This window comes from Staurois parvus, unplaced genomic scaffold (assembly GCF_062004578.1).
Source record: "Staurois parvus isolate SC_StPar_1 unplaced genomic scaffold, SC_StPar_1.0 ptg000102l, whole genome shotgun sequence".
Lineage (NCBI taxonomy): Eukaryota > Metazoa > Chordata > Amphibia > Anura > Ranidae > Staurois > Staurois parvus.
This window is the reverse complement of record NW_028317898.1, coordinates 6,317,217-6,389,305: the sequence shown is the minus strand read 5'-3', so window position 1 is coordinate 6,389,305 and position 72,089 is coordinate 6,317,217. Positions and strand designations below refer to the sequence as shown.

At 43.8% G+C, this 72,089-nt stretch overlaps 1 protein-coding gene across 1 annotated transcript; it reads left to right on the top strand.

Annotated features, from left to right (window-relative positions):
* Positions 1 to 38,906: 38,906 nt before the first annotated feature.
* On the top strand, positions 38,907 to 66,168 carry LOC149467769 (alpha-1,4-N-acetylglucosaminyltransferase-like). Its single transcript, XM_089671266.1, has 2 exons — positions 38,907 to 39,281; positions 65,581 to 66,168. Exons 1-2 carry the CDS (start codon positions 38,907 to 38,909, stop codon positions 66,166 to 66,168), a joined length of 963 nt encoding a protein of 320 aa, XP_089527392.1.
* The last annotated feature ends 5,921 nt before the right edge of the window (positions 66,169 to 72,089 follow it).

Sequence of the window (72,089 nt, the reverse complement as noted above, 5' to 3'; positions counted from 1 at the left end):
CACACCAGCAGTGTGAAGAGACCTGAAAGTGGCACATGGCAGCAGAGTGTGGCGATGGAGACAGCAGCAATGGGAGGCCGTACAGGGACCCATGAGAGACTCTGGACTTGGCAGCAGCATGAGGAGGCGGTATATAGGGGCCCATGGCAGATTAGGGGCCTGGCAGCAGCTATGTGAGGCCCGTAATCTGCCTGCACCCTATGTCAAAAAATTAAACACACCAGCAGTGTGAAGAGACCTGAAAGTGGCACATGGCAGCAGAGTGTGGCGATGGAGACAGCAACAATGGGAGGCCGTACAGGGACCCATGAGAGACTCTGGACTTGGCAGCAGCATGAGGAGGCGGTATATAGGGGCCCATGGCAGATTAGGGGCCTGGCAGCAGCTATGTGAGGCCCGTAATCATCCTGCACCCTATGTCAAAAAATTAAACACACCAGCAGTGTGAAGAGACCTGAAAGTGGCACATGGCAGAGTGTGGCGATGGAGACAGCAGCAATGGGAGGCCGTACAGGGACCCATGACAGACTCTAGACTTGGCAGCAGCATGAGGAGGCGGTATATAGGGGCCCATGGCAGATTAGGGGCCTGGCAGCAGCTATGTGAGGCCCGTAATCTGCCTGCACCCTATGTCAAAAAATTAAACACACCAGCAGTGTGAAGAGACCTGAAAGTGGCACATGGCAGCAGAGTGTGGCGATGGAGACAGCAGCAATGGGAGGCCGTACAGGGACCCATGAGAGACTCTGGACTTGGCAGCAGCATGAGGAGGCGGTATATAGGGGCCCATGGCAGATTAGGGGCCTGGCAGCAGCTATGTGAGGCCCGTAATCTGCCTGCACCCTATGTCAAAAAATTAAACACACCAGCAGTGTGAAGAGACCTGAAAGTGGCACATGGCAGCAGAGTGTGGCGATGGAGACAGCAACAATGGGAGGCCGTACAGGGACCCATGAGAGACTCTGGACTTGGCAGCAGCATGAGGAGGCGGTATATAGGGGCCCATGGCAGATTAGGGGCCTGGCAGCAGCTATGTGAGGCCCGTAATCATCCTGCACCCTATGTCAAAAAATTAAACACACCAGCAGTGTGAAGAGACCTGAAAGTGGCACATGGCAGAGTGTGGCGATGGAGACAGCAGCAATGGGAGGCCGTACAGGGACCCATGACAGACTCTAGACTTGGCAGCAGCATGAGGAGGCGGTATATAGGGGCCCATGGCAGATTAGGGGCCTGGCAGCAGCTATGTGAGGCCCGTAATCTGCCTGCACCCTATGTCAAAAAATTTAACACACCAGCAGTGTGAAGAGACCTGAAAGTGGCACATGGCAGCAGAGTGTGGCGATGGAGACAGCAGCAATGGGAGGCCGTACAGGGACCCATGAGAGACTCTGGACTTGGCAGCAGCATGAGGAGGCGGTATATAGGGGCCCATGGCAGATTAGGGGCCTGGCAGAAGCTATGTGAGGCCCGTAATCTGCCTGCACCCTATGTCAAAAAATTTAACACACCAGCAGTGTGAAGAGACCTGAAAGTGGCACATGGCAGCAGAGTGTGGCGATGGAGACAGCAGCAATGGGAGGCCGTACAGGGACCCATGAGAGACTCTGGACTTGGCAGCAGCATGAGGAGGCGGTATATAGGGGCCCATGGCAGATTAGGGGCCTGGCAGCAGCTATGTGAGGCCCGTAATCTGCCTGCACCCTATGTCAAAAAATTTAACACACCAGCAGTGTGAAGAGACCTGAAAGTGGCACATGGCAGCAGAGTGTGGCGATGGAGACAGCAACAATGGGAGGCCGTACAGGGACCCATGAGAGACTCTGGACTTGGCAGCAGCATGAGGAGGCGGTATATAGGGGCCCATGGCAGATTAGGGGCCTGGCAGCAGCTATGTGAGGCCCGTAATCTGCCTGCACCCTATGTCAAAAAATTAAACACACCAGCAGTGTGAAGAGACCTGAAAGTGGCACATGGCAGAGTGTGGCGATGGAGACAGCAGCAATGGGAGGCCGTACAGGGACCCATGACAGACTCTAGACTTGGCAGCAGCATGAGGAGGCGGTATATAGGGGCCCATGGCAGATTAGGGGCCTGGCAGCAGCTATGTGAGGCCCGTAATCTGCCTGCACCCTATGTCAAAAAATTTAACACACCAGCAGTGTGAAGAGACCTGAAAGTGGCACATGGCAGCAGAGTGTGGCGATGGAGACAGCAGCAATGGGAGGCCGTACAGGGACCCATGAGAGACTCTGGACTTGGCAGCAGCATGAGGAGGCGGTATATAGGGGCCCATGGCAGATTAGGGGCCTGGCAGCAGCTATGTGAGGCCCGTAATCTGCCTGCACCCTATGTCAAAAAATTTAACACACCAGCAGTGTGAAGAGACCTGAAAGTGGCACATGGCAGCAGAGTGTGGCGATGGAGACAGCAGCAATGGGAGGCCGTACAGGGACCCATGAGAGACTCTGGACTTGGCAGCAGCATGAGGAGGCGGTATATAGGGGCCCATGGCAGATTAGGGGCCTGGCAGCAGCTATGTGAGGCCCGTAATCTGCCTGCACCCTATGTCAAAAAATTTAACACACCAGCAGTGTGAAGAGACCTGAAAGTGGCACATGGCAGCAGAGTGTGGCGATGGAGACAGCAACAATGGGAGGCCGTACAGGGACCCATGAGAGACTCTGGACTTGGCAGCAGCATGAGGAGGCGGTATATAGGGGCCCATGGCAGATTAGGGGCCTGGCAGCAGCTATGTGAGGCCCGTAATCTGCCTGCACCCTATGTCAAAAAATTAAACACACCAGCAGTGTGAAGAGACCTGAAAGTGGCACATGGCAGAGTGTGGCGATGGAGACAGCAGCAATGGGAGGCCGTACAGGGACCCATGACAGACTCTAGACTTGGCAGCAGCATGAGGAGGCGGTATATAGGGGCCCATGGCAGATTAGGGGCCTGGCAGCAGCTATGTGAGGCCCGTAATCTGCCTGCACCCTATGTCAAAAAATTTAACACACCAGCAGTGTGAAGAGACCTGAAAGTGGCACATGGCAGCAGAGTGTGGCGATGGAGACAGCAGCAATGGGAGGCCGTACAGGGACCCATGAGAGACTCTGGACTTGGCAGCAGCATGAGGAGGCGGTATATAGGGGCCCATGGCAGATTAGGGGCCTGGCAGCAGCTATGTGAGGCCCGTAATCTGCCTGCACCCTATGTCAAAAAATTTAACACACCAGCAGTGTGAAGAGACCTGAAAGTGGCACATGGCAGCAGAGTGTGGCGATGGAGACAGCAGCAATGGGAGGCCGTACAGGGACCCATGAGAGACTCTGGACTTGGCAGCAGCATGAGGAGGCGGTATATAGGGGCCCATGGCAGATTAGGGGCCTGGCAGCAGCTATGTGAGGCCCGTAATCTGCCTGCACCCTATGTCAAAAAATTTAACACACCAGCAGTGTGAAGAGACCTGAAAGTGGCACATGGCAGCAGAGTGTGGCGATGGAGACAGCAACAATGGGAGGCCGTACAGGGACCCATGAGAGACTCTGGACTTGGCAGCAGCATGAGGAGGCGGTATATAGGGGCCCATGGCAGATTAGGGGCCTGGCAGCAGCTATGTGAGGCCCGTAATCTGCCTGCACCCTATGTCAAAAAATTAAACACACCAGCAGTGTGAAGAGACCTGAAAGTGGCACATGGCAGCAGAGTGTGGCGATGGAGACAGCAGCAATGGGAGGCCGTACAGGGACCCATGAGAGACTCTGGACTTGGCAGCAGCATGAGGAGGCGGTATATAGGGGCCCATGGCAGATTAGGGGCCTGGCAGCAGCTATGTGAGGCCCGTAATCTGCCTGCACCCTATGTCAAAAAATTAAACACACCAGCAGTGTGAAGAGACCTGAAAGTGGCACATGGCAGCAGAGTGTGGCGATGGAGACAGCAACAATGGGAGGCCGTACAGGGACCCATGAGAGACTCTGGACTTGGCAGCAGCATGAGGAGGCGGTATATAGGGGCCCATGGCAGATTAGGGGCCTGGCAGCAGCTATGTGAGGCCCGTAATCATCCTGCACCCTATGTCAAAAAATTAAACACACCAGCAGTGTGAAGAGACCTGAAAGTGGCACATGGCAGAGTGTGGCGATGGAGACAGCAGCAATGGGAGGCCGTACAGGGACCCATGACAGACTCTAGACTTGGCAGCAGCATGAGGAGGCGGTATATAGGGGCCCATGGCAGATTAGGGGCCTGGCAGCAGCTATGTGAGGCCCGTAATCTGCCTGCACCCTATGTCAAAAAATTTAACACACCAGCAGTGTGAAGAGACCTGAAAGTGGCACATGGCAGCAGAGTGTGGCGATGGAGACAGCAGCAATGGGAGGCCGTACAGGGACCCATGAGAGACTCTGGACTTGGCAGCAGCATGAGGAGGCGGTATATAGGGGCCCATGGCAGATTAGGGGCCTGGCAGCAGCTATGTGAGGCCCGTAATCTGCCTGCACCCTATGTCAAAAAATTTAACACACCAGCAGTGTGAAGAGACCTGAAAGTGGCACATGGCAGCAGAGTGTGGCGATGGAGACAGCAGCAATGGGAGGCCGTACAGGGACCCATGAGAGACTCTGGACTTGGCAGCAGCATGAGGAGGCGGTATATAGGGGCCCATGGCAGATTAGGGGCCTGGCAGCAGCTATGTGAGGCCCGTAATCTGCCTGCACCCTATGTCAAAAAATTTAACACACCAGCAGTGTGAAGAGACCTGAAAGTGGCACATGGCAGCAGAGTGTGGCGATGGAGACAGCAACAATGGGAGGCCGTACAGGGACCCATGAGAGACTCTGGACTTGGCAGCAGCATGAGGAGGCGGTATATAGGGGCCCATGGCAGATTAGGGGCCTGGCAGCAGCTATGTGAGGCCCGTAATCTGCCTGCACCCTATGTCAAAAAATTAAACACACCAGCAGTGTGAAGAGACCTGAAAGTGGCACATGGCAGAGTGTGGCGATGGAGACAGCAGCAATGGGAGGCCGTACAGGGACCCATGACAGACTCTAGACTTGGCAGCAGCATGAGGAGGCGGTATATAGGGGCCCATGGCAGATTAGGGGCCTGGCAGCAGCTATGTGAGGCCCGTAATCTGCCTGCACCCTATGTCAAAAAATTTAACACACCAGCAGTGTGAAGAGACCTGAAAGTGGCACATGGCAGCAGAGTGTGGCGATGGAGACAGCAGCAATGGGAGGCCGTACAGGGACCCATGAGAGACTCTGGACTTGGCAGCAGCATGAGGAGGCGGTATATAGGGGCCCATGGCAGATTAGGGGCCTGGCAGCAGCTATGTGAGGCCCGTAATCTGCCTGCACCCTATGTCAAAAAATTAAACACACCAGCAGTGTGAAGAGACCTGAAAGTGGCACATGGCAGCAGAGTGTGGCGATGGAGACAGCAGCAATGGGAGGCCGTACAGGGACCCATGAGAGACTCTGGACTTGGCAGCAGCATGAGGAGGCGGTATATAGGGGCCCATGGCAGATTAGGGGCCTGGCAGCAGCTATGTGAGGCCCGTAATCTGCCTGCACCCTATGTCAAAAAATTTAACACACCAGCAGTGTGAAGAGACCTGAAAGTGGCACATGGCAGCAGAGTGTGGCGATGGAGACAGCAACAATGGGAGGCCGTACAGGGACCCATGAGAGACTCTGGACTTGGCAGCAGCATGAGGAGGCGGTATATAGGGGCCCATGGCAGATTAGGGGCCTGGCAGCAGCTATGTGAGGCCCGTAATCTGCCTGCACCCTATGTCAAAAAATTTAACACACCAGCAGTGTGAAGAGACCTGAAAGTGGCACATGGCAGCAGAGTGTGGCGATGGAGACAGCAGCAATGGGAGGCCGTACAGGGACCCATGAGAGACTCTGGACTTGGCAGCAGCATGAGGAGGCGGTATATAGGGGCCCATGGCAGATTAGGGGCCTGGCAGCAGCTATGTGAGGCCCGTAATCTGCCTGCACCCTATGTCAAAAAATTAAACACACCAGCAGTGTGAAGAGACCTGAAAGTGGCACATGGCAGCAGAGTGTGGCGATGGAGACAGCAGCAATGGGAGGCCGTACAGGGACCCATGAGAGACTCTGGACTTGGCAGCAGCATGAGGAGGCGGTATATAGGGGCCCATGGCAGATTAGGGGCCTGGCAGCAGCTATGTGAGGCCCGTAATCTGCCTGCACCCTATGTCAAAAAATTAAACACACCAGCAGTGTGAAGAGACCTGAAAGTGGCACATGGCAGCAGAGTGTGGCGATGGAGACAGCAGCAATGGGAGGCCGTACAGGGACCCATGAGAGACTCTAGACTTGGCAGCAGCATGAGGAGGCGGTATATAGGGGCCCATGGCAGATTAGGGGCCTGGCAGCAGCTATGTGAGGCCCGTAATCTGCCTGCACCCTATGTCAAAAAATTTAACACACCAGCAGTGTGAAGAGACCTGAAAGTGGCACATGGCAGCAGAGTGTGGCGATGGAGACAGCAGCAATGGGAGGCCGTACAGGGACCCATGAGAGACTCTAGACTTGGCAGCAGCATGAGGAGGCGGTATATAGGGGCCCATGGCAGATTAGGGGCCTGGCAGCAGCTATGTGAGGCCCGTAATCTGCCTGCACCCTATGTCAAAAAATTTAACACACCAGCAGTGTGAAGAGACCTGAAAGTGGCACATGGCAGCAGAGTGTGGCGATGGAGACAGCAGCAATGGGAGGCCGTACAGGGACCCATGAGAGACTCTAGACTTGGCAGCAGCATGAGGAGGCGGTTTATAGGGGCCCATGGCAGATTAGGGGCCTGGCAGCAGCTATGTGAGGCCCGTAATCTGCCTGCACCCTATGTCAAAAAATTTAACACACCAGCAGTGTGAAGAGACCTGAAAGTGGCACATGGCAGCAGAGTGTGGCGATGGAGACAGCAGCAATGGGAGGCCGTACAGGGACCCATGAGAGACTCTGGACTTGGCAGGAGCATGAGGAGGCGGTATATAGGGGCCCATGGCAGATTAGGGGCCTGGCAGCAGCTATGTGAGGCCCGTAATCTGCCTGCACCCTATGTCAAAAAATTAAACACACCAGCAGTGTGAAGAGACCTGAAAGTGGCACATGGCAGCAGAGTGTGGCGATGGAGACAGCAGCAATGGGAGGCCGTACAGGGACCCATGAGAGACTCTGGACCTAGCAGCAGCATGAGGAGGCGGTATATAGGGGCCTATGGCAGATTAGGGGCCTGGCAGCAGCTATAGGAGGCCCGTAATCTGCCAGCACCCTATGTCAAAAAATTAAACACACCAGCAGTGTGAGGAGACCTGAAAGTGGCACATGTTTGAGGCATGATTCATGGCGGATTTAGTCAGTTGTGTCAGGAACTGGTGGTTTGAAATCCAGACTAATCCACGCCTGATTCATTTTCACAAACGTGAGTCTCTCCACACTTTGGGTGGACAGTCGTGTCCTCCGCGGAGTTACAATACCTCCTGCCGCACTAAACACGCGCTCCGATGCCACGCTACTGGCCGGGCATGACAGCCTTTCAAGGGCAAATTCAGCTAGTTGGGGCCAAAGGTCAAGTTTCGTTGCCCAGTAGTCAAGGGGATTGTCTACCTCGGTTGGCAGGGTGCTGTCCAAGTAGGCCCAAGCCTGTTGTTTGAGCTCCTGCTCCAGGTCCACCTGATGCTGCTGCTGCTGCTGCGGCTGGTTAGTAGTTTCCTCACTGCGCTGGTGAAGAAAGCTACTCATCATCGACTGCAGACTGAGGCAGCCACTGCTGGTGGAGCTGCCACTGCTCCTACCACCCCACCCCTCCCCTGCTGCCATGCCAGCGGAACGCGAGCGCACAGGGCCCACAGTGTCTGAGGATGGACGTTGGCGCACAAAGGCAGAGACCAACTGACTACATAGGTGGTTTTTATAGTACGTAATTTTGGCCTCCCTCTCAGCAGGTGTGAAAAAGGCCACCATTTTGGACCGGTAGCGAGGGTCCAACAAGGTGGACAGCCAAAAGTCATCCCTCTGTCTGATGGTTATTATTCGGCTGTCGCTACGCAAGCAACCGAGCATGCTATGGGCCATTTGTGCCAAGGAATGCGAGGGACTCCCTGCCTCCATCTCCACAGCATACTGCCACGGTGCGTCTGGGTCCTCTGTCTCCTCCTCCTCCTCCTCTACCAGATGCTCCTGCTCCTCCACTCCTGTCCGCTGAGTGGAAAAACCACCCATTTCACTCAATAATTCCTGAGCACAAATGTCCTCCTCTACCTCCTCCTCTTCTTCCTGTCCTGCCCCCACAGGGGTCATGTGGCGTTGAGATCTGTGCGCCACGTCTACCGCACCCTGACCAGCCATTGTTAACAGCATTTGTTCCAGGACGTGCAACAGAGGAATGACGTCGTTCATCCCATAGTCCTGCCGACTCACGAATAGCGTGGCCTCCTCAAAGGGCCTGAGCAAGCGGCAGGTGTCACGCATGAGCTGCCAATGGCTGACATCTAAGTTACACAGGGGAGTACCTTTATCCGCTTGTAACATCAGGAAATCGGTGATGGCCTTTCGCTGCTCGTAAAGGCGGTCTAACATGTGTAGGGTTGAATTCCACCTTGTTGCAACGTCGCAGATCAGGCGATGCTGTGGAATTCCGTTCTGCCGCTGCAGCTCAATGAGGGTGTTCTTTGCGGTGTAGGAATGGCTGAAATGCATGCACAGTTTACGTGACATTTTAAGGATGTCTTGCAGTGGGATGGTGGATTTTAGGAACCGCTTGACAACCAGATTGAACACGTGAGCCATGCATGGCGCATGGCACAACCTTCCTTGACGCAGAGCAGACACCATGTTCTTTCCGTTGTCAGTCAACATGGTTCCGATTTTTAGTTTGCGCGGAGACAGCCATCTGTCGATTTCTCTGTTCATTACACTCAGCAGTTCCTCCCCTGTGTGACTACGTTCGCCAAGGCATACCAGGTGCAGCACAGCGTGACACCGTTGCGCCCTGCACATGTGATATGCCGGTCGGGTAATGGGACTTGGCACGGGGGTGGCGGCTGAGGACACGGCGGAAAAAGAGGTGGTAGAGGCGGACATGCTTGCTGGACCAAGGACTTGCAAACGTGGAGGCAAAAGCGTCGTGACCTGTCCAAGTTGCTGGTGCGGCTGTGCCGGCACCACGTTCACCCAGTGGGCCGTAAATGACATGTACTGTCCCTGACCGTAGTTACAGCTCCACACGTCGGCGCTGCCGTGCACTTTGGCAGAGACCGACATGCTCAAAGACTGGCCCACCATCTCTTCTACATGTGAATGCAGGGCTGGCACTGCCTTTTGGGCAAAGAAATGACGGCTTGGCACTCTCCACCGCGGCGCGGCACAAGCCATCATTTCTCGGAAAGGTGCTGAGTCCACCAGTTGGAAAGGGAGGGACTGCAGCACCAGCAACTTGGACAGGAGGACGTTCAGCTTTTGCACCGTCGGGTGCGTGCTCGCAAACTGTTGTCTCTTGGATACGGATTCCAAGAAAGACTGTTGACGGAATCCGAGAAGAGGAGTAGCAGGAGAAGGAGCATCTGAACGAGCGGAAGATGCCAACGAGCGACAACTCCCCTCAGCAGAGGTGTTGGAGCCTTGACTGGCTGATAGAGGGCGATTGACGACGTCGGGTGACGGAGCAAGTAACGGAGCGGGTGATGGAGCGGGGGCTGGGGCAGGCAGAACCGCCGTATGTTTATCACGGTTTTCCCAGGCCACCGAATGGTGACGCTGCATATGCTGACGCAACGCTGTAGTCCCAACATGGGCCCCCTGGCCACGCTTGCATTTCTGGCCACATAGTCGACATACGGCTACGTTTACTTCCTCGGGCGGCTTGAGGAAAAATTGCCACACCACCGAGTAGGAAACTTTGCCCCCGCTACTCTTCACTGGCTGACTGCTACTTCCTCCGTGCGCACCGGCACCACTACTGGCCGTGGTGGTAGGCTGCAGTGGAGCTGGTGCTCTACTCCGTGGACGTTTGGCTCCACTGACACTGATGCGACCCTGCTGCTGTCTCCTGGGCAACCCACCGACTGTTTTGCTCGCTGCCAAGCTGCCACCCTCTTCTCCTGATGATGCGGAAGAAATTGCCTGATGACGACGAGGCTGCCAAGTGCGATCAACCTCCTCATCATCAAGTAGGGTCTCCGCCTCACTACTAGCCCCCTCAGCTGCGTCTGGGTCAGGAGACAGACCTGTCTCTAGACCGGCTACCGAGCCACTCTCCTCGCCAGTACTTGTTCGCTTGGCTGCTGAAAAGGCCGATGTCTCCCCCCGTTCCTGACCGCCCTCTGTTAGCTCTTCCTCACTGTACAGTGGGGCTGAGCCCACAGCATGCGATACTTCGCTTGGTGAGGGAACAGCAAAGGACAGGGGCAGGTAGAGGACACGTGATTTCAGTGGGCTTGCTCCCGGGCCATGCCAACTAACGGTTGTGTCTGACGTACCCACCGACCGTTGGCTGTAGGTGTCAGAGGTGACCTGGGAAGAGGAAGACGACCGAGCCAACCAATCAATGACGGCAGGGTTGTCGGTGGAGACACGACCGCTGGATGACACCGGGAGCACTGGCCTCTGGCTGCGAATACTGCTGCCTCGACCCCTTCCTCTGCTGCCACGTCTGCTCGCTCCTAAAACATTGCCTCCTCTGCCACTCCTCTGCATGTTGTCTGACATACTATTTAATTCAACGATTAGGTGTCCCTGAGTAACAATTCTCTGGCACTCAGTAACAATTCTGTCTGTCCCTGAGTATGAATTCTGTGGCCCTGAGTAACAATTCTGTGTCTGTGCGAGTAACAATTCTGTGTCTGTGCGAGTAACAATTCTGTGTCTGTGCAAGTAACAATTTTGTGTCTGTGCGAGTAACAATTCTCTGGCACTCAGTAACAATTCTGTCTGTCCCTGAGTAACAATTCTCTGGCACTCAGTAACAATTCTGTCTGTCCCTGAGTATGAATTCTGTGGCCCTGAGTAACAATTCTGTGTCTGTGCGAGTAACAATTCTGTGTCTGTGCAAGTAACAATTTTGTGTCTGTGCGAGTAACAATTCTCTGGCACTCAGTAACAATTCTGTCTGTCCCTGAGTAACAATTCTCTGGGACTCAGTAACAATTCTGTCTGTCCCTGAGTATGAATTCTGTGGCCCTGAGTAACAATTCTGTGTCTGTGCGAGTAACAATTCTGTGTCTGTGCAAGTAACAATTTTGTGTCTGTGCGAGTAACAATTCTCTGGCACTCAGTAACAATTCTGTCTGTCCCTGAGTAACAATTCTCTGGCACTCAGTAACAATTCTGTCTGTCCCTGAGTAACAATTCTCTGGCACTCAGTAACAATTCTGTCTGTCCCTGAGTATGAATTCTGTGGCCCTGAGTAACAATTCTGTGTCTGTGCGAGTAACAATTCTGTGTCTGTGCAAGTAACAATTTTGTGTCTGTGCGAGTAACAAATCTCTGGCACTCAGTAACAATTCTGTCTGTCCCTGAGTAACAATTCTCTGGCACTCAGTAACAATTCTGTCTGTCCCTGAGTATGAATTCTGTGGCCCTGAGTAACAATTCTGTGTCTGTGCGAGTAACAATTCTGTGTCTGTGCAAGTAACAATTTTGTGTCTGTGCGAGTAACAATTCTCTGGCACTCAGTAACAATTCTGTCTGTCCCTGAGTAACAATTCTCTGGCACTCAGTAACAATTCTGTCTGTCCCTGAGTAACAATTCTCTGGCACTCAGTAACAATTCTGTCTATCCCTGAGTATGAATTCTGTGGCCCTGAGTAACAATTCTGTGTCTGTGCGAGTAACAATTCTGTGTCTGTGCAAGTAACAATTTTGTGTCTGTGCGAGTAACAATTCTCTGGCACTCAGTAACAATTCTGTCTGTCCCTGAGTAACAATTCTCTGGCACTCAGTAACAATTCTGTCTGTCCCTGAGTATGAATTCTGTGGCCCTGAGTAACAATTCTGTGTCTGTGCGAGTAACAATTCTGTGTCTGTGCAAGTAACAATTTTGTGTCTGTGCGAGTAACAATTCTCTGGCACTCAGTAACAATTCTGTCTGTCCCTGAGTAACAATTCTCTGGCACTCAGTAACAATTCTGTCTGTCCCTGAGTAACAATTCTCTGGCACTCAGTAACAATTCTGTCTATCCCTGAGTATGAATTCTGTGGCCCTGAGTAACAATTCTGTGTCTGTGCGAGTAACAATTCTGTGTCTGTGCAAGTAACAATTTTGTGTCTGTGCGAGTAACAATTCTCTGGCACTCAGTAACAATTCTGTCTGTCCCTGAGTAACAATTCTCTGGCACTCAGTAACAATTCTGTCTGTCCCTGAGTATGAATTCTGTGGCCCTGAGTAACAATTCTGTGTCTGTGCGAGTAACAATTCTGTGTCTGTGCAAGTAACAATTTTGTGTCTGTGCGAGTAACAATTCTCTGGCACTCAGTAACAATTCTGTCTGTCCCTGAGTAACAATTCTCTGGCACTCAGTAACAATTCTGTCTGTCCCTGAGTAACAATTCTCTGGCACTCAGTAACAATTCTGTCTATCCCTGAGTATGAATTCTGTGGCCCTGAGTAACAATTCTGTGTCTGTGCGAGTAACAATTCTGTGTCTGTGCAAGTAACAATTTTGTGTCTGTGCGAGTAACAATTCTCTGGCACTCAGTAACAATTCTGTCTGTCCCTGAGTAACAATTCTCTGGCACTCAGTAACAATTCTGTCTGTCCCTGAATAACAATTCTCTGGCACTCAGTAACAATTCTGTCTATCCCTGAGTATGAATTCTGTGGCCCTGAGTAACAATTCTGTGTCTGTGCGAGTAACAATTCTGTGTCTGTGCAAGTAACAATTTTGTGTCTGTGCGAGTAACAATTCTCTGGCACTCAGTAACAATTCTGTCTGTCCCTGAGTAACAATTCTCTGGCACTCAGTAACAATTCTGTCTGTCCCTGAGTAACAATTCTCTGGCACTCAGTAACAATTCTGTCTGTCCCTGAGTAACAATTCTCTGGCACTCAGTAACAATTCTGTCTGTCCCTGAGTATGAATTCTGTGGCCCTGAGTAACAATTCTGTGTCTGTGCGAGTAACAATTCTGTGTCTGTGCAAGTAACAATTTTGTGTCTGTGCGAGTAACAAATCTCTGGCACTCAGTAACAATTCTGTCTGTCCCTGAGTAACAATTCTCTGGCACTCAGTAACAATTCTGTCTGTCCCTGAGTATGAATTCTGTGGCCCTGAGTAACAATTCTGTGTCTGTGCGAGTAACAATTCTGTGTCTGTGCAAGTAACAATTTTGTGTCTGTGCGAGTAACAATTCTCTGGCACTCAGTAACAATTCTGTCTGTCCCTGAGTAACAATTCTCTGGCACTCAGTAACAATTCTGTCTGTCCCTGAGTAACAATTCTCTGGCACTCAGTAACAATTCTGTCTGTCCCTGAGTAACAATTCTCTGGCACTCAGTAACAATTCTGTCTATCCCTGAGTATGAATTCTGTGGCCCTGAGTAACAATTCTGTGTCTGTGCGAGTAACAATTCTGTGTCTGTGCAAGTAACAATTTTGTGTCTGTGCGAGTAACAATTCTCTGGCACTCAGTAACAATTCTGTCTGTCCCTGAGTAACAATTCTCTGGCACTCAGTAACAATTCTGTCTGTCCCTGAGTAACAATTCTCTGGCACTCAGTAACAATTCTGTCTGTCCCTGAGTAACAATTCTCTGGCACTCAGTAACAATTCTGTCTGTCCCTGAGTAACAATTCTCTGGCACTCAGTAACAATTCTGTCTGTCCCTGAGTAACAATTCTCTGGCACTCAGTAACAATTCTGTCTGTCCCTGAGTAACAATTCTGTCTGTCCCTGAGAATGAATTCTGTGGCCCTGAGTAAGAATTCTCTGGCACTCAGTAACAATTCTGTCTGTCCCTGAGTAACAATTCTCTGGCACTCAGTAACAATTCTGTCTGTCCCTGAGTAAAAATTCTGTGGCCCTAATAACGTTTCTGTGGCCCTAAGTAACAATTCTCTGGCACTGAGTAACAATTCTGTCTGTCCCTGAGTATGAATTCTGTGGCCCTAACTAGCGTTTCCTTGTCCCTAAATAACGATTCTGTGGCCCTCATTAACAAGTCTGTGTCCCTGAGTAATGGTTCTCTGTCCCTAAGTAACTTCTCTCTGTCCCCAATTCTCGTTTCTGTGGCCCTAACTCTGTCCCTGTCCCTAGTACAGAGCGGTCTGCCTCTGTTCAATGACTGCAGGCAAATGAAGATTTCCAAAATGGCCGCTATATATACCTCGACCATTACACAGTGCTGGCTGGCTGGCTGCTGATTGGCTGATGCGATCACATGTCGTTGAGGAATGCATTATGGGGCAGCGCGCCTTGTCTGCGCGCCTTCCCCGACATCCCCGCTCCGTCGCCGCACATGTCAGCCGCCATTTTCGGAAAAATTTCGATTCGCGCGTCCGAATTAGGCTGTTTTTCGGATTCGGCACGAATCGAAATTTTTCCGATATTCGACTCGAATTCCACTTCGGATACTTCGATTCGCTCATCTCTACCTATTGGCAATATTTCTTGGCCCTATGGGCACAATTCACTCCAGATTATCGCATGAGTTAAGGCAGTCACATGACCACATCTCGCATGCAATACTGAAAATGTCAATTCACTTTTGCTAGTATGTAGGATTTCCCAACAACTGAAAAAACACTCCGGAAATCAAACATAAAAAGGCCTTACACCCAGGTCATATCAAAGCTGATTTAGAAATTGTGCGACGTACAGTGAAGATGCCAATTTCCTTGTGATTTGCAAGACATCTGACACAGATATCTATGCAAATTGCCACAAAAGTAGTACATGTACTACTTTAGAAATCAGTGTCGGAAACGCACCCATGTGACTGCTCTAATAGCAGACAATAGGGTGTGACTTGGCATACGATTTGCAAGTCGCATGTCATGCAAATCACATGCCAAGTCGCACTCAATGTGACCGCTATTAGACGTTTATATTGGTGTGGTTCAAACTTGGTTGGAGCCGCAACAATTTCTAAAGTAATGAATACACTACTTTTCATGCGTTTTGCAGAGAGATCTGTTGAAGATGTCTTGCAAATTGCACTTTAAATCAGCATGTCCCCCGACTTTAAAATCATGTGACTTCACTGTAAGTCACATGATGTGACTGTAGTGTAAATAACACCACTTAGAAATCTGCTTTAATGTGACCGAGTGGCCCCCAGTAACATTATTTGCGATTTGGCATGCAATTGGCATGACAGGCGACTTGCAAATCATAGCCCAAGTCGCACCCTATTGTCCACTGTAGGCTCTGTTCACATCCAATTGGATTGTGAACTCATGCAACTTCACTGTAAGTTGGACAATTGCCACATCAGATTAGATGTGACAGAGTTATTAGCCCCCAGTGTGCAATTTGTAACATTGTGTGCAATTTGCCATGCAAATGGAAAGTTGCTGGCCATGCCAATCGCATGACAAGTCGCATCCAGGGTGTACAATTTCAGGTGTGATTTGTGAATTGACATCGTACTTGACATCGGATATAATGAATGTGAATGTGAGTGTATTAACATACACGATTTGTTTGTTGAACTTACGATTTCAAAGGTAGTTCTTGTTGAACTTTTGGGCCATTTAGTAGCAATTTCACATCTAGACTCCAATAGAAATTACAATGCTAAACACAATTGAAATCACGACTAGTTTGAAAATCTCTAGAAAACACGGTGAAATTGGCAACTTAAAGCACAATTTTCAATCGCATCGAGTGTGAATGAAGCAGGTAAATCAACAAAGGAAATAAATCTTTGAAGGCATGCAATACCTGCTTGCTCGGATAAGTGTCTGTTATGCATTTGGGGGAAAAATCCACGCCAGTATTTGTAACAATTTTGATGTGTGGATTCCCCACCCAAGCCTTTTCTCTCTCTCTCACTCTTCTGTATGTCTCTCTTTATCACTCTTTAGTATGTATCTCTCACTCTTCAGTAGGTATCTCACGCTCACCCTTATGTATGTCTCACTTTATCACTCTTTAGTATGTATCTCTCACTCTTCTGTATGTCTCTCTTTATCACTCTTCAGTATGTATCTCTCACTCTTCTCTCTCTCTCACTCTTCTGTATGTCTCTCTTTATCACTCTTCTGTATGTATCTCTTGCTCACTCTTCTCTCTCTCAGCTCTTTGCTTGACAAATTCTTCACAAAAGGGGGTGGAGTGTAAAGCAACATTATCAAATCTATTAGTAGTCCAGGCCCTTATCTCATCCCATTTTATGACATTCACATTAGGTGCAGCTTTGAAGGTGTTTCAACAGAGAAGGCCTCATTCTAGGGATCATTTAGACAGAAAGCAAAGATGTTGCCAGAACATCTATTTGAAGACAGCCACACAGGGAGATCATACTACTTTCTTGCCGTGGTTGGAATTCAAACTAGCAACCCTAGAGCTAGCAACCCTAGAGCTGTGAGGCAGCAGTGCTAACCACCAGGGGCGGACTGACAACTCATGGGGCCCCCGGGCAAGCCTATAAAAAAGGTAACAGGGGCATCTCATGGGGCCCCCTACTGACCCCGGGCCCTTGGGCAGTGCCCGAGTGCTCGAATGGTCAGTCCGCCCCTGCTAACCACTAATCCACAGAGCTGCAATACTAATTCACCCTGAATTTCTGTGTTGTGAATCAACCCTAAGTCCCTGGGCAAGGTCAGTGTAACTAGCCAGATATCTCCAATGTGACAAAATGTTGTGCTATGTTGCCAATTCCGATGTATGTTGGTTCTATGTATCCCAATACAAAGGATTGCAATACTAATACATGCGTACCTTGGTTTACCAACGCCTCAGGGAGCGTCATATTTGGTGTACAAATGCCAAACCATTAAAATTAATTGGTTTGTTTACAAATGTTCAAATAATTTGTTTCACAATACAAAGTGTATGTCGGTGCTGATTTTTCAATGCTAATGGCGTGCCTTTTTTTGTCCTTCACTATAGTTCACAAGCTTAGCTGTCACTTTCCCCGAAGTTACAGAACAATTTCTTCATTTTAATCAACTAAAAGTCAACCTTGTTACTTTTAAGGAAATAAACTCAAACAAAACTTTCTCTTTGAGCCAGGGGAAGTGACAGCTGAATTTCTGAACTATAGTGAAGACCAAAAAAGCCAGAATTACATTTAAAAACCAGCACCTTAATAAATAAAAAAAACAGCATGGGGTCCTCCCTCCCATCTATACCAAGCCATTCGGGTCTGGTATGGATATTAAGGGGTAACTCCACGCCAAAATTAAAAAAAAACAGTGTGGGGTTCCCCCCAAATTCCATACCAGACCCTTATCTGAGAATGCAGCCCAGCAGGTCAGGAAAGGGGGGGACGAGCGAGCACCCCCCGATCCATACCAGGCCACATACCCTCAACATGGGGGGGTGCTTTGAGGCAGGTGGGCTCCCCCCCCAAGCACCTTGTCCCCATATTGATGGGGACAAAGGCCTCTTTCCCACAACCCTGGCCGGTGGTTGTGGAGGTCTGCGGGTGGGGGGCTTATCAGAATTTGGAAGCTCCCTTTAACAAGGGGGCCCCCAGATCCCACCCCCCCCCCACGTCACCCTGGCTCACTGCATAAGGCTGGTGAGCCTCCGTCGGGAGCGGAACGTTTTTTTTTGGGCTTGCTGGCTCCTGACACTGTGATTGATGTTGGATCTACTTCGGGGGACATTGTTTTATCAAAGGACTTGTCAAAGACCGTGTCCTGTGGTTTTTTACACTACACTTTGTTTTTTTGTGAATTAGTAGCGGGACCATGTACCGCATACTCATTCACGTAGGGGGGGGGGCGGGATCTGGGGGCCCCCTTGTTAAAGGGGGCTTCCAGATTCTGAAAAGCCCCCCGCCCGCAGACCCCCACAACCATTGGCCAGGGTTGTGGGGAAGAGGCCCTTGTCCCCATCAACATGGGGACAAGGTGCCTTGAGGGGGAGCCCCCTGCCCAAAAGCACCCCCCCATGTTGAGGGCATGTGGCCTGGTATGGTTCAGGAGGGGGGGGCGCTCGCTCGCCCCCCCCGTTTCCTGACCTGCCGGGCTGTATGCTCGGATAAGGGTCTGGTATGGATTTTTGGGGGAACCCCACACTGTTTTTTTTTTATTTTGGCGTGGAGTTACCCCTTAATATACATACCAGACCCAAAGGGCTTGGTATGGATGGGAAGAGGGACCCCACGCAGTTTTTTTTTTGTTTTTTTATTGCAGACCTTTATTTTTACATTCAGCTGTCAAAATAAATATTATCTAGACCTTCAAAATAAGTAAAATCATTACAGAAATAATTATAATGGATAAGAAACAAAAATAGAATCAATAGAACTAAGGAAATCAAATTAGAATACATAAAGATATGCCTAGTGCTGTTTGTTAAACACAGTAGACGCGACCAAGTGCTGGCTGTCAGAAGACTCCACACTGAGATTTACTATTGAACAGGGTCTAAAAAGAAAGCGCCATCAGAAGACGTCTAAAATGTGTTCTGCACATGCTCAGTTATATCCGGCCATAGACACTGGAAAAGCGTCTAGTTCTTCACTGTGACAACTTGCTTTAAAAAAACAATTTTTTACACATTTTAAAAATGTTTTGAAATGTCAGATATTATTTAAAGTGAAGTCCTGATATTTGGCAAAGCAAATTTAAATGTGAACATGTCTCTGCAGTGATTTTTCATGGTGTTAGAAGTGCTTCTTAGCAAGTCTGCTTTTTGAGTCTGATTCCTGGGCTGTGTCTCGTTAGTAAATTTGATTTGGAGTCTACTTGTTGACGCTTCTCTTTAGTAAATGTCTTTGCAGTCTAAAAGTAGACGGTCGCTATTAAAAAGTAGACATTACCCCACAGAAATGCACCCAGGCTCAATAGTAAATCCGGGTCATGATGTCCTGGACTCCTGAGTGGAGATACCAGGATGATGCCTGCAGCTACAGGCATCATCCCAGTATCGTTTTTTTCAGTCGATGATGCTCTGTAATGTAAAAGCAATCTTAGTGGCTAATTAGCTGCTGGATTGCTTTTACAAGTGGTGGGAGGGCTGCATACATTTAGGATTTAAAAGATAAAAGTATTCCAAAAGACTTGCTGTGAAAATGATAGGAAATGTTCAAGCTTGATGGGACTCCATATTTAAAGAGAAGCTTTATTCAGGCTTGGCAATCCCTGCAGTATCCACAGCTTCAATATGAATGTTCAGCTGAAAAAGAGAACGAATGGCATGAATTGTCCAAATGCTGTGCACTACTTCTAAATGTGACAGATTCCGTACGGCACCCCCACCTGTTCAACTGTCATCCAGGACAGCCACTCACAGCTGAAGTGTAAACAAAGGGGCAGGAGTGGACATACTGGCCCTGATTTACTAAGAATTGAGTCTACCAGCAGATGCTGAACATTCAGGCAGACTCACTTCAAACAATCTAGACCTGTCAGTCTTCTGAAAGGCGTCTAGCAAACTCATTGAAAAGCGTCTACTTGTAGACTTTTTCCTGTTAGTAAATGTGGAATCGTGTCTGGCACATTTTTAGGTGCAAATATGTTCGTTAGGTGGCGCACAACCACAGGCTTTGTTGGCGTTTTTCTGTTTGCATATGAGAATACTTATAATTTCAAGTAAAAGTACACCTATATATATATTTTTATTTGGTTGCTGTTTCTCCAAAATGATCAGACAACTAATGCATTTCCTAATGCATGTCATACATTCTATTTTCAAATGTCAAACATTTTCACATTTATATCTCAAAAAATTGGGAATGTCTAGTTCTAATTTCCCAATATAATGATATATCTTCCTTCTCTTTAATCATGTAACTATTCTATGTTAAAGTAATGGTGCATCGCTATAAATGCATGTTATCAATCATAAACACATGTAAAATCAAAAACGTGCAAATAAGTACCACACGTGCTATTCATAGGCACTCTCTGAGTTGGTACTCTCACACAAAGGACATTTCATTATTCAGGAATGATTATATGAACTTTTTTAGCACCATTTACCAGTTTACATCATTATTGCACTTATTTGCACTTTTTTTATTTTACATGCGCTTATGATTGATAACATGCATTTATAGCGCTACACTATTACTGTAACATATTTCTATTCTGGGACTGTTGCCAATACCCTGAGTGCTAGCTGCTACCTTCATATCTATACCTAGATTTATATTTATCGTGTGTAATACAATTTTAGTTGTCTATATAATTTTACCAGTGCACACTTTATCATTATTTTTAAACAATGTAACTATTCTACATTGCAGCTCAAACTCTGTCTCCCTCAATGGCTTAGTGGTTAGAACTCAGAACTTATGGGTCATGGGTTCTAATCCCGGTCATGGCTGCACCTGTCTGCATCTCAGTTTGCATGCTTTCAGGTGTGTTTCTGCCAACACTCCAAATACATGCTGTTAGGTTAATTGGGCCTGGTATATGTCTGAGTTTCTGGTCTTATGCAGGCCATAGATGGGTCAAAAACCAGCTGTTTTTTTAAACCGAAAAATCGATCGTTCAAAAAAAATAATAATTGGCCAATTTTCGTCCCGTCTATGGCCGGCATTTTTACTTCTGTCCCTTGCAGAGAGCTCTGCTATTATATTTTACATGAAAAGTCTTGTGGTTGCAACAATGTATCCATTTGTATCAATTTCGGATACAGATGTTGTTATTCGGATACAAATAGATACATTGTTGCAACCGCAAGACTTTTCATATAAAATATAATAGCGGACTGGAATTCTTCTTTTTCTTTTTCTTGCAGGACACGGCTCATGCACATATTTTTATCGGTAAAACGATCGGCCGATTTGCCCATCATTGCCGAGAAATTCGGGCGATAGTCAAAATCGTCCGTGTTCTGTTCTTCTGACAAGTTTGAAACTTTCAATTTTCCTTCTGTTTATATTTCATTACAGCTTTATCTTCTTGAAGGCCACGATCACCCTAGCTTTGTCAGCAGGCGTCAGACAGGCGTTTGGGAAGTGTTTTTTACGTTTCCCAAATGCCTATGAAAATTCTGCACATGGCAGCACACAGTGCTGTTCACACTGAAGCATTAGCATTGCGTCACGGCAAAACTGGCGCCTCATGTCGAGTCAGGAGGAGTTGAAGCCTCCCATTCAAGTCTATGGTGCCGCTCCGCAAATGCCTGGCACACGTTTGTGGTGTGGTTGCGAGGCATTTGCGGAGCGTTAATACCATTTAACGTCATTACAGGCATTTGTGGTGCAGTTTTAACGCTTGGTAAATGCTTATCACATGCCTCAAAACCGCACATAGGGCGTTTTGGGAGCATTTGAGGAGCATTAAAAACGCTTCCCAAACACCTGTCAAACACTATAGGGCCATTTGGCAAGAGTTAGAAATAAAGTCAAGTGTGAAAGAGCACTTACACCTCTCTCCTTATACAACGTGACCCCCTCCCCCACCATCACCTGTTCCATCTGCCAATCTATGTATCCCCGCCCCACTCTTTTTATTTAACTATTTATTTACTGATCAAGTTAATGTGTCTCATTTCCTATCACCTCCAGCTCAGATCTCACATTATTATATGATTCCTGATTGTATACCACCACTAGTCTGACTGAATTCACAATTCCTGGTCAGTCCCGTTCCCTGACCTATAATAACCTTTAGGGCCAGTTCACACTACATGTGTTTCAGTTGTTTTTTTTGCATCCAAAATGCACAGAAAGAAGGTTATATGGTTGTCAATGTCATAGTCCACATCAGCGCTTGCAGTTCCAGTGCGTTGCAGGTGCTGCCAAAAAAGTCAAACAGGCTGCATTGTTTATGCATAGAACTGTACTGAAACGCGGTAAAACGCCCTGGAATGCACTAAAATGCCCATGTCCCTAATTAAATTTAAGAAAAAGAGAGGGGAAAAAAATTTACTGGAATGCATAAAAAAATGCACTGGAACACGTCAAAAACGCATCCAAAATGCACTGGAACACGCTAAACATGCATCAAAAAAGTGCATGAAAAAACATCTGGAACACATCTAGACTGTGTTTCTATATTGTGAACTGACCCTTAGGACTTGTTCACACCATTTGTGGTGCAGAAACGCATGCAAGAGCATGTTTTTTCCAGCACAGCAAAGAAACACAATGCCCTTTGCAGATGTGTGCAGGTACCATGGTGAAAACTTAATTGCATCTCCACATGTCTAGTAAACACAGAGGCATTCACAGCCACCAAAACGCATGGCACCACACTACTGTGCAGTTAGGTGCAACACACTTTTAAAATAATATGCCTGCAGTATTTTTGCATGTTCCCACACATTAGGCAGCCCAATGAAATTAATGAGCTGAGGAAAAAAAAGTAAAAAATTCCCCATTCACACAAGTCCTCTGGCCTGTAAAGCATGAATGAGGGGGTTGTCCATGTGGCTGGAGACACCTGTTACAGTATGGGGACACAGCAGCTGTATGAACACAGGTTGTCATCTGACAGGTGTGAAGGCGTGGGGAAGTGGCCCTGAATGCTCACTGTCTGTGTTCAGGGCTGTACAACTGTACCTATATGCTTGTCAAGTTATGACCTGCAGCATTTCCATAGTGTAACATAGGTTACCTGCAAATGGCGATAGCCACAAAAACAAACCACTGATTCCCACTCTACAGGCCACAGCACCCATGAGCCCCAAGACCTCAATTACACCTCAATTACTCACACAGCTTTATTTATGAACGCAGTACAGTTTTAGCATTTAGATTTCACAGGAATTTGGTTGGGATTATGTCCATTAATAATGTTTTTAGTGTATTTTTGCCATAAATATAATTTGGATATTTTCTCTGGCGGTGGGGGGCTGTCAGGTATGCTGTACGGGGCCCCGTGATATCTAACAGTGGCCCTGGGTGTATGCTTGTGTCTGTGCCACCTGTATAGTTAGGAAGAACCTTGAACCTCTGCTATGTACCTCAATGGATCTAGGAATTGGACATGTTTTCAACTGAAAATACAACAATTATTAGTAATGTTTCCCCGGCAAATGAGGATCAGCTCCTTGTGGAGAACAGCGATCTCGCCATGTCCAGATGTGGTCACAAAAGAACAATTCACAAAACTAAAAAATAGACCACTAAACCCTTCTAACTACACTCCCATCCACTCACACTCCCCACTACCACTTCCGGGTGTGTGCAAACGTCCTTCCCCAAATGTCATGACGTATATCCGGTATGACAGCTGCTCCAGCGCCTCCTCCAACAGCCATCTTGGCGTTTATTTGTGCACCATAGCAATTTTACATGCGGCTCCATTGTGTATATGACATTCGCAAATATATGTTTGCAGTTCTATTGTAGATTTGGCATTGGTGACTGTATGCTTGCAACTATACTGTGTATATGACATTGGCAAATATATATTTGTTGGTAAAGGCCCAAAGTCAACATAAATTGGGGGCCCAATTTATTATTGTTAAGAGGATTGTAGAAAAATAGCTAGATGGACATTGAACACAACCAATTCATTGGTACATAACATGGTCTTGTGGTGCAATAGGGGGCTTTTGGTTTGTTAGTTTGGACATACTTGCACATGTGCGCTCTAACAAGGAAGATTTGGGCATATTATATAGCTAGCAAGAATAAGTGGTAAGGGGTGCTAGTAGATTTTTCAGGTTCTTATATAGCGCTGTCAATTTACACAGCGCTTTACATATATGTTGTAAATTCACATCAGTCCCTAACCCTCAAGGGGCACACAATCTAAAGGTCCCTAACTTACATTCATACATATACTAGGACCAGTTTTGACAGGATCCAATTAAGCTACCAGCATGTCTTTAGAGTGTTGGAGGAAACCAGAGTACCCAGAGGAAAACCACACAGGCACAGGGAGAACATGCAAACTCCAGGCAGGAGGTGCCATGGCTGGGATTTGAACCAACAACCCTAGTACTGCCAGGCAGAAGTACTAACCATTTAGCCACTGTACTACATTTAACTAGAACATGAAAAAAATCCCCTCCCCCCCCAAAAAAAAATAGTCCAAATGTTTATTGATCACATACACATTCCACATTTATTTGGACAGCAACAAGTAGGTACATTCAATTTCTTGGTTAAAAAAAAAAAAGCAGGATTGATGTTGCTAAAATAGAATGGTCCTGCTCATAAGAGCTTACAATCTAAAAGATTATACCTCTAATGAACTGTGCTTTCACAGGTTACAGCAGGAAAGAAACAGTTACTATAAATCACATATTAGGCTTATCTATCCACAAAACAAGCTGCAGATCAAAATATCAATATAAAAATACATAAATGCCAAAATAAAAACACCTCCCCAAATCCCCCACACATACATTTCTCATCAGGTTTGTCTGAAAACTGCATTTCATTCTAAATAAAGCAAACTTGGAAGAGCAGAGCAATGGACATGTGTTAGGATTACAATGCAAAGATAATAAACACAATTATTGTACAATAACACACAAACACACCTTAGAAGGAAGAACATGCAAAACATTTACAGCCCACATCAAAACACAGCGTGAGTGTGGCCTGGGGGCAATTCACCACAATATCTCTTCCTCCCCAAACCACCACAGACAAGGACTTGCAGTAATAATGTGCCTATACCAGGCAAAAATCAGTCCCAACTGCATCTCCTTATATAAGGTAGGCCACACCCACCACTGTCATTCATTTGGTCAGTTAAAGTGTGTGCACCCGATTAATCCTCTTCCCACCTGCGTTAACCCTTGGTATACAGGCCCCACAAATCAGAGTCAGAAAGAAAGCCACAGTGACGTGTACCTGTGCAGCATACAACACAACATTGAACAGGGATGTAAAAGGGAACCCTAATGGCAATATTTCTTGGCCCTATGGGCACAATTCACTCCAGATTATCACATGAGTTAAGGCAGTCACATGACCACATCTCGCATGCAATACTGAAAATGTCAATTCACTTTTGCTAGTATGCGGCATTTCCCATAAATCGGAAAAACACTCAGGAAATCAAACATAAAAAGGCCTTACACCGCGGTCACATCAAAGTCGATTTAGAAATTGTGAGACGTACAGTGAAGATGCCGGTTTCCTTGTGATTTGCAAGACATCTGACACAGATATCTATGCAAATCGACACAAAAGTAGTACATGTACTACTTTAGAAATCAGTGTCGGAAACACACCCATGTGACTGCTCTAATAGCAGACAATAGGGTGTGACTTGGCATACAATTTGCAAGTCACATGTCATGCAAATCACATGCCAAGTCGCACTCAATGTGCTATTAGAGCGTTTATATTGCTGTGGTTCAAACTTGGTTGGAGCCGCAACAATTTCTAAAGTAATGAATACACTACTTTTCATGCGTTTTGCAGAGAGATCTGTGTAAGATGTCTTGCAAATCGCACTTTAAATCAGCATGTCCCCCGACTTTGAAATCATGTGACTTCACTGTAAGTCACATGATGTGACTGTGGTGTCAATAACACCACTTAGAAATCTGCTTTAATGTGACCGAGTGGCCCCCAGTAACATTGTTCGTGATTTGGCATGCAATCAGCGTGACAGGCGACTTGCAAATCGTAGACCAAGTCGCACCCTTTTGTCCACTGTAGGCTCTGTTCACATCCAATTGGATTGTGAAATCGTGCAACTTCACTGTAAGTTTGGCAATTGCCACATCGGATTAGATGTGAAAGTGGTGTTAGCCCCCAGTAACATTGTTTGCAATTTGCCATGCAAATGGCAAGTTGCTGGCCATCCTAATCGCATGACAAGTCGCATCCAGGGTGTACAATTTCAGGTGCGATTTGTGAATTGGCATCGTACTTGACATCGGATATAATGAATGTGAATGTGAGTGTATTAACATACGCCATTTGTTTGTTGAACTTACGATTTCAAAGGTAGTTCTTGTTGAACTTTTGGGCCATTTAGTAGCAATTTCACATCTAGACTCCAATAGAAATTACAATGCCAAACACAATTGAAATCACGACTAGTTTGAAAATCTCTAGAAAACACAGTGAAATTGGCAACTTAAAGTGCAATTTTCAATTGCATATAGTGTGAACGAAGCAGGTAAATCAACCAAGGAAATAAATCATGCGGTACCTGCTTGCTCGGATAAAGGTCTGCTATGCATTTGGGGGAAAAATGCACGCCAGTATTTGTAACAATTTTGATGTGTGGATTCCCCACCCAAGCCTTTTCTCTCTCTCTCACTCTTCTGTATGTAGCTCTTTATCACTCTTCGGTATGTATCTCTCGCTCTTCTCTCTCTCACTCTTCTGTATGTCTCTCTGTATCACTCTTCGGTATGTATCCCTCGCTCTTCTCTCTCTCACTCTTCTGTATGTCTCTCTGTATCACTCTTCGGTATGTATCTCTCGCTCTTCTCTCTCTCACTCTTCTGTATGTCTCTCTGTATCACTCTTCGGTATGTATCTCTCGCTCTTCTCTCTCTCACTCTTCTGTATGTCTCTCTTTATCACTCTTCGGTATGTATCTCTCGCTCTTCTCTCTCTCACTCTTCTGTATGTCTCTCTTTATCACTCTTCGGTATGTATCTCTCGCTCTTCTCTCTCTCACTCTTCTGTATGTCTCTCTGTATCACTTTTCAGTATGTATCTCTCACTCTTCTGTATGTCTCTCTTTATCACTCTTCGGTATGTATCTCTCGCTCTTCTCTCTCTCACTCTTCTGTATGTCTCTCTTTATCACTCTTCGGTATGTATCTCTCGCTCTTCTCTCTCTCACTCTTCTGTATGTCTCTCTGTATCACTCTTCAGTATGTATCTCTCGCTCTTCTGTATGTCTCTCTTTATCACTCTTCAGTATGTATCTCTCGCTGTTCTGTATGTCTCTCTTTATCACTCTTCAGTATGTATCTCTTGCTCTTCTCTCTCTCACTCTTCTGTATGTCTCTCTTTATCACTCTTCAGTATGTATCTCTTGCTCACTCTTCCCTCAGCTCTTTGCTTGACAAATCCTTCACAAAAGGGGGTGGAGTGTAAACCAGCATTATCAAATCTATTAGTAGTCCAGGCCTTTATCTCATCCCATTGTATGACATTCACATTAGGTGCAGCTTTGAAGGTGTTTCAACAGACAAGGCCTCATTCTAATTCACATTCTAGGGATCATTTAGACAGAAAGCAAGAATGTTGCCAGAATATCTATTTGAAGACAGCCACACAGGGAGATCATGCTACTTTCTTGCCGTGGTTGGGATTCAAACCAACAACCCTAGAGCTGTGAGGCAGCAGTGCTAACCACTAATCCACAGAGCTGCAATGCTAATCTGCCTGTATTTCTGTGCTGTGAATCAACCCTAAGTCCCTGGGCAAGGTCAGTGTAACTAGCCAGATATCTCCAATGTGACAAAATGTTGTGCTATGTTGCCAATTCCGATGTATGTTGGTTCTATGTATCCCAATACAAAGGATTGCAATACTAATACATGCGTACCTTGGTTTACCAACGCCTCAGGGAACGTCATATTTGGTGTACAAATGCCAAACCATTAAAATTAATTGGTCGGTTTACAAATGTTCGAATAATTTGTTTCACAATACGAAGTGTATGTCGGTGCTGATTTTTCAATGCTAATGGCGTGCCTTTTTTTGTCCTTCACTATAGTTCACAAGCTTAGCTGTCACTATCCCCGAAGTTACAGAACAATTTCTTCATTTTAATTAACTAAAAGTCAACCTTGTTACCTTTAAGGAAATAAACTCAAAAAAACTTTCTCTTTGAGCCGGGGGAAGTGACAGCTGAATTTCTGAGCCATAGTGAAGACCAAAAAAGCCAGAATTACATTTAAAAACCAGCACCATAATAAAAAAAAAACAGCGTGGGGTCCTCTCTCCCATCCATACCAAGCCATTCAGGTCTGGTATAGATATTAAGGGGTAACTCCACGCCGAAATAAAAAAAAAAACAGCGTGGGTTTCCCCCCAAATTTCATACCAGACCCTTATCCGAGCATGCAGCCCGGCAGGTCAGGAAAGGGGGGGACGAGCGAACACCCCCCTGATTCATACCAGGCCACATGCCCTCAACATGGGGGGGTGCTTTGGGGCAGGGGGGCTCCCCCACAAGCACCTTGTCCCCATGTTGATGGGGACAAAGGCCTCTTTCCCACATCCCTGGCCGGTGGTTGTGGGGGTCTGTGGGCAAGGGGCTTATCAGAATCTGGAAGCTCCCTTTAACAAGGGGGCCCCCAGACTCCCCCCCATGTCACCCTGGCTCACTGCATAAGGCTGGTGAGTCTCCGTCGGGAGCGGAACGTTTTTTTTTTTTTCTTTTTTTGGCTTGCTGGCTCCTGACACCGTGATTGACGTTGGATCTACTTCGGGGACATTGCTTTATTAAAGGACTTGTCAAAGACCGTGTCCTGTGGTTTTTTATACTACACTTTGTTTTTTTGTGTTTTTTTGTATGTACCACATACTCATTCACGTGGGGGGGGGGGCTGGGATCTGGGGGCCCCCTTGTTAAAGATTCTGATAAGCCCCCCACCCAACATGGGGACAAGGTGCTTTGGGGGGGAGCCCCCCTGCCCCAAAGCACCCCCCCCATATTGAGGGCATGTGGCCTGGTATGGTTCAGGAGGGGGGGCGCTCACTCGTCCCCCCCCCCCCATTTCCTGACATGCCGGGCTGCAAGCTTGGATAAGGGTCTGGTATGGATTTTTGGGGGAACCCCACACTGTTTTTTTTTTTATTTCGTCATGGAGTTACCCCTTAATATACGTACCAGACCCGAAGGGTTTGGTATGGATGGGAGGAGGGACCCCACGCAGTTTTTTGTTTTTTTTTTATTGCAGACCTTTATTTTTACATTCAGCTGCCAAAATAAATATTATCTAGACCTTCAAAATAAGTAAAATCATTACAGAAATAATTATAAAGGATAAGAAACAAAAATAGAATCAATAGAACTAAGGAAATCAAATTAGAATACATAAAGATATGCCTAGTGCTGTTTGTTAAACACAGTAGATGCGACCAAGTGTCGGCTGTCAGAGGACTCCACACTGAGATTTACTATTGAACAGGGTCTAAAAAGAAAGCGCCCACAGAAGACGTCTAAAATGTGTTCTGCACATGCTCAGTTATATCCGGCTATAGACACTGGAAAAGCGTCTAGTTCTTTGCTGTGACAACTTGCTTTAAAAAAACAATTTTTTACACATTTTAAAATTTTTTTGAAAAGTCAGATATTGTTTAAAGTGAAGTCCTGATATTTGGCAAAGCAAATTCCAATGTGAACATGTCTCTGCAGTGATTTTTCATGGTGTTAGACGTGCTTCTTAGTAAGTCTGCTTTTTGAGTCTGATTCCTGGGCTGTGTCTCGTTAGTAAATTTGATTTGGAGTCTACTTGTTGACGCTTCTCTTTAGTAAATGTCTTTGCAGTCTAAAAGTAGACGGTCGCTATTAAAAAGTAGACGTTAGCCCACAGAAATGTGTCTAGGCACAATAGTAAATCAGGGTCACTTGGTCAATGACATCAGCAACCATCTCTGCCCCTTTATTGATATTTCAGGTGTCAAAGGGTGAACTGTGTTTGGCAAGTGTAGTGATGGGAAGCTGACAGAGAGCACGGGTCTCAGTGAGTTATTGTTTCAGTTGTTGCCGTTGATGAGGATCTGCATTTATGGCCAACATGGTTGTTGATTGACTTTGGGTGGTTTCATTTTTTTATTAAAGGACCTGTAAAAAGGTGTGTGAATTTATTTAATACTCACTCTTTTGTTAAAGAGCCCCCTATATATTTTCGGGGGGCAGTAACTAAGGGCCCCCTTATTTTTAAAGTGGACTTCCAGATTCCAGTAAGCCCCCTGCATGCAGACCCCCACAACCACTGGGCCAGATCTGTGGGGAAGAGGTGAAGAGTGTTTGTTCTCAGAAACATAACATGGAAACACTGGCAAGGTATCCTCCAAAATGTGGCCTAATATGGTTTAGGGGTTGGAGAGAGCCTCACACTCACCCCCCCACCCCTCCTTTCCTGCACGCTTGGATTAGGGTCCGGTGTGGATTTTTGAAGATCCTGTGATTTTTTTTTCTTGTGTAGGGTGTCCCCTTTTTTTGCATGGGGTTCTCTGACATCCATACCAGATGCTCATCTCAACGGTCTGGTATGTATTTGTAGGGGGAACCATACTTTTTTGCATGGGGCCCCCCTTAGGATCTATACCAGACCCTTGTGTAAGATAAGGGTCTAGTATAAGTGCATTTTGCTGTAGTACATTGTGTCACTTCACAGGTAGGTTGAGGGTATCCCCAAGCATATTACTTAAAGGAATTGTTCATTTTCATGCCATTTGTTTTGCAATCTCCTTATTAGTGTATAAAATGGCCATTTCTGATATATAAGTTTCAGCTCTCATCAACTTCAGTAGATTCGGCACCCTAACTTCAGTACAGTTCAGTTCCACCCCAATCCGAACCCATGTACATGTACATGTTCACTACAGACAACCTTCACTGTTCTTGATTCAAATTGATTCAAACAAAGAAGAAAAGAGGTGGATCTTGAGTCAAATCTCAGGAGCAGGAAAGCAGAAACAGGCAGACACCTCCAAATGTCACAAAATCATGCATCATATATCTATCAACAGAAAGATTAAAACCTGTACAGCATGTTAATTGGGGTTTAACTGCAATATTGGTAGTGATGAATTTTTGAATGGCCATCATAGGCCATGGTCTAAGGGGAGTCATAGAGTCACCTAGGCGTGATGTTGTTGTCAAAAGCTCATTCCTGTGTTAAAAAAAAAGTTCCAGACTGTTGCTCTATCTGTCAGGTTCTAACTGTGGCTGTACCTATACAGTTTATTTTAGAATAACACCCAATAAATATATATATATATATATATATATATATATATATATATATATATATGTGTGTGTGTGTGTATATATATATATATATCATTTAACACTTTTATTAGGTCCAAACAATTCGGTTTGTATCAGTCACTTAACAATAACCATTTTTTTTATTATATAAGGCATTTATTTGACACCTTTTCTTACTAAATAATACAGTGGTGTTTTTAATATAAGCTAACAAAACAGTTTTTAATTTAGTGTTTACATTTTTTTTAATTATATATATTTGTATACACTTTTCTGTGCAAAACAAGCATACAGAGAGAGAAGAATGGTGCCATCTTCAAGAAATTTGTTTGCAAGATTTGCTGTCATGGTGATCACAACCAAACTGATTGGTTCCGATCATTAGTTTGAGATCTGTGGCTGTTTGAGATCTAGGAGCGTGCACAATTGTGCATTCTTAGAACACAGCTGCAACATGGGGAACTGTTGTACGTAAACCCCAAATATCTCTCCTATCTCCTTCTTTTTGGTTTGTTAAATATACCATTAACATATCTTGCCAAAAAATAAGTACTTGTTGATCTGACATTGTCCTGTATCTTGAGCACTCTACGGTCTTATTTCAAAAAGTGTTATTAGCCTTGCTCAGCTCACTTCTGTGAATTACAATACATTCCCAGCTCTACTCATCTTCACAAATAGGGGTAAGAGTTCTGTAGTCCTTATACACTTCTTGTCCTAGGGTGCCAACACTGCTTCTCCATAGACAGAATAGTGATTGGGTGTTGTCACCCAAGAGTAGAAAGTATGATACTTGCAGGATCACCAGGTGAAAATAAGCCTGAAAAAGGAAAAATAATGGATCGAAGGACTGGTGAGTTGCAATATCTTACATTTTTGTTCTTAAATTTAGATATTCCTGAATCTACAGAATGTGGTCATCTAATGGTTAATATATACTTTTTTTGTATTTCATTGGTTACTTTATAGGCCTTGAGGATTATAATTAGAGATGAGCGAATTATTCAAAAATTCGATTCGGCTGATTCGCCGAATTTGAGGAAGAAATTCGATTTGATGCAAATTTATTCGCTACGAATTTAACTTATAAAAAGGGTTTCTAGGCTTCAGAGAGCCTTTAAATTAGTGCAGAACACTGTACCTTTAATTTAAATGCCCTTGGAGATGAGGAAGGAGAAGGAGAAGGAGAAGGATGAGAAGAAGGAGAAGGAGAAGGATGAGAAGAAGGAGAAGGAGAAGGATGAGAAGAAGGAGAAGGATGAGAAGAAGGAGAAGGATGAGAAGAAGGAGAAGGATGAGAAGAAGGAGAAGGATGAGAAGAAGGAGAAGGAGAAGGATGAGAAGAAGGAGAAGGATGAGAAGAAGGAGAAGGATGAGAAGAAGGATGAGAAGAAGGATGAGAAGAAGGAGAAGGATGAGAAGAAGAAGGATGAGAAGAAGAAGAAGGATGAGAAGAAGGAGAAGGATGAGAAGAAGAAGAAGGATGAGAAGAAGAAGAAGGATGAGAAGAAGGAGAAGGATGAGAAGAAGAAGAAGGATGAGAAGAAGAAGGATGAGAAGAAGGAGAATTCCAAGCCGGCAAAAAGTGTATCTGCAGAGCTCCGCTATTTCTTAGCGGAGCTCTGCAGATACACTTAGTGGAGCTCTGCAGATACACTTTTTGCTGGCTTGGAATTCTTCTTATTTTCATCCTACTTCTTCTTCTTCTTCTTCTTTATCCTCATCCTCTTCTTCTTCTTCTGAGGATGAGGATGAAGAAGAAGAAGAAGAAGTAGGATGAAAATAAGAAGAATTCCAAACCGGCAAAAAGTGTATCTGCAGAGCTCCGCTAAGTGTATCTGCAGATCTCCTCTATTTCTGACAGTTCTCTGACATTCACATTTACAGCGGTTGAAACATTGTATCTATTTGTTTCCATAAATGGAAACAAATAGATACAATGTTTCAACCGCTGAGCTCTGCAGATACACTTAGCGGAGCTCTGCAGATACACTTAGCGGAGCTCTGCAGATACACTTTTTGCCGGCTTGGAATTCTTCTTATTTTCATCCTACTTCTTCTTCTTCTTCTTCTTCATCCTCATCCTCAGAAGAAGAAGAAGAGGATGAGGATGAGGATGAAGAGGAAGAAGAAGAAGAAGAAGAAGAAGAAGAAGAAGTAGGATGAAAATAAGAAGAATTCCAAGCCGGCAAAAAGTGTATCTGCAGAGCTCCTCTATTCTGCAGATACACTTAGAGGAGCTCTGCAGATACACTTTTTGCCGGCTTGGAATTCTTCTTATTTTCATCCTACTTCTTCTTCTTCTTCTTCTTCATCCTCATCCTCAGAAGAAGAGGATGAGGATGAAGAAGAAGAAGAAGAAGTAGGATGAAAATAAGAAGAATTCCAAGCCGGCAAAAAGTGTATCTGCAGAGCTCCGCTAAGTGTATCTGCAGAGCTCCGCTATTTCTGACAGTTCTCTGACATTCACTCCATACAGCGGTTGAAACATTGTATCTATTTGTTTCCATAAATGGAAACAAATAGATACAATGTTTCAACCGCTGTATGGAGTGAATGTCAGAGAAATGTCAGAAATAGGCTATTTCTGACAGTTCTCTGACATTCACTCCATACAGCGGTTGAAACATTGTATCTATTTGTTTCCATTTATGGAAACAAATAGATACAATGTTTCAACCGCTGTATGGAGTGAATGTCAGAGAACTGTCAGAAATAGCCTATTTCTGACAGTTCTCTGACATTCACTCCATACAGCGGTTCAAACAATGTTTCAACCGCTGTATGGAGTGAATGTCAGAGAACTGTCAGAAATAGGCTATTTCTGACAGTTCTGTGACATTCACTCCATACAGCAGTTGAAACATTGTATCTATTTGTTTCCATAAATGGAAACAAATAGATACAATGTTTCAACCCACTGTATGGAGTGAATGTCACAGAACTGTCAGAAATAGGCTATTTCTCTCATCCTCAGAAGAAGAAGAAGAGGATGAGGATGAAGTAGAAGAAGTAGGATGAAAATAAGAAGAATTCCAAGCCGGCAAAAAGTGTATCTGCAGAGCTCCTCTATTTCTGACAGTTCTATGTCAGAGAACTGTCAGAAATAGAGGAGCTCTGCAGATACACTTTTTGCCGGCTTGGAATTCTTCTTATTTTCATCCTATTTCTTCTTCTTCTTCTTCTTCATCCTCATCCTCTTCTTCTTCTTCTGAGGATGAGGATGAAGAAGAAGAAGAAGAAGTAGGATGAAAATAAGAAGAATTCCAAACCGGCAAAAAGTGTATCTGCAGAGCTCCGCTAAGTGTATCTGCAGAGCTCCTCTATTTCTGACAGTTCTCTGACATTCACATTTACAGCGGTTGAAACATTGTATCTATTTGTTTCCATAAATGGAAACAAATAGATACAATGTTTCAACCGCTGAGCTCTGCAGATACACTTAGCGGAGCTCTGCAGATACACTTAGCGGAGCTCTGCAGATACACTTTTGGCCGGCTTGGAATTCTTCTTATTTTCATCCTACTTCTTCTTCTTCTTCTTCTTCATCCTCATCCTCATCCTCAGAAGAAGAAGAAGAATGAAAAGAAGAAGAAGAAGAATGAAAAGAAGAATGAAAAGAAGAAGAAGAAGAATGAAAAGAAGAATGAGAAGAATGAAAAGTTTCTTCTTCTTCTTCTTCTTCTTCTTTTCATTCTTCTTTTCATTCTTCTTCTTCTTTTCATTCTTCTTCTTTTCATTCTTCTTTTCATTCTTCTCATTCTTCTTTTCATTCTTCTTCTCATTCTTCTTTTCATTCTTCTTCTTCTTTTCATTCTTCTTTTCATTCTTCTCATTCTTCTTTTCATTCTTCTTTTCATTCTTCTTCTCATTCTTCTTTTCATTCTTCTTCTTTTCATTCTTCTTCTTCTTCTTTTCATTCTTCCTCTTCTTCTTTTCATTCTTCTTTTCATTCTTCTCATTCTTCTTTTCATTCTTCTTCTCATTCTTCTTTTCATTCTTCTTCTCATTCTTCTTTTCATTCTTCTTCTTCTTTTCATTCTTCTTTTCATTCTTCTCATTCTTCTTTTCATTCTTCTTCTCATTCTTCTTTTCATTCTTCTTCTTCTTTTCATTCTTCTTTTCATTCTTCTTCTCATTCTTCTTTTCATTCTTCTTCTTCTTTTCATTCTTCTTTTCATTCTTCTTCTCATTTTTCTTTTCATGAAGGAGAAAAGAAGAATGAGAAGAATGAAAAGAAGAATGAAAAGAAGAAGAAGAGGAATGAAAAGAAGAATGAGAAGAAGAATGAAAAGAAGAATGAAAAGAAGAATGAGAAGAATGAAAAGAAGAATGAAAAGAAGGAGAAGAATGAAAAGAAGAAGAAGAATGAAAAGAAGAATGAAAAGAAGAAGAAGAAGAATGAAAAGAAGAAGAATGAAAAGAAGAATGAAAAGAAGAATGAGAAGAATGAAAAGAAGAATGAGAAGAATGAAAAGAAGAATGAAAAGAAGAAGAAGAAGAATGAAAAGAAGAAGAAGAATGAAAAGAAGAATGAAAAGAAGAAGAAGAAGAATGAAAAGAAGAAGAAGAAGAATGAAAAGAAGAATGGAAAGAAGAAGAAGAATGAAAAGAAGAAGAAGAATGAAAAGAAGAATGAGAAGAATGAAAAGAATAAGAAGAAGAATGAAAAGAAGAATGAAAAGAAGAAGAATGAAAAGAAGAATGAGAAGAATGAAAAGATTCTTCTTCTTCTTCTTTTCATTCTTCTTTTCATTCTTCTTCTTCTTTTCATTCTTCTTCTTTTCATTCTTCTTCTCATTCTTCTCATTCTTCTTTTCATTCTTCTCATTCTTCTTTTCATTCTTCTCATTCTTCTTCTCATTCTTCTTTTCATTCTTCTTCTCATTCTTCTTTTCATTCTTCTTTTCATTCTTCTCATTCTTCTTTTCATTCTTCTCATTCTTCTTCTTTTCATTCTTCTTCTTCTTTTCATTCTTCTTTTCATTCTTCTTCTCATTCTTCTTTTCATGAAGAAGAAAAGAAGAATGAGAAGAATGAAAAGAAGAATGAGAAGAAGAATGAAAAGAAGAATGAAAAGAAGAATGAGAAGAATGAAAAGAAGAATGAAAAGAAGAAGAAGAAGAATGAAAAGAAGAAGAAGAATGAAAAGAAGAATGAAGAAGAATGAAAAGAAGAATGGAAAGAAGAAGAAGAATGAAAAGAAGAAGAAGAATGAAAAGAAGAATGGAAAGAAGAAGAAGAATGAAAAGAAGAAGAAGAAGAATGAAAAGAAGAATGAGAAGAATGAAAAGAAGAAGAAGAAGAATGAAAAGAAGAAGAAGAATGAAAAGAAGAAGAAGAAGAATGAAAAGAAGAAGAAGAATGAAAAGAAGAAGAAGAAGAATGAAAAGAAGAATGAGAAGAATGAAAAGATTCTTCTTCTTCTTCTTTTCATTCTTCTTTTCATTCTTCTTCTTCTTTTCATTCTTCTTCTTCTTCTTTTCATTCTTCTTTTCATTCTTCTCATTCTTCTTTTCATTCTTCTCATTCTTCTTCTCATTCTTCTTTTCATTCTTCTTCTCATTCTTCTTTTCATTCTTCTTCTTCTTTTCATTCTTCTTTTCATTCTTCTCATTCTTCTTTTCATTCTTCTTCTCATTCTTCTTTTCATGAAGAAGAAAAGAAGAATGAGAAGAATGAAAAGAAGAAGAAGAATGAAAAGAAGAATGAGAAGAAGAATGAAAAGAAGAATGAAAAGAAGAATGAGAAGAATGAAAAGAAGAATGAAAAGAAGAAGTATTCCAGTACAGCAAAAAGTGTATCTGCAGAGAGCTCCGCTATTTCTGACAGTTCTCTGACAGTTCCTTCACATTTACAGCGGTTGAAACATTGTATCTATTTATTTCCGAATAAAAACATCTGTATCCTAAATGGAAACAAATAGATACAATGTTTCAACCGCTGTACATGTGAAGGAACTGTCAGAGAACTGTCAGAAATAGCGGAGCTCTCTGCAGGGACACTTTTGCCGGCTGATCGGGAAAAATCCGATTCGCGCACCCGAAGTATGCAAATATTCGAATTCGACGCGAATCGAATTTTTCCTGAAATTCGAAACGAATTCCACTTCGCCTGGTTCGATTCGCTCATCTCTAATTATAATGGAAAAATGGGGTTCTTAAAAAAAAACTATACTCACCTAGGTGCAGGGGCGGACTGACCATTTGGAAACTCGTGCACTGCCCAAGGGCCTGGGGTCAGTAGGGGGCCCCATGAGATGCCCCTGGTATCTTTTTCATAGGCTTTTTTGAGTTTGGGCAAGGACACAGGGGCCCCATGATCCCCTATTGCCTGGGGGCCCCATGAGTTGTCAGTCCACCCCTGCCTAGGTGGGTGCAGCATTGGTCTGATGGTGCATCTGTCCCCTACTGCTTCCAAGACTGAGAACTGAGCAATCAGAGACCGCTGATCACTTGGTTCTCAGTCATCAGTGAGCAGAGAGCCATGCCTGTCAGTCTCTGGATCTCTGCTCTGCCCTTCCAGCACTCACTGGAGCGCTGGGCTGTGCAGGGGATGAGAGAGGCTGGCTCAGGCTCTCTGTGGCTGAGTGAAAGGCTGAGCCAACTGCCGGTCCACACATCTAGGTGGATCCAAACCGGTAAAGTCGGGATTGATCCAGAGCCTGACTAATGTCATCTGACATTAGCCTGCTGTCAGCTGAAAATGGGTCATAGGAGTGCCGAACTAACTGAATTCTTGTGATCCATAGAAGTAGGGCCGGAAAAGCTTTGGTCATACATCTGCTTTAAGTCAAATAAAGTAGCTATTACACTTAAATCTAATGTAAATAATTTAATTAAATTAAATGTATTGTTATTATTAATTAATATTTTTAATTGATTAACGCATTCTTTAGTTATTTTTAATTTAATATTGGCAATTATATTGGCACCAATAAAGTCCTAATATTTATGTTATAATGTCCCAGTAAGTGTATTGCTAAACCTCTCTCTATATATTTATACATCAAAAGAATACCGTAATGTGCAAAATAAAATTGACAACCTAGTATTGCTTAATCCTAAAAATACACATCAATTTTAGCATACCATATAAATTGGTAATTACATATATTATAACAAGATATGGTATGCTAAAATTTATGTGTATTATATATACAGTATAGGGAGATGCAGCAATACACTTACTGGGACATTATAATTTAAAATTGTGGGAACACTTTTTTTGCTTGCAGTCACCCCAGTTTAATATTTGTAATTTCACTCAGAGTTATCCCCAAGTATTGGAAGAAAGTAGAAATACCGAAAGAGGAGGATTGGATAGAAAGAGTAAACTGGATTAGTAAGATGGAGAAGCTATATTATATACAGGAAGACAAGCTAGAGGTATATTCCGTGAAATGGGAAAAATGGGAAAACTTTGTAGCAAATGTGAGGAAGTGAAATGTAGAAAATCATAGAATGGATAGATGGGTAAGATATGCTTGCTTTGGATAAAAGATAGTGAAAAATGCAGAGTGGGGAGGGTTTTTGGAGGGGAGGGGGTAGGGGGTACTGTTTTAAGAAGGGGAAAAATAAAGTAATAAGAAATAACTGTATATTTATTATGAATGAGATGAAAATATTTTTGTTATTACTGTGAAAAATCAATAAATATTTAAATTAAAAAAAAAATATTTGTAATTTCGGACACCAGAACTATTATTATTATTATTGTTTGGAAGATGCAGGATAATCATATATTCTTTATATATGGCACAAATATTTATTTATAGAAAGACAGCAACATTTTTCATTTATTTATCATTATTGTTTTTCATGTTATCATTGACATTTTTTTCTCTTGCAGATTGATGTTAACATACAGTAACAATGATAACCAGGCAGCAACTTTCCCTACTTTTCCTACATCTTTATAGAAAGCATGGGACATGACACTGCAAATACAATTGTATCTGTAAACCAGTCAGATGGCGCCACAACTGCGGGGACAACTAAACATTCGAAAGTCACAGCAGAAGAGATCCTGAGTGGTGGAAACAGCATCGTATTTCTGGAGACCAGTGAAAGGATACAACTCCCTTCCTTGGTCTTATGTGCAATCGAGTCAGCAGCTCAAGTCTACCCACACAGATCAGTGGTTCTTTTCATGAAGGGATTAAACCATACAAATGCAGAAGATCAGGAGAATGTTCTCAGTCATTACCCAACCCTTTCATCTCTGGACAATATTTACATCTTTCCTCTGATAATGGAAGATATTTTCAACAATACGCCTCTTTTCAACTGGTATGAGAAGGTAAGATTTAGAAGACTTTGAGGACTAAAATACAAAATGGGAGCTCAATGTCATTACAATTGTATTCCAGAACAGCTTCCATTCAGTCTCAGTTGTGCCAGTCAAGAATCACAACCCCATTTAAAGCTGAATCTCAGGCAGGTAGAAAAAGAACAGTTCACTTATGTATCAATTAAAAATTGCATTTATTTTGACTAGGTTAGGCTTGATCTTTGAGTCAAATGTAAGTTCGACTCAAACATCGACCATTCACGTGGTTGGCGAACACACAAACAGTAAGGGCGTTTGCCCACCACGCCCCACAACGTACTGCACCCTGACAGTGCATTGTGATTTGCCAAAGAAATGCACCTGACCACAGGTCAGATGCAATGCTTTGGCCAATCACAGTGCATGATGACATCACAATGGGGCCCCCTTGTGAAATCATCACAGTATTTAAGAACTGTCAGGCTGGTGCAGCTGTCAGACGGCTGGAGCCAGTGTCTAGAGCAGAGAGTTTTCTTTTTTTGGGGGGGGGGGGGTCAGTGGTGGCAGCGAGCATCGTGATTGACATTAGATCTACTTTGGGTGACATTTTTTGATATTTGTTTTTAATAAATGACTTATCAAACACTGTCTTCTGTAATTTTTTTACACCACACTTTTTTTGTGAATTAGTGGTACCATGTACCCCATACTCATTCACATGGGGTGGGGGCGGGATTAAGGGGCTTGTTAAAGGGAGCTTCCAGATTTCCTTCAGCCCCCAGCCTGCAGACCCCCGTAACCATTGGTCACAATTATGGGGAAGAGGCCCTTGTCTCATCAGCCCATCAACATGGCGACAAGGTGCTTTGGGGGGGAGCCCCCCATGTTGAGGGCATGAGACCTGGTATGGTTCAGAAGGGGGGCAGAGCTCGCTCACCCCCCCCCACCTTTCCTGAACTGCCAAGCTGCATGCTCAGATAAGGATCTGGTATGGATTTTGGGGGGACCCCATGCAATTTTTTAATGGCAGCTGACAGCTGAAACATTAAAGAATGTTTTCATTACTAAAATACCACATGACTTAACAATAAAACTCATACAATATTTTAGTAGCTGTGCGGTATCTTACTGCTTACTGAGATACAGTGAGATACTGCTTAGTGAATTGTCCCTGTTCGAAGTTCAGGGTTGAACCTTCGTTAGGTTTGAATGTTCGACCGAGAACTGAGCGGGGGTGTTTGGCCCATCAGTAATTTAGACAAAGAACTGATAAAAGTATATAAATTTGCAATTAGTTTCCTGTAATCTGATATGTAGCAGCCCACAGACTGGGAGAAGGAGGGACAGCATACTTAGCCAGTAAGGGCTCTATGGCTTACAAACGTCAGATTTAGATGAGGGTGGGCACGTGGCCCTTCAGTGTGCTGCTGATAAATAATTTTCCACACAAAATTTTCACTCCAACTCCATCAAAGTTGTCCTTTAAAGTATATCTAACATCAAAATGTTCTTGCTTTTTAGTTTTGGATATAGTAGAGAATAGTTAAATTGGGTTTTTATTTAATCTGTGTTCCACTGCAAAACACTTCCTTTATTTCCTGTCATGTAGACACAACAAGATGGAAGAGAAAATCTGTTATCCAAGAAGGGTCCTTATTATTGTGATTACCTAGCCAAGTCAAATAAGGGTAAATTACAATGGTGTATAAGCTATGGTTGTATTAGTTCCATCCTGCTAGACCTCTGTTTCAGGGGATTCTTGGCCAGATTTAGCCCCCTCTTAACCAAAGCTGGCCATACACGTATAGATTTTTTTCCTTTATCCACACTTTACAGAATGGTATACAAATCTTCCACTGCTGCCTTTGTATTTAGACAGCTGGCCCAAGGAACTAGCCGAAATTTGAACAGTGTATGGCCAGCTTAACTAACATACATACAATTATACAAAGTGCACTTAACAGGGAGGTTTTAATTTGCCTCATATGTCATTTATTTTTTTTATATACAATATTGATGTTGCATTGGATGCATGTTTCAAAAGCTGGCTAGAAATGCTTATACTTAGCACAATGGCAAGCACTATCTGCCTAGAGTTTGCATGTTCTGGCTGTGTGGGTTTCCTCCAGGTACTCCGGTTTCCTTCCACACTCCAAAGACATGCTGGTAGGTTAATTGGCTCCTGTCCAAATTGGCCCTAGTATGTGTATGTATGAATGTGAAATAGGGATATTACATTATATTGTAAGCTCCTTGAGGCCAATGAATGTACAGTATATGTAAAGTGCTGCGTAAATTGAAGGCACTAAATAAGTACATGTAATAAATAATTTGTTGGCGGTTTGAATAAATGTTTTTATTGTTTATACTATATCTAGGATAGTTTGGTGTAGTTTTTATGTAGCACCTGTAGGTTTGGGAGTTTGTTTACTAAAGGCAAATAGACTTCTCACTTTACAAGGGAATTTCCCCTAGAACTTAGTGAATGAAATGAAGCTCTGCTGACTTACATCATTCTATCATGTGCAATCAAAAATTATATTTTTTATGTTCCTTGCTTATGATTGGGTATTCACTGAAAAATGAAATTTCACCACTTTCACAAAGCTATGGGGATACTTCCCTCGCAGAGCAACTTCCTTTGCAAAGCAAACAGCCTATTTGCCTTTAGTAAATCAACCCCTTAGTTATTGATTGGTCTACCTACGTACAGGACAAGGCACACTCTTTTGAGGACAGTAAGGTACATATTTTAGACATAAAGAAAATGTAGCTCAAAATACAGGTCATTTCAAAATTCTGGTCAGATTAGAACAACCTATCCCAAACAAAGGTGAGGGACTGCAGCACCATCTATAAGTATCATACAATGGTGCTCCAACATTTTTGCGTCAGCATTTTAACACTTTCAGTTAGGTGACTCCCATTCAACAGCTGCTTCATTGAGGTGCATTTTTACCAAGAATGTACTCCAGTTAAAGCGGAACTAAGCCCTTCTATCCTTTTCAGCTAAAGGATCCTTTCACACTGATGGTCTGATCGGGTCCACCTGTCTGTTTTTCAGGAGGACCAGATTGGACCATCCATAAACCTCTATGGACCGGTTGACACCCGCTGGCATCCAATCCGATCTTGTATGCCAGCGGATTGGATCAGATGACAGTTGGGTGGAAAGGGACTTGTGGTCCGTTGCCATCCCATAGGAAAAAGCAGACTGTGTCTGTGTCCGCTCTGCAGCAGCAGAGCAGACACATACCTGTCATCCGCTTGCTCAGCGGGGATCAGCAGAGAGATCCCTTGCTGAGCAAAAGAATCTGCTGGCGGATCCATCCCATCTGAAAGAGACCTTAAAAGCTGCCATCTTAGCTTCTGTTTGATCTTTACCTGCAATGAGGCTGCACATGTGATCAGTTATGACACCAGCAATTTGATGGTTTTACAGTTTGATTGAGAACACAAGCAACTGTGACAGTTAGCATTCCCAGCATGCCAGGAATGTAACTGTTTTTTGAAACCGGTGAATCAGTGGGGTTGGTTCCGCTTTAACTTCTGCATGACATTATAGTGATTGGTAAGGATGACTGGGATGGCTTTGGTGAAGTTAAAGTCAAATAACAGCAAAATACACATACATAATTAGGAAACACACTAGGGAAAGGATAGATAATGTATCTGTAAAAAAGTGCGCACTATTGTTGTGTTAGCCCATTCAGACTTACAGCAAGTACTCTGTTCTTGGGGGTCTTTAAGTAACCTCCTTTGTCCCAGACCCTTTTCTTTCTTACACACTTTTTGAATCCCAAAGGGACTTTCTTGTTCTGGAAATGTCACTGTTTCGCACCTGGTTTAGTTTTTGTAGTCGACTCTAATATATTACATATTTTGTGAAATATATGTGACATATATGAATTTTTTTAAACAATGGTCTGCATCATCTTGATATATTACCAGTTATGTAGTAGGCCATTGTTAAAACTCAGCACCAGGCAATATTTCTACAAGTATTTTATTGCTGTTTGTAATTCTGCTAGAGAGATTTTACTTCAAGTTATGTCATAGTACCACCGCTGTGATCCAGTGGATGAGTGATCTGGGATCACCAGAATAGAAAAACAAAGAATGTTACAATAGATTTAATCCTTTTCCCACTAGATTAAAAATTGTGCTTGTGTTGCTGCCTTTGCTGGAGTCGGTATTAAACCCCAAACCAACAATATAATATATTTCAGCTTATTAATCAATAGATGTGATGTCTGTCTTTTTTAGACTTTTTCCCTCTCTGTTTCTACCTGATGATCTGGCCAGTAATACACCTCCTGTATTAGAGTGCCCTACTCTGGATGAAGGAGCATAGGGGGTACCTTTGGACAGCAGCATTGTCAGTCTGGCAGGAGGGGAGTGTTAGATGTACTAGTAGATTTAAATACACTAAGGTCCAGCTCACACTTTATAAGCAGCTACAGAAACAGATACCTTTTGGGATAAAAGTTTTACATTAAAGCAGAACTTCAGAGAGAAAGTTTATAAGCTGGCAGTGTGTATGTGTGCGCATGTGTGCGTGTCTGTGGAGGGGGGGGGGGTCAAACCTTAAGGCTAGGTTCACATTTATGCAGTTTGCATTTGATCCATTTCTGCAGTGCATTTTGCATTGTTTGCAGTTTTGCACATGCGTTTTTGCCACGTTTTTAATGCTGTTTTTTTTCTCTCATTGCAGAGCAGATTAAAACACAAAAGCACAAAAAATGCAGCAAAAACGCAAAAAGTCCCTGACCCTTTCCAAAAAACGCACCAGGTAAAAACACGGAGATGTGAACCTGCCCCATAGGAAATCATGTTAAATGGATTGTAGTGCATTTCTGCAAAATGCAAAAAGCTGTGGAAAATGCTTAGGTGTGAACATAGACTAATACAATATGCTGCGTGTTGCTTTCCTCACAGTGTCCTCTTGAAGAAATCCATTGTGCATTATTTGAATTAGGACTTCATTCTCTATTACATTCGCATTGTAAGACCGGCAGCCACTATTCTGTGGCTATGTTGACATATCCAAGATAGAGTCCTCGGCACCATCTCCGTCCTCCACTCCTCCTTTTAAGTGTTATATGCAGTAGAGGATGCTTGTTATACTCACTGTGAAACCTAAGGGGTTAATCCTCTGCATTGTGTAAAAAGGCTGTTTGATCCTGTCTTCTCTGTCCCTCCCCTTTTTAAAGCAAACACCACTTATCTCCAGACTGAACCATAGGCATGCACATTCTCAATTTGGTGTATATTGCTAGAGAGGTTTTTTTCCCTTGGGAGGGTCCAGACAGAGGTCAGGGAAATTCTATCCTCCTAGAGCAGAAAGAAAACTCCTCCTACAAGCTTTAGCTAGTGCTCAGCTGGACACTGATAGAAGTCACAAGACTGCTCTAACTGCTGATGAGAAAAGGTATTTAGCAGTTTATATTTACTAAAATAATTGCACTTCCATGTTCTGTGTACTGTGGGAGACCAGATATAGTGAATGCAGGTCCTTGGTTTAGTAACACTTTAAGTTCAGTGCACATTCTGTGTGTGACTTCTTGCATTTCCCTTTGCATAATGGGAAACTTAGTTTTCTTTCCCCACTTGGATATGATGTGCAACAAGAGATAAAGTCCTCCCAGGAAGGGGCATTATTTTCCAAGAATTGCATGACATCACTGGGACTGAAATTTTTAAATATGAAGTTGTCAGCAATGTAACAGATTATGGAGAGGGACATGCATTTGCAATATTAGCTAGATCTCAGAGTTCAGCTTTAAATAATAAAAGTGGATCATTGTAAGCACCCCTGTCAGTGCTAAATGGTTTGGCTCATCTTTTGTTCTTTTGAGAAACAAAATACTTTCTGGCTGAATCACCAGGTGAAAATAAAAGAAAGAAAGCAAGCCTAAAAACAAAAACTAATGCAGCCACTACTAGTGTTAATTTTGACGTCAAATTTCGATTTAGTTTTAGTCATAGTCTTTTGACTAAAATGCCATTTTAGTTTTAGTTGTATTTTAGTCATCTGAATTGTTTTAGTTTTAGTCATGCTTTAGTCGTCTAAAATCTCCAGTACAATTTTGTTGACTAAAATCTCTGTTACATTTTAGTGGACTAAAATCTAGTAGGTTAAGTTAAATTGTAATGCATTATTGAAGCAAATTCATTATATACCCCTGGAATAAAAATCTAATAAAATGGTATTATTTATGTAAGTAAAGTTTTTGTATATGCACTACAGACACAGATTTAGCAATTGTAATATATAATGTCTTTATAAATAGAACCAAGTTTGGTTACAAGAATATTGCTTTTTTGACTTTTCAGAAGAATAATTTTAAAATATATATATAAAAAAAATGTGAAGGCCGCATGCGCGAAGGCTGAAGATGGCGGTCACACATTGACCTTGCTCAGCTTTACCGCTCTCTCTTACAGCTCCTCCGGAGCTAACATCAGCTACTTAAAGCAGAGAACAGGTATCGGACTCAGTACCACTTGCAGATCCCCATGAGTAAATTCTGGCATCAGAAATACCCTCCATCTCCCGCCAAGCATATGTGTCGCAAGCCGCATCCCCGGCCCCGAGTGATCACACAATCCCAGCAGCGGAAGCTGATGATCCGACAGGTCGTGAGGCAGAGGTAAGTCACCCCACTGCTCTATCTCCCCCTTCTCCTATCCCCTATCTCACAGCAGACATTCTGGATGATAAGTTAAATAGTCTTCTGCAGAATTTATCCCATATTTCTGAGGCAGTGGGGAAAGTAGCACAGGAACTCAGAGGGGAGATAGCTTTGGTGGAAGAACGTACAGACCACCTAGAAACCAAATTTGATGATTTGGTGCATTATGTTCATGTACTGGAGGAAGACAATCATACTTTGAAGCAACAGATGTCCCAGCTACAATCCCTGCAGGAAGATCTGAAGAATAGGGAGCAGAGACAAAATCTTTGTATACGAGGTGTTCCTGAATCAAGAGGAGACACAAATCTGCAAGATTATCTGCAGAGTCTGTTTGGCGCATTGGCCCCGGCGGTTCCGGACATAGATTGCCGAATGGATAGGGCCCACCACTCTCTTGCCCCGAAACCTCTATTGGGTGCGAGGCCAAGAGACTTCATTGCCCGGTTTCAGTACTATGATTGTAAGGAATCTCTGATGAACCCTACATGCAACACTACCTTGGTTGACTTTAGAGGGGAAAAAAATTCAAGTCTATAGTGATTTGTCTCCTATCACACTGAGATGTACACTTCATCCGCTTACTCTGATGGCACTCAACACACAATCAGAAATCTTCAAGAAGTAGAGGCGTTTCTGCGTAACCTAGGCTTACCCCCTCTCCCAGATGAAGCCTTTGCACTACCTCTACCCAAGCCAAGAGCGGTCAACACTCCTAACAAGATGTGGACCCAGGCAAGATCCAGAAACAAGACACGCCTCCCAATTCCGCCCGCTGCCTGGTTTTCTTCTGTTGCCTGATGACATCATGCAAAGTGCAGCTGTTGATATTTAAGACTCAATGTCTACAGACATGCTTTGCCCATCAATTTGGATATCCTCTTCAGGATACCTCTGATACCCTATCGGGATCTTCTCAGATGTTGTGCTGTTATTTGCTGTTTAATTTGGAAGAGAGGAGTGAAGTTACTGTTTAGTTTTCACCCTTCCCATGTTGTCCCCAAACATCTACAGCTATTGCTGTAGATGCCTGGGCGGCCTTGGCTGCTCAGGGCTCCTCCATGTTTTGGTATCTTACTATGTCTGCAATTTCTCTCTTTTTTTAGATTTGTTTACTTTGTGTCTGCTAGTAATTTTGCGAGGCACTGGATGCGTCTTTCTTAGTCAATGTTTTTTGTGTTATTCTTTGTTGGAACAGCATGGTTTATTTGTCATACTGCCCTGCATACAACTGCCCCATATTCAGAATACGCCAACATGTCTTTACGACTTTACTCATGTAATTTTAAGTGTTTAAGGCCCTCAAATATTTTCCTGTAGCATACTCCGCCATGGATGGCACAGGTAAAGCAGGTGTTGCTATTCTTATCAGAAAAGGTTGCCCTGTCCGGGTGTTGTCCTCTGTACTAGACACCCAGTGCAGATTTATACTACTTCAGTGTCAATATGGTGATGTCTATATTTCACTTATTAATGTTTACGCTCCTAATACTAATCCATTGGTGTTCTTTAGAGATACTATCTCCCCACGTTTGGCATCTTCACACCCTTTCACGATTATTGGAGGAAACTTTAATTTATCTATATCAGCTGCCCGAGATAGGAGATCTCTTCGGGGGCCAACTGCCCTCAAAACAAGTTTTAAAACAATCCACCTCTTTTTCATCAATGGATCAGAGGACATAAGCTGTTTGATATTTGGAGAATACAACACTCGAATGCTAAACAGTATTCATTCTTTTCCCCTGTGCACCACATCTACACCAGACTAGATTACTTTTTGCTTTCAGCCCACCTACTTAAACAGACAGTAGGCTCTGATATTGTCCCCAGCTCCTGGTCTGATCACTCTTTTTTGGCTCTAGATCTGTTGGTAGATCGATTAAATTCACGCACATGCCATTGGCGCTTGAATGACACACTTCTATGTCAAACAGGAGTCAACACTTCTATTTCAAAAGCATTGCGTGAGTTTTTCAAACTCAATACTGAATCTGTGTCAGCATGTTCAACTTTGTGGGAAGCCATTTTATAATGGAAAGCTCATGTCTTAAGAAATCCCTGCTTCATCAGAAAACTGACCTTATGAACCAATTATATCAAGCGGAAAAAAAACTCATCGATTCACCCTCTTTACCTAAACTTTGCTTAGTGGTACAACTTAAAGATCAACTTAAGTCCCTTGAGGACAGTTCTATAGCAAAGAAACGTTTTACCAATACACTAATAAACCTCATAGGATGCTGGTTAATAAATTGAAAACACATTGGACTACTCACGCTCCTGATTTTTTGTTTCAAATGGATGGCACCCCTATGTATTGCCCCCAACAGATAGCCCAAGTGTTCGGAGACTTCTATCATAAGCTTTATAACTGCTTATCGCCAGACGTACATCCCACTTCCCATAGAGATTCTTTCAATGCTTTTTTTTCAGCCTTTCATCTCCCTAAACTTGAAAGGGAAGATAGATTAATCCTAAATGCACCCATTACTATGAAGGAGCTATGTGCAGTTGTTAAGGAACTACTGTTGCACAAAGCGGCTTAGGGGCTCTGGATATTACCAAATACTATTTAGCCACTCACTTGAGACCAACGCTGTCATGGTTCACCCAAAAACCCCAGAACAGATGGACGGAGATTGAATTAGGATATATTTATCCAATTCACACATGTTCATTGCTACGCCCTTTTCATTGAGCACTACCCCATCCCCTTCCCACCTATGCTTGAATCTATGAAATTCACCCTCAAAATATGGTCGGCCTGTGTGAAATCCCAGCAGTTATTATCCATATACTTTCCATTGTTGAATGTTTTGTACAATCCAGAGCTCCCAGATAGTCTATCTTACCCACATATGACCTCTTGGGCAATTAGCGGGATATTTCAACTCTGTCATCTGACCAATCCTGTTACATGCAAGATTCCATCATTTTAGGAGCATAGGGCTGGAAATCCACGTTACCGGCATCAGCCAGATATACCTATTTGCAGTTCCATCATTATTTCCATACCTTGAATTCATCTGTAACTCTAGCCCGCCCTACAGATTTTGAGAGGATAGCGGCTAAAGGCCCCTCCCAACAACATCTTATCACCTCTTTGCATAAGCTACTCCTCAATAGCGGTCCTCTTATTGATAACCCCCACCGTTACATGAGGAGATGGGAAGAGGAATTTATATGCTCAATCTCTCTGAAATGTTGGCAGATGATTTGAGACTCTGTTACTAAAACCTCTCGTTGTGCTGTGTATAAAGAAAATGTATATAAAATATTGATGCATTGGTACAAGACCCCTGTAGCGCTTCACGCAATCAACCCAAATCTGTCTGACAAATGCAGGAGGTGCATGGGAGGAGTAGGCACCTTATCACACACATCTTTTGGTTCTGTCCACAGATTGTGGGTTATTGGACTACGGTTAAAATAGTTTTGTAGCAAGTACTCAATGTTATCCTTCCCCTAGACCCACTACACTATCTTTTGGGGCTACCCTTTAGGGTTATTTCTAAGCAATCTAAGAAGTTGGAAATACATATTCTGACGGCTGCTAGACGGGTGATACCACAATTCTGGAAATCAGTCGATGTCCCCCCATTAAATCATCTTTTAAGAGTGATCTCTGAAATCAGAGAAATGGAATATATTACAGCTCGAGTGGGTGACTACTCAGGTAATTTTTGATTTGTTTGGGAACCATGCGGTCACTCTCTCTCTTTAGTAGAATTTCTTCCTCACCCCCTCTCCCCCACCCCTTATATAGCTCAGATTCCTTTTTACTTTTCAAGCCTCTGACAATTATTGTAACCCAACAATGTGCAGGTTTAGGTTGTCTTGTGTTTTTGTAATGTACAGTTTACCATGCTGTCTAATTATGTTCATATTTCTTTTGTTTCTGTTCTCTTTTATATTGATTGTGGATTTCTTTCAGTGCAACGTTAACACCAAAAGTGTTGTTGTAACATTGTTGTGAAAAATAGGCTTTTGGCCCTTAATACAAATTTACAACAATAAAAAATAATGTAATCTCAATTGCCTGTAATGCCTTGATACATATTACATGAACTTTAACAGTTCAAGTAACTAAACACAACAAAAAATGTCTACAGCTATAAGTACAGGCACATCATAGCACACAAATATACTCAAGGGTAATAATAAGTTCTAGAACCAAAATCAGCTTACTGTTCACAAAAAAAGCAGTTTAAAGCGAATTCATGTGGGTAAACATCCCTCCCTTACATTTTTGTTCCGTGTTCATTCGTTGATGACACTTGAAATTGATTTTCATAGTTTTTGTTAATTGCAAACAATTCACTTTTCAGTGAATGCCGTCAACAAAAATTATGACGAAAATATTTTCATCAACGAAACTACCACGAGCCACCACATCTAACAATTGGTAAGCTGCAATATAATAAATGTTTACTTTTGTGTTTAATACCACTTTAAGCTCTAACAATAAACATCCTATAAAGTGACACTAAACTATACAAGTATGTATTCTTAACTCAAAAAAGTACTTTCTCATTTGAGAGAAAGGTACTCACATTTACAAATATGTAAGAGACAGAAAACAACTCAGCCACTGTTCCTTCCGACGGCATGATGATGTCAAAATAGGCTCTGCCCCAACATGTTTTGTCGTAGGAGACATCAGCTGGCCCCTTGAGAATGTTTTTCTTAAATTATTAAAAGAATCAGGGGATTTTACACTATGAAGCTTTTGTCACTTTTTTTCTCACTGAAATCCTGATACATGCTGAGAGGCAGTGCTGCTTATAGCTGATCCTTACTGGTGTACCCTGTGGTTCTTAATCTCTGTGCTGGATTGCTGCAAAGGTCCCCAGGCATCTAAGAGCATTTTAAGATTTCCTACAATTTTAGGGTCTTTCTTTTTGGTAAGAGGATGATTTTTGGAAGAGGCGGTGGAATTCACAAGGGGATTTCAAATGTCACTTCATTAGATATAAATTTTGGTGGACCTTATTTTTTTTCCACAATTGGTTTATTAGTCATATTTTATATACGCATTGATTTCATTATATAGACTTAAAGGTACAGCGCAGCAATTTTTATTTCTGGATTTATCATACATTTATATTTGAGTGCAGCTGTACAATTATTTATTTATCCTTTTTTACATTAAGCACAGTTTTTTTGTTTTGATATTTTCTGAATGGTTTGAGGTTGTAAGTGGCATTCCAGGGCTCTTTCCTGGGATCAATTCTGTTTAGCTTGTCTATAGACAATATAGTGATTGAAATAAATAGTTTAATCTATCTAAGTTTACAAGAAGACCTTGATAAAATAGAGGGTTGGACAGCTATATGGCAACTGAGGCTTAATGTTGAAAAATGTAAAGTAATACACTTGAGAGCTAAAAATACATCTTTTGAATGCAAGACACCCATTAAAGGGGAAAGTGGGAAGTGAGAATGGATCCTGGATGGGTCCTTATACACCACATACTCAACAAGAGCATGCAATGCAAAGATAAATAAATAAATATATTGGTGTAGCTCTGTTGCATAATGTAAAATCAAAAAATATATAAACCATAGTCATATTGTAATTACATAAATATATATTGTGATAAATTCAAAGTGATCTGATCCTCTAGGGAACTAAATGTGACACATTAGTTAAAGATAGTTATTTAGAGGTTGTATAATAAATTACCATATCACCCAGTAGATGGCCTCCATTCAGTAGCCAAAAAAGACATGCACAAAAAGGGGGAGTTGTGAAAAGAAATTCACAGAGAAAGTGGCTACATTATGAACAGAGTGTGACAATCAGAAAAATTTCCAAAAATTATGCTTTATTACATATACAAGTTTGACATTTGGGCAATCGCCCTGGTTTACCATCACCTCAGTATGAGACAATACACACAGACCTAAAACCATATAAAATGACACCAAGACCGGTCCAAATACTTGTGCAACAAAGACAGTGACTACTAGAGCCTAAAGTCTTTGTAGCACTGGCTCACAGGTGAACACTTCCCACAGGAGGTGTATGCAAAAATTATACCATAGGTATACCATGTAACATGTTGTAAACATGTAGACATATGCTACTACCAGAATGGTTATATCCCAAGCAGGGAGTGTCAAAACATTACACTATAGATATAAAATATCACATGTATGCAGTGCAGCAAGCACAGTATGCGTCAAAAAGAGAAGCATGCCTCTAGGCCTATAAGAGACAAAAAATAAATGTCATATATAAAATGCAGTACACTCCTATGCCGGCACATGTGGTTGGGGCCCATTCATCTGTAATATAAGCGACTGTTTCCTTAGGGCTCTTAAATGAGAATAAGCCCCATTTGTTACCAGGATGGAAGGATAGATGCAAATAGCAGAGCACTGCTTGAAATGGTTTCTTCACCACTATATGTGGACTACACACCACTTTCTGTAAGGAAAACAAGACAAATCCCAATAAATCTTCTGCCTGTTGAGATACACGTGGTATATCCTGTTTCCTATGAAAAGCACCATGATGTCCCCATCCTGTAGTGAAACAAACAATATGTGGAAAGTCACTGGAAGAGCTTTACTCTATATAAGATGTATAGGTTATATCGATCACAGAGGACCATATAACTACTGTCCTGTAACAGTCGACTCACCACCTGCGCAATGGATAGTAGGAGAGGAAAAGATGTCCTTCATAGGTACTGCCTTACAAGGCCAGAGAGGCCAGGGAACAACCGCTGACATCAGCCGATATACCGCGGGTTCCAGCCTCTTCTCGGCGCCTGTGCTGCTTAAGCCTGCCTCGTGGCATGTGAAGATGGCTTCCTCCTTGTAGGTCAGCGTGCGTTCCACCTAGTGCGCATGACCGGAAGTGACGTATCTGACGTATGACGTCAACGCGTTTCGCCGATGGGCGTATCTCACTCAGCTTCGTCAGGACCAATTGAGTCTGAAAATCTAGGGAAATCTGTTTCTTTTTTAGACCAACAAGATGGAGAACCTCCTCGCACCAATCAATTACAGATGGGAAGAGGATCCAAAAAGAAAGTAGAGGAATCCTTAAAAAACAAACATCAGGAAGACAAGGGCAGAACAAGAAGTCAGAGGAGGTAGTAGATGGAAGTATTCATGATAAAAAGGTAATCAATTTGGCTAATTTTCCACTCAAAAGGGAACATGTCTCTTTACTAAATAAGGGTATGTCCTTTTCACCAGTGACCCCCATGGATGAGTTCGAGGTATTTAAAGATGTCAATTTATTTTTAAGAAAAGTTTTCTTGAGAATGATACATGGTAATCCCACTATTTTGGAGGATATGGCCTCTGACTCATCCATGGAGGATCGCAAGATGCTCAATGTGTTGATATCTCTCATGGAGGAAAGTGAGGATGGTGATGAGAACGAAATAGATCTGGATAATCACAGCAATGTGATTAGAAAAGTTGATCTGAATATTAGATCAACAAAAATGCCGAAAATACGTTCCAACATGAGGATTTCGACATTTCTAGATTTTGTTGCTGATGATCTTAAAAATCTTGAGTGGAAAATGCCAATTGGTGATAATCTTACAAAAAAAGAAAGAAAAGCCCTCAAAGAATTAAAAGAGACTAAGAATATTGTAATTAAGAGAAGTGACAAAGGGGGTAATGTAGTTATTTTAAATGAACAAAACTACGTTAAAGAGGTGAAGCGCCTATTAAGTGATCCATCTACATATAGGAAAGTAGCCACTAATCCTTTTCATGTGGTGGCAAAAAAATTAAATTCCATCTTAACATTGGGAAAAGAAGTGGGTCTGTTAACCAAAAAAGAGTATGAATATCTGGGAACTGAAGAATTTAACTATCCTACCTTTTATATTATCCCTAAAATACATAAAAATCAAGAAAATCCTCCGGGTAGACCGATTGTCTCTGCCATTAATGGTCCCCTAGATAAAACAGGGAAATATATAGATCTGTTTCTCAAAGATATGGTCCCTAATCTCCCCTCTTATGTAAGAGATACTAAAGATGTGTTGGTCAAGATTGAAAATATGATTATTAATGAAAATTCCATTCTAGTGGGAATAGATGTGGAATCACTTTACACTTCTATCCCACATGAATGTGGTGTGAGATCGGCTTCTTACTTCCTTGATAAAACATACCCTACTTTAGGAGGACAGAATGAATTTATTAGTGAGTTGTTGGACTTTGCATTACGACATAACTTTTTTCAATTTAATAATACCTTTTATCAACAGACTAAAGGTACTAGTATGGGAGCACCGTGGGCCCCGGCCTACGCATGTCTACATTTGGGTTTCTGGGAGGAGCAGGTTGTCTTCAGATCATCAAGGTTTCTTGTCAATGTCCAGATTTGGTTAAGATATATAGATGATGTGTTCCTGTGAGGGACCGCCGAGTGGCACCACTAGCACTCCACTGGTCAGGCGTGCCCAGAGTGCGGAGTCTAAGCCCCAGGGTACTTGTTCACCAGGGCCCCTGATGGTGGGGATGGACTTGTAGTACCCCGAGACCAGGTCGCCTCTACTGAGCACACCTGTCAGTGGTAGTGGTGTTCGCCAGGGGTTCCAACCAGGGAGAGCCAGATGTGAGGAGGTCGGGTGACCCCGATGGGATGGATGGATGGATGGCGGAGCAAGTGCGTAGTCAGACAGGCCGAGTCGGTAATGTAGAGGACGGTAAGGTACAAGGGAGCAGGCAGAGAATCGTCGGGTCACACGCCAGGTCAGCAACAGGAGGTCAGATCTAATAAGGGGCATCCAGGAAGAGAGGTCAGGCAAGCAAGGGTCTGGGCAGGAGAAATCAGCAAGGTCAAGAGTAATCCGGGTCAATAACTTACTAGGCACAGGTACAGGAACACAGGAAGCAGGTAAGACCAGAAGGCAACGAAATGACAGCTCAGGGACCTTTAAATATCCCGCCCTGCGCTGCCATTGGTGCCCAGCGGGCGGCCGCGGCTTCTACTGCGCATGCGCGTACTCGAACGCCGCGGCCGGCCCGGACCTAGTGCCCGTGTACTGGGTGGAGCAGTGCGCCTGCGCCGGGCCCATCGCGGCGGGGATCGAGGAGATCCCTGACATTGCCCCCCCCACGGGCAACCTCCGGATGCCCACCCGATCTCTCCACCACGGGTGATCACAAAGAAACCCCCGGACAAGCCTAGGTGCATGGACATTATGGGCTGGTTCCCACGAATTGTCCTCAGGGCCGTAGCCCTTCCACTTGATGAGAAATTGGGTCTGGCCCCCCCTTCGTCGGCACTTTAAGATTGTCTCCACCTCGAATTCTTCTTCCTCTTCAACCGTTACGGCCTCCGGGGGCCTGGATTCCCGTTCTGGGAAGGCATCAGGGACTACTGGTTTCAACAGGGACACGTGGAAGACAGGGTGGATCTTGAGTGTCTCGGGGAGAACAAGTTCATAGGCCACCTCATTGACCATCCGTTTGATGCAAAATGGGCCTATAAATTTAGGTCCCAATTTCTTTGACGGGCAGAGCATCCTCAAGTTTGACGTAGCCAGCCAAACCTTCTCTCCGGGCTGCAACACCAGATCCCCTCTTCGCTTCCTATTAAAAGCCCTCTTGTAGTCTTCTTGGGCTTGACGGATGGCTTCCTGTAGTTTCCTATTGTTGGAGGTGAAGAAGGTCAGTGCATCCTGTGTCGCTGGAATCGGGCATTCCGGGACCAAGTCCGGGAGGAAGACAGGATGAAACCCATAGTTGGCAAAGAACGGGGACTGCCCAGTTGCTGAATGGCAAGCGTTGTTGTACGCGAATTCTGCCAAAGGGAGGAGTGGCACCCAGTCGTCCTGAGAGAATGATGTGTAGCATCGAAGGTATTGCTCCAGGGTCTGATTGGTCCTTTCGGTCTGGCCATTGGTCTGAGGGTGAAATGCCGAGGAAAGGGACAGCTTGATATCCAGGGCTTTGCACAATGCCCTCCAAAACCGCGAGGTAAACTGCACCCCTCGGTCCGAGACAATGTCTTCGGGAACCCCATGCAGTCTAACGATCTCTCGAATAAAGACTTGCGCCGTCTCGGCTGCTGATGGAGTCTTCCGTAAAGGGATGAAATGGGCCATCTTGGACAAGCGGTCCACGACCACGAGAATTGCTGTGTGGTCCAGTGAAGGTGGAAGCTCAACAATGAAGTCCATGGAGATTTTCTGCCAGGGCCGTTCAGGGATGGGCAATGGACGTAGCAGGCCCCACGCCTTATTTCTTGAAGGCTTGTTCCGCTGGCAGATGGCACAGGAGCCCACGTAGTTCTTACAATCCTTAACCATGTCCGGCCACCAGAAGGAACGTCGGAGAAGTTCCAGGGTCTTGACCGGCCCGAAATGTCCTGCCAGTGGATGGTCGTGGCAATGTCCCAAGACTAAGGTTCGGGCATCCTCCGGCACCACAATCCGGTCCTCCCTCCATAGGAGTCCCTCCTTGTTCTGGAGGGGGGCCCCATCGGGGGTGGACATTGCTGTGGACACTCTCAGGATCTCGGAGCGAAGGTTTGTCTAAAGGGCCAAGAAATTTCCTGCAGGAAGAACAGTGTCGGGCACTGGAATCTCCTTGGTGTCCTCGTACATGCGCGACAACGCGTCAGGCTTCGTGTTTTTCGAGCCGGGCCTGTATGTGATGTGGAACTGGAACCTCGAGAAAAACAATGCCCATCTTGCTTGGCGTGGGCGTAGGCGTTTGGCCGTCCTCAGATATTCCAGGTTCTTGTGGTCCGTGAATATCAGGATGGGATGGGAGGCACCTTCCAGCAGGTACCTCCATTCTTCTAAGGCGGTTTTGATAGCCAGTAGCTCGCGATCCCCAATGTCATAGTTCCTCTCCGCAGGGGTAAGTTTCCGTGAAAAGAATGCTACTGGGTGAAGTAATTCCTTGGCGCCCTTCCTCTGGGAAAGGATGGAGCCAACCGTGTTTTCAGATGCATCTACTTCTAAGATGTAGGGCAGGGAGGCGTCGGGATGACCCAGAATGGGTGCCGAGGTAAATAACCTTTTTAGTGCTTCAAAAGCTTCCTGTGCCTCGGGCGTCCATCTGAATCGCGTCCCAAGCTTGGTTAACTGAGTGATGGGGGAGACCAGACCCGAGAAGTTCTTGATGAACTTCCGGTAGAAACTTGCGAACCCAATAAAACGTTGGACACCTTTCCTGTCCGTGGGTTCAGGCCAATCTAGGATCGCTGAGACCTTCTGAGGGTCCATCGCGACCCCCGTGGTGGAGATAATCAGACCCAGAAATGTAACGCTAGCCTGTTCAAAGCAGCATTTCTCTGCTTTAGCGTACAACCCGTGCTGCCGCAACCGCCCCAACACCTTTGTTACATGTACCCTGTGCTCCCCCAGGGAGGATGAAAAAATCAAAATGTCGTCTAAGTAGACGATGACAAAGATGTCCAGGAAGTCCCTAAAGATGTCGTTTACAAAGTGCTGGAAGGTGGCTGGCGCATTGCACAACCCGAAAGGCATGACTAGGTATTCAAAATGGCCGAAACGGGTGCGGAAGGCCGTCTTCCACTCATCCCCCTCCCTTATGCGAACCAAATTGTAGGCTCCCCTTAAGTCCAACTTGGTAAACACTACCGCAGCTTTTAGGCTCTGGAATAATTCAGGTACCAGTGGTAATGGGTAACGATTTTTAATTGTGACCCTATTCAGCTCCCGATAGTCAATGCATGGCCTCAAAGTCTTGTCCTTCTTTTCTACAAAGAAGATCCCTGCACCTGCTGGGGAAGTGGAGGGACGGATGAATCCCTTTCGGAGGCTATCCTCAATATAGTCCTTCAGGGCCCCTAATTCTAACTCAGAAAGGGGAAAAATTCGCCCGAACGGAATTTCAGAACCGGGCAACAGATCAATAGGACAGTCATATGGGCGGTGGGGGGGGTAGAGCATCTGCTCCCCGTTCACTGAACACATCAAGAAACTTATGGTAGGCTGCAGGAATCACTTGTTTTAGGCTGTCATCCCCTTCAGAGCACAGGAGGACCTGGGGGACCTCCGGGCCCGAAGTTCGACACAGTTCCCGACAATATGGGGAAGGGAACGAGACAACCCCAGTCTCCCAGTCAATTTGGGGGTTATGGGCCCGCAACCAAGGGAGCCCCAGAATGACTGGGAAAAGGGGTGATGCAATAGCATCCAGGCGGAGGAGTTCCCGGTGCTGACCGGCAATGGAAGTCACAATGGAAGGGGTCTCCTGGTTAACTACTCCTGACTTTATCCGGGAACCATCAGCCAAAAAGATGTGAAACCCCTTCTCCTTTGGGCGGAGGGGAATACCCTGCTGGTGAGCAAAATTGATATCCACAAAACAGCTGCATGCCCCCGAATCAACTATGGCCGTCACCTCCACGGTCCTTTCTGAAAGCTGAAAGGAGAGGGGAACAACTAAGTACTGGGACGGATTCATATTGCCAACAGATAATGAAGATGAGGTGAACTTACTCAGTTTCTGCGGGCAGGAACGCACCATGTGACCAGCTTCGCCGCAGTACAGGCACAGATTCTGGGAGCGTCTGCGCTGGCGTTCCTCAGGCGATAGTTTAGGCCGAGCCAGGCCTAGCTGCATGGGTTCGGGAGCATCTTCAAACGGCAGGTTCTGGATGCTTGGCCTAGTATGTTGACTGGATCCCTGAAATGACCCCCAGAGATTTCCGCGACCCTGACCAGACCTCTCCAATCTGCGCTCCCGTAGTCTACGGTCAATTTTGATGGTGAGTGCAATCAAGTCCTCTAATGTCTCGGGCACCTCCACCCGGGCGAGCTCGTCTTTCAGAGCCTCTGATAGGCCCATACGAAACTGGTGCAAAAGTGCGAACTCGTTCCAACGAGTGTCACCCATCCAGCGCCTAAAGTCAGAGGCGTATTCCTCAGCCGCCCGCCGACCTTGTCGGAGTGCGTATAGTGTGGCCTCGGCCGAGGCTGCCCGTTGTGGGTCATCATATAGAATGGCCATAGCGTTAAAGAAGCTGTCGACCGTAACCAGGTGAGGGTCATTGTTTCCCCTTAGTCGGTGGGCCCAGTCTTGGGGTTCATCCTGCAACAGGGAGACAACAAACCCCACTTTCACTGACTCTGTCAAAAAGGTCCGTGGCTGTAGTTCAAAATAGAGCAGACAGGAGTCACGGAATGACCGAAAACGTGTGCGATCCCCATGGAAGCGCTCGGGTAAGGGTACTCGGGGTTCCGCCATAGGGAGTGATGTGGGAGGCCCAGGGGCCGGCTCGTGGGCTGCTGCGACCGGTGGTACAGGAGCCGGGGCCTGTGAAACAGGAACAGATATGGTGCAGGCCTGAAACCGATTCTCGATCTGCAGACATCTGTCCTGTAATGTGTTTACAGCTTGCGTCAGGGTAGCCAGGTGCCTGCAAACCTTGTCGAACGGGGAGAGTCCTCCTCGAGGCTCAGTCATGGCCTTCTGGTACTGTGAGGGACCGCCGAGCGGCACCACTAGCACTCCACTGGTCAGGCGTGCCCAGAGTGCGGAGTCTAAGCCCCAGGGTACTTGTTCACCAGGGCCCCTGATGGTGGGGATGGACTTGTAGTACCCCGAGACCAGGTCGCCTCTACTGAGCACACCTGTCAGTGGTAGTGGTGTTCGCCAGGGGTTCCAACCAGGGAGAGCCAGATGTGAGGAGGTCGGGTGACCCCGATGGGATGGATGGATGGCGGAGCAAGTGCGTAGTCAGACAGGCCGAGTCGGTAATGTAGAGGACGGTAAGGTACAAGGGAGCAGGCAGAGAATCGTCGGGTCACACGCCAGGTCAGCAACAGGAGGTCAGATCTAATAAGGGGCATCCAGGAAGAGAGGTCAGGCAAGCAAGGGTCTGGGCAGGAGAAATCAGCAAGGTCAAGAGTAATCCGGGTCAATAACTTACTAGGCACAGGTACAGGAACACAGGAAGCAGGTAAGACCAGAAGGCAACGAAATGACAGCTCAGGGACCTTTAAATATCCCGCCCTGCGCTGCCATTGGTGCCCAGCGGGCGGCCGCGGCTTCTACTGCGCATGCGCGAACTCGAACGCCGCGGCCGGCCCGGACCTAGTGCCCGTGTACTGGGTGGAGCAGTGCGCCTGCGCCGGGCCTATCGCGGCGGGGATCGAGGAGATCCCTGACAGTTCCTTGTATGGAGAGGAACATCTGAGGAATTAAAACTATTCATGGAGGAGTTAAATCAAAACTCCTTTAACATTGGACTTACATATTTATCTGATGAAAGGTGTATTTCCTTTCTGGACTTGGAAATTAGACTTGAAGACGGAAGACTCCTCACAAAAACTTATAGGAAACCAACTGCTGCCAACACCCTATTAGAAGCCAGAAGCTACCACCCACGTTCACTGATTTCAGGGATTCCAGTGGGACAGTTTTTGAGATGTCGGAGAAATTGTTCGAACATTAATGACTTTAGGATGGAGGCCCAGGACCTCTATAGAAGATTTAGGGAAAGGGGATATTCTCACTCTCAAATTAGAAAGGCTCGGAGACGGGCATATCAAACTGACCGTAAGGATCTATTATCTCCTAAAAAGGATGAGAAGGTTAAATTAAGTGAGCAACCTGTCAGAATGATAACCCAATTTGGAGCCCAATGGCAAGATGTAAAACAAATATTAGAAAAGCATTGGAAGATTTTAACTCAATGTCCCAAATTGAATAAGATTGTAGGTGAACGCCCTCAAATGGTAGCTAGAAGAGCACCAAATCTTGGTGATCTCCTTATTCATTCTGACTATCAACCGTTAAAACAAACAACATGGTTAAAATCACGTACTAAGGGGATGTTTAAATGTGGAAAATGTCAAATTTGTAAATATGTGGACCGCACGGATTCCTTTTATGACTCAGGAAATAACACTCACTATAAAATTCAAAGTCTTATAAATTGCTCCACAGTGAGAGTGCTATATATTTTGACCTGTCCATGTAAAAAGATGTATATTGGTAAGACCAAAAGACAACTTAAAGTACGAATAGGTGAACATCTTAGAGATATTAGATCAAATGATCCTGAAAGCAATCTTGCTCAACATTATGCTAAATATCATGGAGGTAAATTGGATGGCACAAAAGTGAAAGGTTTCTATGCACTGCACTTTCCTCAAAGGAGAGGTGATTTTGACAGAGAACTGCTAAAAAAGGAGAAATATTGGATATATAAACTTGATACAATGTACCCAAAGGGGTTAAATGTGGAATGTGATCTCCAAGTATTTTTGGATAAATAGATTTACATAGTTATGTATCCTTATGTTGCCATGCGTCAGTTGATCTATGGCATTTTTCTGTCTTCACTAATGGGTGAATTATATGTCAAAGAATGAAGGCAAACCTTTTGGCATCTGGGAAATATTGATGATCTGATGGTATAAACCTGAATATAGGTCAAAAAATGTAAAAGGACCGACTGTTGAGCTAACTATGCCCTTCCCTCTCAGTAATAATGATACCATTAAATGGGTATTTGAAGTCTAGGTATCTTTGGCAATATAATCCACAGTGAGATTCGTTAATTAACATTGCCATCTTGTGGTGGCTTTGTGGTAATTCATACTGTACTTTTAGGAACTGTTGATTTAATGAATAGGCCTGGTAATTCCTTCACTAAACATCGCCATCTCTTGGTGAAAGTATGGTAATTTTCCAATTGATTAGTATATACATTTATGGTTTTTTTGATTTGTCTATGCATTGTTGAAATTGTCAAGCCTTTCCTCTCTCTGATATTTCCAGTCGCTTGTTCTTTTAATTGAATTTAATAATGACCAGCAGCTGTGCTAAGTATTTAGCCCCCTTTTTTTCTTCCAATGGGAATAACTGCAAGTTAATTTTTGCATAAATGGGTGGGTCTTAACCCACTATAAATAGAAAATTGGAATGCAGGAATCTCATTGGTCCTGACGAAGCTGAGTGAGATACGCCCATCGGCGAAACGCGTTGACGTCATACGTCAGATACGTCACTTCCGGTCATGCGCACTAGGTGGAACGCACGCTGACCTACAAGGAGGAAGCCATCTTCACATGCCACAAGGCAGGCTTAAGCAGCACAGGTGCCGAGAAGAGGCTGGAACCCGCGGTATATCGGCTGATGTCAGCGGTTGTTCCCTGGCCTCTCTGGCCTTGTAAGGCAGTACTTATGAAGGACATCTTTTCCTCTCCTACTATCCATTGCGCAGGTGGTGAGTGCACTGTTACAGGACACTAGTTATATGGTCCTCTGTGATCGATATAACCTATACATCTTATATAGAGTAAAGCTCTTCCAGTGACTTTCCACATATTGTTTGTTTCACTACAGGATGGGGACATCATGGTGCTTTTCATAGGAAACAGGATATACCACGTGTATCTCAACAGGCAGAAGATTTATTGGGATTTGTCTTGTTTTCCTTACAGAAAGTGGTGTGTAGTCCACATATAGTGGTGAAGAAACCATTTCAAGCAGTGCTCTGCTATTTGCATCTATCCTTCCATCCTGGTAACAAATGGGGCTTATTCTCATTTAAGAGCCCTAAGGAAACAGTCGCTTATATTACAGATGAATGGGCCCCAACCACATGTGCCGGCATAGGAGTGTACTGCATTTTATATATGACATTTATTTTTTGTCTCTTATAGGCCTAGAGGCATGCTTCTCTTTTTGATGCATACTGTGCTTGCTGCACTGCATACATGTGATATTTTATATCTATAGTGTAATGTTTTGACACTCCCTGCTTGGGATATAACCATTCTGGTAGTAGCATATGTCTACATATTTACAACATGTTACATGGTATACCTATGGTATAATTTTTGCATACACCTCCTGTGGGAAGTGTTCACCTGTGAGCCAGTGCTACAAAGACTTTAGGCTCTAGTAGTCACTGTCTTTGTTGCACAAGTATTTGGACCGGTCTTGGTGTCATTTTATATGGTTTTAGGTCTGTGTGTATTGTCTCATACTGAGGTGATGGTAAACCAGGGCGATTGCCCAAATGTCAAACTTGTATATGTAATAAAGCATAATTTTTGGAAATTTTTCTGATTGTCACACTCTGTTCATAATGTAGCCACTTTCTCTGTGAATTTCTTTTCACAACTCCCCTTTTTTGTGCAACTAAATGTGACACACCTACACGTGACACAGAAAACGTGAAAAACAAAATGGTCCCAAATTGACCCAATATAGTGAAAAAAAAAAAAAAAACACAAACAACAGACAAAAAACCCCAAAATCCCTAATTTAGATTGATGGCTTAAAATAAATCAAATATAATAAAAACCTAGTGCCACATAGTGCCACAGTGAATCCCTGAAAAAGGAGGATATACCTCCTAAATAAAGTGATACATGCTCAAACAACACAAAAACCACAATTAAATACAGATGTAAAAAACTCCACCCTATCATAAAGCACATAAAGAACTAAACAATCTAATATGAATAAAAATATTGTATAGTGAAATATACATAGATAAATATTTATAAAATTCCAAAAAAGTGCAAATCAGCAAAGTGATCCAATGATTCAAAACCATGCAGGTGATGCGGTGAATGTGCATTCAAGCCAATGATAATAAATCCTTAAATGTCTGGATTGCCCCCTCAACTCCTTACCGTGACCCAATGGGCCAACGCGCCTATGGGATCACACCAGGATCCTTCACGATCAAAATCTCCTCAGTGGATGGTATCCATAGAAAATCCCCATCAATGGTTGCACTTATACATCACAGGCTCCCCTCCAGATACTGCAATATAGCCAACTCACATATGGATCATAATGATGACAAAAGAGAAAGATCCTCCATAGTGTCATACCATTTATTAGATGTAAAAAAGCAAAGAAACGTCAATTGCCCACTCACTTGGTAACAGATAAATATAAGCATTCAAACCACATGCTATGGGTGGGGCAGAGTGGCTGACCTGAACTAGTTGCGGAAGCTGGGCAGATGGTGGCAAAAGCCACAGAGTACATACAAAGCTCTTGGTCTGCCTGCTTACTTAGTGATGGTGAGAGCCCTGAAAAGGAACCACCTGGTCTTCACCAGAGCTCCTAGAATTGGTGATGTTAAGCTGCAGGTGATACCCAGGTTGTGGTCCTTTGGCTCACCTAAGCAGACTGCAACTGACAACAGGTGAACACAACCTTGCAGTGCTGGCGCACTGGATGCACTAGGTAGCAGGTAACACAGGAGTGACAGCTAGAGTGCATGGAATTACAGAGAGAGACAGATGTGAAACACAGGCTGGAGGTGCACAGGTGCTGATAACAAGAGGCTGGTTGGGACTCACAGGGAAACATACTGGTGCAGAGAAGTAGGTAAGTGAGTATAGAGGAAGACATGGTGGTGAGTGTTAACTGGATGCTGGCACAAGTGCATGGGGTCACAGGAGCAGAACACAGGCCTGAGATCACCAGGATCACAGGATCAGGGGCAAGGACATAGGCTGGAGTGCACAAGGCTGGATGGAAGCTAGAATTACCAAAGACACTGGGGAGTGCTCAGATTACAGATACATTCAGGTTCTGGTAGACACTGAGAACACAAGAGGTCATGGAGACCACAATAGAAGCCACTGGGAAACTCTAGAAAATACACTAGGAAACACAGGGGATATGGATGCTAGCATGTGGATGTGTTGCTCGAGCTCTGAGCAACCCACATGCTAGTCATGTAAGACGGAGCCCCCACTGTCACTGGCTGGAAGCTGACAGCTGCACACAGAGGCAAGACCCAGTGCTGGAGCATGGAACAGATACATGTGACAAAGGCTCTTATGAGGGATATAATTGGAATATACAAATCTTTCAATGGTGGCTGTTGTATTGGGAGAAATTTGTGTAATCTAAGGTCTCTGAAGAAGACACCCTACCACACAATGAAATTGAATAAGAAGTGGTTTGGTCATAAAAAGGGTTATTTAAACTCCCTTCCACAGTATGTGGTAGCAGCAGAGAGTATAAATAATAAAAAAAAAACTATTGCTCAGTGAACACATTATACAGGGATGTGGAAATTCATGGTCAAATACACACACACATATAGGTTGAACTGGACGGACCTGTGTCTTTTGTCAACCTTGCTAACTGTGTAACTATGGAAATCTGGACATGTCCTTGTTTCAGTAAATGAGATTTGCTATACTGTATGTAGTTAGATATATTCAACTAGACTTGTTCTGTTATGATGAAGATGTTTCACCACTTGTCCAAGCAGATTCCTGGGTTCCATACAGAACTTAGAACCAGGGGCGGACTGATAACTCATGGGGCCCCCGGGCAATAGGGGATCATGGGGCCCCTGTGTCCTTGCCCAAACTCAAAAAAGCCTATGAAAAAGGTACCAGGGGCATCTCATGGGGCCCCCTACTGACCACGGGCCCTCGGGCAGTGCCCGAGTTTCCAAATGGTCAGTCCTCCCCTGCTTAGAACTATAGATCTTAGAACTTTGAACTGAGGAAGTTGCTTGGATGAGCGGTGAAACATCTTCATCATAACAGAACAAGTCCAGTTGAATGTGAAATGTGACTACTCTACTACCCATACCATGATCTGTGTAAATGAGAACCTGTAAATGAGCATAATGACTGAATCCTCACATTTCTTTTCACCTGTTCTGTCTAGATTAATAGTACTTTGGAAAAATATTGGATCCATGTAAGCGCAGATGGATGCAGACTAGCAGTGATCTGGAAATATGGAGGCATTTATATGGACTCAGATATCATTTCAATATGGCCTATACCCCATACAGACTTTCTAGCAGGTGAATCACATCAAGATTGCAGCAATGGTGTTTTTGGATTTCCTCCCCAGCATAACTTTACCTGGACGTGCATGGAAAATTTTGTTAAGAATTATAATGGCAATTTATGGGGAAATCAAGGGCCTCGTCTCTTAACTCGTGTTTTGAAAACGGTATGTGATTTACCACGTTTCAACAATACAGAGGATATCATGTGTGGCAACATTTCCTTTTTGAATCCTCAAAGATTTTATCCCATTTTTTACCCGTCTTGGGGAAAGTACTATGAGGTCTGGACCAAGTTGCCAACTTTCAATGAATCCTATGCTTTGCACCTTTGGAATTATATGAATCATAACCGTAAAGCTATGATACCAGGGAGCAACACTTTGGTGGAACATCTCTATCAACAGCATTGCCCTTCTACATATGCAACGCTTCAGAGGAATGAAAGTATTTATACCTAGTGATGGCAATGAAGAAAAAGTACAATGCTATTTGTGCTAACTTTGTTTTAAAGTATGTTTTAAAGTGTATACATTCTTGAACTGCTATTTTATATCACTTTTTAATTGTTTATCTTATTTTTTCCTTTTCCAATAAACACAAAAATGCATTAAATGCAGTTTGAGTGTTGGTAGCCCTGACTTGTTGTCAGCTTCAACCAAACTGGCCAGGGACACCTCCTATCATCTCCATGCTGAGGAACTAAAGCTGGCCATCCATGGAATGAAATTCAGTAGGGACACAAGAGTACTGACCTTCTGAAAAGTAGCATGATAAAGACAGGAACAATACGCAATGATTTATAGTCAGGGAGAGTACTAAACCCTCAATACACTGCAGATCTCCAAAAAGGTGTAGAAGATGATGCATGTCTTAGTAGACCTGACGCATCTCCCCCACTCTCGGAACTAACAGAAAGTAGTGGAGTGTTTAACTTTTAATGTATATTTATGTAGTGTTTTTCCTGCAGATGCTGCTCGGTAGATTGGGTTCTCTGTTCTTCTGCTTCAACTCTGACCTCAACAACCTCAGCCCCACTGACATATCAGGTTAAGCAAATTTATACTGCACTGCTACTGGGAGCAAAAATATAGATACCTTGCACACAACTAAGGTTCATATCAGAAAGCAAATATCAGACCAGTTAGTAGTAAATGAACCCAACATATTGCCATGTGTTGCAGTAAATAGCAGTATGCACATAAATGAGTAAGTAAATGATTATGGATTCAGACTTAAGCAGCACTGGCATTAATAGGGTAAGGGGATAGCTCCTTGTTGGGTGAAAGTTTGATGAATAACCACAATGGTGTTGCTAATAATGGGGTGTACTTTAGGGGTCAGGAATGTTTACCTGGTCAACAAAAAAAAGAAAAATACTCTATGGCATATTGTGAATCATAAATTAAAAAGAGCTGCCTATCCCATGTGAATATATACATGAAAAACAAATAAGGAAAAAAGGGAGGCGTTGTATGAAGAAAGTGCTTAACCTATACCCAATACTATATGCTAAAAACCAGTGTATAGTAGTGCAAGTATCCACATACAAATATGTAAACCAATCCATGCAAATTCATCAAATACATATGTGCAAATATATAAATGCTTTCATGTAAACAGTCCTTGAATATAAATAACAGTTTCTTCCAGCCAGCGTTCACTGGTCTACTGGTAGTACAAAATGTTCACATTAATAAGTGCAAAAACCAGCACTAAACAACCTACCTGTGTATATTGTTGAGAGTGCTGCCACTCCACACATGTCCTGAAGCCGCCATGCGCTCCAACTACCGGACGGGTAGTTGGATGTTCCAGAATGGAAGTGATGTAACTTCAAGTTCCGCCTCACTGCGCATTTCATCAGAATGACTGCTTACTCATAATGCCATTCTTTGTTTTTGTTTCTTGCTTTGTTCATATTTCATTTCTAAATTTTGCAACCACTTTAATGGAAAAAAATTAAAGCATACCATACTTAGTGAACAAGGCTAATAACACAGGCAGGGAGGAAAAATGGAGGATCATCAGCATAAGCAACGATCATATGTTCTGTAGTAGAAAGGGATAGTCCCTAAATTATTGCGTCAAATCTCATCTTCCAAAGAAATGGTTCAAGGGTCAAGATAAAGATTATTGAGGACAACAGGCAGAATTTTAATGCAGAAGAGACATTCTATGGTGGAGGAAATTTAGAGCACTCAGGATCTGGTGCAGCTGTGCATAGCAGCCAATCAGCTTCTAACTTCAGCTTCTTCAACTAAACTCTGACAATAAAACCTGGAAGCTGATTGATTCCTATGCAGAGCTGTACCAGAATTTGCACCATACAGTTTTAGTAAATAACCCCCTATGTATCTCCTGCATCAAAATTCCATTTCTTGGCTGCATGCCTTTGCACTGGGCTTCATACGCATTACTGAGATGTGCTGCATATACACTTTAAGATAAATTTCCTATTGTACTGGGAACTACAGTTTCTAAACTACTAGTCCCATGCATTGATTAATGTATTTTTCAGTTCATTAAAAATATTGTAACAGGATCTAACAGTTAATTACAGGATTTAATCTTTCATGCGTTGAGGTGTGTTGACAGCCCTTTTATAATGGGCTGCTTATAACCCAACCTGCTTCAATGGATAGAAAACATGTTAGATAAAGTACATTGTGGGGTGAATTGGTTCTAACTAGATGACATTCAACTTAAATAAAACACTAAAACACTGTGTATCATAAAGTTTTTTTTTCCATCAAATTCTGTTTTAACTAGGAATACATGTGTTAATGTGTTATGGATTTTTCTGGTGGAGACACTAAACACAAAACTAAAAGTGCAATTGCAGAGAATAGGTAAAATAGATAGAGGCTGGGAAACAGATTCTGTCAAAGTATTTTACAGGACCCCACAGATAGGTACTAGCCGAGTGCTATGTGTCACCAATATTTGGGTTGTGGTCCCTTTGACCACTTGCCTTCCTGAAGATTTACCCCCTTCCTGACCAGGCCATTTTTTCGATACAGCGCTGCATTACTTTAACTGACAATTGCGCAGTCATGCAACACTGCACCCAAGTGAAATTTATTTCTCTTTTTTCCCCACAAATAGAGCTTTCTTTTGGTGGTATTTGTTCACCTCTGCATTTGTTTGTGTTCTATAAACAAAAAAAATACAATTTTGAAAAAAAAACGGAATATTTTTGACATTTTGCTATTAAACATGTCCAGTAAAAAAATTTAAAGAATCCCATTTCGTCATAAATTTAGGCCAAAATGTATTCTGCTACATGCCACAAAATCCCAATACGTGTAAATTAATTGGTTTACGTGAAAGTTATAGCGTTTATGATGGTATATATACTGAATTTTTTTGTATTCGTAATGGCAGCGATCAGTGACTTATAGCGAGACTGCGGCGGGCATTCTGAAACTGGGGGTAACTGACTTGGTGTCACTGAAATCCCCAGTGACACCAATACAGTGATCAGTGCTAATAAAAATTACTGACACTGTACTAATGGCACCTTGCAGGAAGGTGTTAACATGAGGGGCGATCAAAGGGTTAACTGTGCTGTTTCACAGTGTGCTGTGCAAGTGCTTTCCACTGTAAGCAAACTGCTTTGTATGGCTCTGCTATGCCAAGCCATACAAAGCAGTGTGTAGGAGCTGACAGGGGAGAGATCTGTGTTGTTTATACACAGGTCTCTCCCCCATCGGAGATACTCGGTGATCACTGAGTGCTGTCAAGAAGTCACCGGTGATTGACAGCCAAATCCGCGAATGGCGGCGTGGGTAGGGCGTGTGCACGGTGCGCACGTGCTTCCTACCTGGAACTGCAAAATCACGTATATATACCTGTGCTGCCCTGCAGCAGTATTTCTGCTATAGGGTGGCGTAGAAGCGGTCAAGGGAAAAGCTTTGTGTGTTTAAGGGCCTAAACCATAATGGGTGAGACATTCCAGGATAGAGGAGTAGAGGAGAGGAGAGGACTGACTCGCAGTCCTCTCGGCATTGGTAAATGTTTATTTGGGAATATGAATTTTGAGTGAAATTCGGGTGGGAAAAGGACCTCCATTTCTGACTATGCGGACTCTGGTCCCTGGAGGTTTAAGCAGAGGTTTTGTTTTGCTGCTGGAAACTATATTCTGTTTGCCTTAAAGATAAAACAAATAAAGACTTTTATGTTTAAAGCAGGGCTCCACCCAAAAGAGGAGGTTCCACTTGTTTGCACCCTCCTCCTTCCATTGCCACATTTGACACTTTTTGAGGGGGCGGGGAGTGGGTACTTGGTATTGACAGGTACCTGCTCTCACTTCCAGCTCAGTTTGCCGCGGTGACACATCACAGGTCTCAGAAGAATATGGGACCATTCCCAAAGTGCAGCACAGTAGGAATCTGGCTGTGAAGCTACAATGCTTCACTTTTGGTTTCCCTTACTTGCTATGTCGGGGCTAGGAATCCAAAGGCTAGTGAAGAACTAGCCTGGGTGAGGGCGGAGCTGTACCCCTGGACAGGTAAGTGGCATTATATTAAAAGACAACAGTATTTGTAGCTGCTGACTTTTGATTTTTTTTGGGGGGGGGCCTGGAGCGCTCTTTAAGATAAACGCACAGTGGCTAAATGGAAGCACTTCCACCTGGCAGTACTAGGGTCGTTGGTTCAAATCCCAACCACGGCCCCACCTACCTGAAGTTTGCATGTTCTCCCTGTGCCTGAGTTGGTTTCCCCTGGGTACTCCAGTTTCCTTCCACTCTATAAAGACATGCTGGTAAGTTAATTGGATCCTGTCTAAATTGTCCCTAGTATGTGTATGTATGAATGTGAGTTAGGGACCTTAGACTGTACACCCCTTGAGGGTTAGGGATTGATGTGAATGTAATTATATGGGGGGCTTTGTGTTAAGAGGGGGGGTTTGGGGGGATTTGTGGATTTTTGTTAGTAGGGAGAATTGGGGGGGGACCTGTACTAGGAAAGTGGAATTGGGAGAATTTATGCTAGGAGAAGGGATTAGGGGGAGTTGTGCTAGGATGGAGGAATGGGGGGATTTTTACTAGGAGGGGGGATTGGGGTGGGTTGTGCTAGGAGGGGGTGATTTGAGGGGGGAATGTGTGCTAGGAGAGGGGATTGGGGGGAATGTGTGCTAGAATAGGGGATGGGGGGGTTTATACTAGGAGAGTGGGATTGGGGGGATTTGTATTGGGGTGATTGGAGGGAATTCTGCTAAGAGGGGTATTGGAAGGGGTTGTGCTAGGAGGGGGGATTTGGAAGGATTTGTGCTGGGAATGGTAATATGGAGGAGTTGTGCTTGGAAGATTGATTTAGGGGAATTTATGCTAGGAGGTGGGATTTGTGGGGGAGGATTTGTGCTAGGGTGGAAAATTTGAGGGAAAAGAGTATGTGTGCTAGGAAGAGTGGAGTAGAGGTAAGGGTGAAGATTTTTTTTTGGGGGGAGAGGGGGTGCAAGTAGCTGGTCTTGCCTAGGGTGCAAAATAGTCTAGCACTGGCCCTGGCAGCACCATACATCTTGACACACCAAGGCTGAAGTAATATGTATACTATATATATATATATATATATATATATATATATAAAACGTGTTCCAAATTATTATGCAAATTCTATTTAAGTGTCACAAAGATTAAATATTTTGTTTTTCAGTTTAACTCATGGATGGCATTGTGTGTCAGGGCTCTTTTGATCACTGAAAACAATCTCGGACACCTGTGATTATTAGATTGGCAAGTGAGCCCAATTTAAGGAAAAACTACTAAAGGAGGGTGTTCCACATTATTAAGCAGAGCACCATTTTCAAGCAATATGGGGAAGAAAAAGGATCTCTCTGCTGCCGAAAAGAGTGAAATAGTTCAATGCCTTGGACGAGGTATGAAAACATTAAATATTTCACGAAAACTTAAGCGTGATCATTGCACTATTAAGAGATTTGTGGCTGATTCAGAGCACAGACAGGTTTGTGCAGATAAAGGCACATTGAGGAAGATTTCTCCCAGATCCATGTATCGAATCAAGAGACCAGCTGCTAAAATACCATTACATAGCAGCAAACAGATATTTGAAGCTGCTGGTGCCTCTGGAGTCCCACGACATCAAGGTGTAGAGTCCTCCAGAGTCTTGCAACTGTGCATAAACCTTCTATTCGGCCACCACTAACCAATGCTCACAAGCAGAAACGGCTGCATTGGGCACAAAAATACATGAAAACTAATTTTCAAACAGTCCTGTTCACTGATGAGTGCCGTGCAACCCTGGATGGTCCAGATGGATGGAGTAGTGGATGGTTGGTGGACGGCCACCCTGTTCCAACAAGGCTGCAATGTCAGCAAGGCGGTAGTGGAGTCATGTTTTGGGCCAGAATCATGGGAACA

Bases quoted from the DNA above. Each gene is read 5' to 3' on its own strand.
- LOC149467769 (XM_089671266.1), top strand. From the start codon at position 38,907: ATGGGACATGACACTGCAAATACAATTGTATCTGTAAACCAGTCAGAT. The intron at 39,282-65,580 runs GTAAGATTTAGA...TGTTCTGTCTAG, and splicing joins TTTTCAACTGGTATGAGAAG to ATTAATAGTACTTTGGAAAA.